At 41.8% G+C, this 72,089-nt stretch overlaps 2 protein-coding genes across 3 annotated transcripts; one reads left to right on the top strand and one right to left on the bottom strand.

The window, feature by feature from the left end:
• Window positions 1-14,041: 14,041 nt before the first annotated feature.
• URB2 (URB2 ribosome biogenesis homolog) lies at window positions 14,042-40,368 on the bottom strand. Its single transcript, XM_075267762.1, has 10 exons — window positions 40,293-40,368; window positions 38,267-38,403; window positions 34,119-34,295; window positions 28,375-31,600; window positions 26,516-26,676; window positions 24,336-24,446; window positions 23,553-23,795; window positions 22,414-22,504; window positions 19,863-19,990; window positions 14,042-14,594 (listed from the first exon to the last, which is right to left on the bottom strand). Exons 2-10 carry the CDS (start codon window positions 38,390-38,392, stop codon window positions 14,394-14,396), a joined length of 4,464 nt encoding a protein of 1,487 aa, XP_075123863.1. The 5' UTR covers window positions 38,393-38,403; window positions 40,293-40,368; the 3' UTR covers window positions 14,042-14,393.
• Window positions 40,369-40,502: 134 nt separating this feature from the next.
• On the top strand, window positions 40,503-66,631 carry TSNAX (translin associated factor X). 2 transcript variants are annotated; one of them, XM_075267804.1, is made up of 6 exons: window positions 40,503-40,747; window positions 43,334-43,450; window positions 46,422-46,536; window positions 59,880-60,010; window positions 64,173-64,285; window positions 65,838-66,631. In XM_075267804.1, exons 1-6 carry the CDS (start codon window positions 40,729-40,731, stop codon window positions 66,222-66,224), a joined length of 882 nt encoding a protein of 293 aa, XP_075123905.1. In that variant the 5' UTR covers window positions 40,503-40,728; the 3' UTR covers window positions 66,225-66,631. The 2 variants fall into 2 exon arrangements, with proteins under 2 accessions (XP_075123905.1, XP_075123906.1); XM_075267805.1 differs by having other exon boundaries at window positions 40,506-40,747; window positions 43,352-43,450; window positions 65,838-66,630.
• The last annotated feature ends 5,458 nt before the right edge of the window (window positions 66,632-72,089 follow it).

Below are 72,089 nucleotides of genomic sequence, written 5' to 3'. Positions count from 1 at the left end.
TAGTTCTAAATATTTTGGTGTTTGCAACAGCCATTTCAGTTTGATATATCTAATAACTGATGGACACAGTAATATTTCAGGATTGAAATGAGGTTTATTGTACTAACAGAAAATGTGCAATATGCATTAAACCAAAATTTGACTGGTGCAAAAGTATGGGCACCCTTATCATTTTATTGATTTGAATACTCCTAACTACTTTTTACTGACTTACTGAAGCACAAAATTGGTTTTGTAACCTCACTGAGCTTTGAATTTCATAGCCAGGTGTATCCAATCATGAGAAAAGGTATTTAAGGTGGCCAATTGCAAGTTGATCTCCTATTTGAATCTCCTCTGAAGAGTGGCATCATGGGCTACTCAAAACAACTCTCAAATGATCTGAAAACAAAGATTGTCCAACATAGTTGTTCAGGGGAAGGATACAAAAAGTTGTCTCAGAGATTTAACTTGTCAGTTTCCACTGTGAGGAACATAGTAAGGAAATGGAAGACCACAGGGACAGTTCTTGTTAAGCCCAGAAGTGGCAGGCCAAGAAAAATATCAGAAAGGCAGAGAAGAAGAATGGTGAGAACAGTCAAGGACAATCCACAGACCACCTCCAAAGAGCTGCAGCATCATCTTGCTGCAGATGGTGTCACTGTGCATCGGTCAAAAATACAGCGCACTTTGCACAAGGAGAAGCTGTATGGGAGAGTGATGAGAAAGAAGCCGTTTCTGCAAGCACGCCACAAACAGAGTCGCCTGAGGTAAGCAAAAGCACTTTTGGACAAGCCAGCTTCATTTTGGAAGAAGTTCCTGTGGACTGATGAAACAAAGATTGAGTTGTTTGGTCATACAAAAAGGCGTTATGCATGGCGTCCAAAAAAAACAGCATTACAAGAAAAACACATGCTACCCACTGTAAAATTTGGTGGAGGTTCCATCATGCTTTGGGGCTGTGTGGCCAATGCTGGCATCGGGAATCTTGTTAAAGTTGAGGGTCGCATGGATTCCACTCAGTATCAGCAGATTCTTCAGAATAATGTTCAAGAATCAGTGACGAAGTTGAAGTTACCCCGGGGATGGATATTTCAGCAAGACAATGATCCAAAACACTGCTCCAAATCGACTCAGGAATTCATGCAGAGGAACAATTACAATGTTCTGGAATGGCCATCCCAGTCCCCAGACCTGAATATCATTGAACATCTGTGGGATGATCTGAAGCGGGCTGTCCATGCTCGGCCACCATCAAACTTAACTGAACTTGAATTGTTCGTCCAAAATACCTTCATCCAGGATCCAGGAACTGATTAAAAGCTACAGGAGGCGACTAGAGGCTGTTATCTTTGCAAAAGGAGGATCTACTAAATATTAATGTCACTTTTCTGTTGAGGTGCCCATACTTTTGCACCAGTCAAATTTGCAATAATGCATATTGCACATTTTCTGTTAGTACAATAAACCTCATTTCAATCCTGAAATATTACTGTGTCCATCAGTTATTAGATATATCAAACTGAAATGGCTGTTGCAAACACCAAAATATTTAGAACAAAAAATGATTAAGATTAATAGGGGTGCCCAAACTTTTTCATAGGACTGTATAATGTACGGGTGACTGTAGGAGGATTATACTGTGTGGGGCCACATGAAAAATGAATGAGAATGGGCGGAGTCAACATAAAAGTGGGCAGAGCTAAATTTGTTGCAGCGCACATAGCTTGTTGAAAACCTATGCGGCCCCCGGGTACATTGAGTTTGAGACCCCTGTTCCATATGTTCTGTTCTGCTTACTTATTCTGCTTTGTTTGACTAGCAACAGTGAGGTAGTAATGGAGGAGGAGCTGAGCCTAGGGGGAGGAGTTAAACAGGGAGCCATGATAGAAGCATGAAATAAAGTGTTCTGATTTACAAAAGTAACCATCTCATAGTGGACTTATTCCAGAAGACCTGTATCCTCACTACAACACTACAATTGGCGACGAGGATTAAGAATAATCAGCTAAAGGTATTTCACTGCTACAGAAAATTGTATACAAGATGGAAACTGGGGGAGAGATGGAGGGGGGACATATAATTTAGAGGTGACTGTAGGAGGGTTATACTATATGGGGGCACATGAAAAATGAATGACTGAGTGAAGTCAACATAAAAGTGGGCGGAGCTGAATTTGTCAAGTCGCACTATTCGCGCAGTGCTTTTTTATCCCTCTTTCTGTTCTTCAAAAGTTGGAAGGTATGTATGCATCCACATCAAAAATGAAAGCATGGCAGAAGTACAACGCATCTTCACAGAAGTAAGCAACAGATAAGTAATATTTTCAAAGTGTCAAATGCATACATGGCAGACGCCCTAAAGCCGATCATCTACAATAGAAGGACGAAAGTCCAAACATGGCAGACACCCTAAGGCCGATCATCTACAATGGAAGCACCAAAGTCCAAACATGGCAGACGCCCTAAGGCCGATCATCTACAATGGAAGGACCAAAATCCAAACATGGCAGACCGAGAGTAGGATATAGTTTTAGTAAACGAAAAAGACAAAAGAGCAGTATACATGTGTGCAGTAGATCAAGGTACTTGTGTGAGAAATCCTGAAGATAGTATCTAAGGATTAAAAGGATTCTATCAATAGAATCCCATTTTTTTTTTCTCTCAAACACATAGAAATAGCCTTAAGAAAGGCTATTCTTCTCCTACCTTTAGAAGTCTACTCCGCACCGCCGTTCAGTAAATATCCCGGTTCTCTTCAGTATGCAAATGGTTTCTTCTTGCGAGAAAACTCTCCAGGGATGCCTAACCTTCTTCTGGCGCGCCTTCCAGCCATGTTCTCTGCGATGATTCTTCTTCTGGCGTAGTCTGGATCTAAATCCCAGGCATGCGCAGTCAGCTCTGCCATTGGGCAGTACCGACTGTGCATGTCTGTGGCCATTTTCTTGTGGCCGCTTATAAAAGCATACTGTGCATGCGGTACATTCATGTAAGCGGCCACAAGAAAATGGCCGCAGACATGCGCACTCGGCTCTGCCTGAGGGCCAATAGCAGAACTGACTGCACACTCCTGGGATTTAGATCCAGAAGACGTCGCAAAAAGAATCATCGCAAAGAACGCCGCTGGGAGGCATGCCATAAGGTGAGGCGTTACTGGAGAGTTTTCTCGCAGCACTGGAGACGCCCCCAGTGCTATTTTAACGCAACAGACCGCCCCCAGTGCTGCAAAAAAAACTTATTTGCATACCGAAGAAAACTGGATGAGTTAGATCCAGAAGATGCCGGAAGAAGAATCATCACTGAGATCGTGGCTGGGAGGCGTGGCAGAAGAAGGTGAGGCAGCACTGGAGAGTTTTCTCAAAGCACTTGGCACTGGGGATGCCTCCAGTGCTGTTTAAACGCAGGTGATTGGGGGCAGTGCTACAAAAAAAAAAAAAAAAACTTATTCCAGATTTGGTATGCAAATGAGTTTTTTGGGTTTTTTTTCAGCACTGGGGGCAGTACCCTTTGCTCAAGGGTACTCTCCAGTGATGCCTCACCTTCTGGCACGCATTCTCTGCGATGATTCTTCCTGTAGCGCAGGGGTAGGGAACCTTTGGCTCTCCAGCTGCTGTGAAACTACAACTCCCAGCATGCTCCATTCACTTCCATGGGAGTTCCCAGAACAGCAGAGCCAGTATGCATGCTGGGAGTTGTAGTTTTGCAACAGCTGGCGAGCCGTACGTTCCCTACCCCTGCTGTAGCGTCTTCTGGATCTAAATCCCAGGCATGTGCAATCAGCTTTGCCATCAGAACTCATGCAGAGCCGATGGCAGAGCTGTTCCTCGGCCTTGCTGTATATCCGTTTTGTTTGGCTAACTTTTTGTTTGTTTATGAATAATTTATTTTAAAAAAATGTCTGGGTGACCATGCCAATAAACTTCCTGGTTACGCTAGGTTCACACCTGCGTTCATCTGTCCGTTCTGAGCTTTCCGTCTTCTGCATGCCAGAAGTCGGAAAGCTCAGACCGGGTCCGGCCGTGAGCGGCAGTGAGTGTTTTATGCTCTCCGCCGTGAAACCGGATTTTTTTATCCGGACACAGAGTACTGCATGTCCGACTCTGTGTCCGGATTATAAAACCCAGTTTCGCGGCGGAGAGCTTAAAACGCTCACCGCCGCTCACGGCCGGACATCTCAAATGAATGGGTGAGAGACTCCTGCAGGTTTCCGTCTCCTGCCTCTGTTTTAGGCAGGAAACGGAAACCCAACTACGGAGTTCACAACGCTGATGTGAACGAGCCCTTATGTTTAGAGGGTATTACATAAGAATACCCCACTAGTAAGGCTCAGGGGGGGGAATTACATTATACCTGTATGTGACAGAGAGCAAAAGTATAGTATACGCTCTGATTGATAGGAGAGGGCGTTACAGGGACTGAAGTCCCTGCTACCCCCCCTGGGGTCACATACAGGTTATGCACAGAGATGAAAATGATTCACAGTCTCTTTTTTCCCCCTCATTTTCCACTAATATAATAGAAAATAGATCAATAACACATACTCAAAGACATATTTAGGACATAAATGGTTACCAGTCAAGGGGAAATTCTGCACACCAAAGGTGAGACTAAAGATGAAACGCCTGATGCGTATTTTGCCTGGATGGCTTCAAGTCTCACCTTTGGTGTGCAGAATTTCCCCTTAACTGGTGACCATTTATGTACTGTTGGTTATGCTAGCTCAAGTTAAATTTTCAGTATCGCACTGAAATTGACATTTACACATTTTTGGTTGGTCAAGGTTCCGAAGCAAAATTATTGTGGCTCCTATTTTTAAAGTGAATATATGCGGTGGCATTCCAGGAGGCTCCAAAGAATTCAGGAACTCCAATGGATACATTACAGCTTATTCACTCTCCATGACTGAATCAATGGACATGTATGTGGTTGCTAGACCAGGCAGCCTTCCCTGAATTAGTAGATTTATGGAGCTGACGCTATCTTTTTTATGCGCAAGGATTGCACGTTCACAAAGCCACTGATGGTTGTTAAAATTGTTACAAATATCAGGGAAAACTTGGTCCGTAATCTCCTTTACCGAAGATGTCAATTCACAAAAATTTTCCGTAGATTTTCAAAACATCTTCTGTCATTTCCAAGACATAGTAGCTGGTGTGTAAATTTGTCCGCAGTTGTATTTCCCATCAAATGAACCCGCATATTAGTAGTAAGAGTTTGCTTCTGAACATGTATCCACAGATAAGAAGATTTTAGACAGGTACTCAGCTCATTTGCTGGTGTTGCTCCCTTAAGAACAGGTAACGTCTGGCAGAAGTCACCTGCAGAATTTACAACGTCTCCCATTAAACAATCGGTTCCCCACAGATCTTTCAAGGTGCAATTAGGGGCCTTGACCGCTTTCTTTTGCGCCATGGTACATTCATCCCAAAAAATTACTTTGCAAGTTTGTAATATCTTATGCTTAAACGGGTTTTATTAAGGATTTTTCAATAAAAATACAACACAAATAAACAAAGATAAGTTGAGCATCAATAAAAAAAAAAGGCACATATATCAGTAGGCGAGAAGGCCAAAGAAGACCTCTCACCACATTGATCAAAAATAGCTCAATGAGGGGACGAAAAGGGAATAAGGAGGAGACAGGGAACGAACAAACAAACACAGGACAAAGACAGTGAGACCACAAACAGAACTAGAACAGGAAGAGGAGGAAAGGGAAGGTAAGAAAGAAAAAGAGGGAGGAAAGCAGACGGCCATGTCACACTCAGGCGAAGGCAGTAGAAAAAGCAGAGGACTCCTGAAACAGAATCCAAGGGCGCCATCGAAGTTCAAACTTGGAATAAGCGGGAGAATCCTCCGCTACCAGGGTCTCCATCCTCTGTATAAGCAGAAACTCCTGGAGGAACTCAAGCAGGGAGGGTGTGGTGGAGCTGCGCCAGTGTCTTGGAATAACAGCCCTGGCGGCCGTAAGAAAATGTCTCAGGAGGTCCTCCTTAATCGCCGACAGCTTGCCAGGGATGACTGACAGAAGCGCCAGCTGAGGAGAAACAGTCACAGAGCGCCCACTGACCGTGGAATACAATGAGAACACCGCATCCCAGAAAGGCCGCAGAACGTCACAATCCCACCAAATGTGTAGCATAGTACCCCTAGCGGAGCCACAGCGCCAACATAAGTCCGAAACAGCAGGAAAAATCCTATGAAGAAGCACCGGACACCTATACCACCGGGACAGAATCTTAAAATTTTTCTCCTGAGCGCTACACGGGAGGGCCAACTTATGAGAGAGCAGGAAGGACCTGTCCCAATCCGCAGAAGACAGACTCACAGGAAGATCGGAATTCCAGGCAGTAACATAAGAGGGGAGTCCTGCAGTGACATCCGAAAGGATAACGTCATACAACAGTGAAAGAGCGTGAGGCGGGGAGGTCCGTCGCCCAACTAAGGATTCTAAGGCTAAGGCCGGAGGGGAGAGGTGAGAGGTAAGCGAGAACCGCTTCAAAAAGGACTGGAGTTGGGCGTATTCCAACCACGAGAGGTGTAAGTCAGGGTGAGAACTACATAACTGGGCAAAAGGAGGGAGCGGGGAGTCGCCCGCCACCTCCTGAAGACGAGTGCAATTCTCTCTCTCCCAACAGAGGAACCGATCCACTGAGCACCCAGGGGGAAACATAGGATTCCCGAAGAGAGGAGTCAAGGGGCCCGGAACACGGGCCAAACGACCAGAAGAGCAGACCAAATCCCACACCTTCAAGAAGTGCGAAGGGAGAACGTAAAGGCCAGGGGGTTTGGGACGAAAATGCGGTGGAATCCACGGCCAAGAAGAGAGCGAGGATGATAACAGGTCAAATTCGATGGACACCCACTGCTTGTCATGGCGACGGAATTGCCAGTCAAATAAACGAAGCAAAACCGAGGCGCGATAATACAGGCGCACATCCGGAAGGCCAACGCCTCCCCTGGACTTACGCCTGACGAGAGTACGGAACCCAAGTCTGCTCCGAGAGGAGCCCCAAACAAACCTCCCAAACAAGGATTGTACCTTGGCCAAAAAAGTGCGTGGAAGAGGGATAGGAAGGGCCTGAAATAAATACAAAAACCGGGGGAGGATATCCATTTTAAGGGCATGAATTCGACTGAACCAAGAGGGAAGACGAGCGCCATAAGAGCGTAAGTCCGCAGTAATGGCATCCAAAAGTGGGAGATAATTAAGTTGGAATAGAGAAGCAGGATCAGGGGAGATACGGATCCCTAAGTACTTGAAGGAGGAAGGCTGCCACCTAAAAGGGAAAGTCCGCGCCAGAAATTCGGCCTCAGAGGGTGGAAGTGAAACATTAAGGGCCTCACTCTTAGATAAATTAACCTTAAAGTTACTAAGGGCACCAAAACGAGAAAATTCGCGCAGAATAGCCGGGAACGACACCCGCGGATCGGAGACATAAAGCAGAAGATCATCCGCGTATACCGCCGCTTTGACCACACGAGACCCCAGAGGTATACCGTGAACATCTGAGCAATGGCGCAACGCCACCGCCAGGTGCTCCATCACCAAAGCAAAAAGCAACGGCGAGAGGGGGCAACCCTGGCGGGTACCGTTACGGACCGAAAAGGGATCCGAAATTACGCCGTTCGCACGGATGCGCGCCGACGCATTCCCGTAGAGAGCCAAGATCTTGCCCAAAAATCCGGAACCAATACCGATCTGCACAAGGGTCTCCCGAAGAAACCCCCAATGGATGCGATCAAACGCCTTTTCGGCGTCAATTGAAAGCAAGCAAAGAGGGACTCTAGTGGAGCGGGCTACAGAGATGGCCAGAACAGTTTTACAGACATGATCACGTGCCTCCCGACCCGGAATAAAGCCGACCTGATCACTATGAACCAAAGCAGGCATGAAAGGAGAAAGACGATTTGCCAACAGTTTCGCATACAATTTCACGTCTATATTGATTAAAGAGATAGGCCGGTAACTCGCAGGGCACACAGGATCCTTACCAGGCTTAGGAATCACAGTGATCAGAGCCGACAAGGATTGCGCAGAAAACGGCGACGACTCCCCCACACTATTAAACACCCGTGCCAGGTCCGGGGAGAGCAGAGAACCGAAGCATTTATAAAAACGAGCAGTGAACCCGTCCGGGCCCAGCGCCTTACCCGCAGGCGTCGCCTGAATCGCCGCGGCGACTTCTTCCGACGAAAATGGTGTCTCAATGGCTTCCGCATCGTCACTAGAAAGGGAGGGGAGAGCAGTCTCCGTAACATAACGACGGATCTTATCCCGGAGCGCCGATGGATCTAGGTCTGCATAACGACCGCGAATATCATACAAGTTGGAATAAAATGAGCGGAATTCCGCAGCGATGTCAGAAGGATTATGTACTAAACCACCCGATCCTGACGCAAGCGCGGAACATACGCGGGGGAGTCACGTGGATGGAGACGCCGAGCCAGCGGACGACCACATTTATCAGCAAACTCATAATAATGTTTTCTAACACGATCCCTGAAGCGCAAATATTTCCCGTCTAGAAGGGCACGGAGTTCCTCCCGAACATTAAGAAGCTCAGTGAAGGTTGTACGGGAGCCGGTCTGCTTATGGGACACCTCCAGGTCGTGGATCCACCCCAAAAGGGCAGCAGCCCCTACGGCTCTCTCCCTCTTAAGACGAGCGCCATGCTGAATAAGGACCCCCCTCACTACACACTTCATAGCCTCCCATTGCATAGGGAGGGAAGTAGAGTCAAGGGAATGATCAAGCCAGAAGTTCCGGATAGTCTCCCCGACAGCCTCCCTACAGGAGATGTCCTTCAATAGGCCTTCGTTTAAGCGCCAGTTAAATGGACGACGTGACAAACCAGGGATGTCCAAGGACAAATGAACAGGGGCATGGTCTGACCAAAGGGCCGAGTCGATACGGACTACCGGAGACCAGGACAGGGCATGATGGCTGGTCAGGAAGAAGTCAATGCGACTGTAAGAGTTATGAGCCGGGGAGTAATAAGTATAATCCCTATCCAGAGGGTGTAGGATACGCCAGACGTCTACCAATTGGGAGTTATGAAGGGCCGACAACAAACGGCGCAATTGCGAGGGAGCGTGGGGGGAACGCGGAGGAGAGGAGTCAACATGGGGGTCCAGCACAAAATTGAAATCACCACCCAAAACTACAACCCCCTCACTAAAGTCTGCCAATCTGCGGATAAGGGACCTACAGTACGCCAACTGACCCTGATTCGGAAGGTAGCAGCCAGCCACGGTAAGAACCGTGCCTCCCGTGCGCAATTTCAAGAAGAGGAACCTACCCTCAGGGTCGATACAGGTGTCCAGAACCTCATGCTGCAAGGAACGGTGGATAGCAATTGAGACTCCCTTGGACTTAGCAACAGGGTTGACGCTGTGGAACCACTTAGGGAAGTAACGACTGCGGATGTCCGGGACGTGGCCCTTCTTAAAATGGGTTTCCTGCAAAACAAGGACATGTGAGCGCTGTTTATGCAACTGATACAGAATCTGATTACGTTTTTGAGGGACATTAAGGCCCCGAGCATTGAGGGTGCAAAAGTTAACAGAGGACATGGCCGAGGGGAGAGGAAAGAGAGGGGAAAGGGACGAAACAACCGGAAGACAACCAGAAAACGATGAAGAAAAACGAGTAAGAGAGAGAAAAGGAAATAGAAGGAAACAACCAGGAATGAGACACAAAGGACAGGAGGACAAAAGAAACAAAACCAACTAAGTGGGGTGGAGAGAAGAACTCCACACAAAGAGGTGGGGAAGCGGCAAAGAAAAAGATTGCCAAAGACCACGCAAACAAAAAGCGTGGAGACCCCGGTGGGAAACGGACTTTTCCAAATATAGCAGCCGGTACCCCATCCCAGGCCCCCAGGCGAAAACACCGAAACAGTAAATCATCTGGTAAAGAATAAAATGCTGACCGAAAAAATAGAACAATAAGAACAGGAACACAATAATCAGAGAAAACAAGCCCCACAAGGGAGCCATCTGGTGGAGAGGACAGGAACACCGCATATAAAAATAAGCATCACACATCCCTATCCCCCCCACGCATATCCCAGGAACATAAAGGGAGACCAGTCCAAACTAAAGAAGCCCGTCACAAACAGCAGAGCAATCAGGTAGAAGCGCTAGGAGCAGCCTGAGACGGACTCGTCTCCACAGAGGAGCGGGCTTTGCGGCGCCTCCCGGAACGCCTCTGAGGACGGGCAGGAGGGGCCGACAGGAGATCACCAGGAAACGGAGGCCATGAGAGGGCAGGAACAGATGGGAGGCCCAGGGCAGAGGCAAAGTTGAAGAGTTCATCCGGATGGGACATGGAAACAACACGGCCGCCATGACGGACCTGAAGGCGGAAAGGAAAGCCCCAAGTATACGGCACTTGATGCTGGGTGAGCACATCCAGAAGAGGCTTCAACGCTCTCCGTTTAGCAAGGGTGAGGCGTGACAGATCCAGAAGTAGTTGGAGCTCAGAGTCCTGAAACAATATCTTCGGCACTTCCCGAACTTTGCGCATAATCGCTTCCTTCAACTGGTATCTATGCACCCTGCAAATAACATCTCGGGGCCTATTGTCATCAGGAGGGCGCGCACCCAAAGAGCGGTGCGCACGGTCAAGCTCAATGGGCAAGTCCAAGGGAACCCCCAAGATCGAATTGAAGATGGTGCGCAAGGTATCATCCAGATGCTGAGACTCAACAGATTCAGGCAGTCCTCTCACCCTTATGTTATTACGTCGATTGCGATTCTCCAAGTCATCCAGCATGCCAGACAAGAACCGCAACTGTCGAGTGTGAGAGGCGATGGTCGCTTCCTGGGTAGAGAGCTGGGAATCATGGGAGGCAGAGGACGCTTCGAGGGAGGGAGCGGCAGAAGGGGGGTCAGTCCCCGGGGGGGGAGCAGCTGGTGAGGAAGGAAGTCCATGGGCCTCATGGTCGGCGTAGTCAGAAGCCAGGGGGCTTGGAGGCACGCACAAAACATGCAGGGGCTCCCGGACAGGGCATGAGGGAGATGTTGGGGCCATCCTAGGGAGGGAGGACTCAGAGGGGAGCCAGTCAGACCTGCCCTCTCCCCAAGCAAGAGACCCTGAGGAGGCTGTCATAGGCTCCAGGGAGGGGGACATCAGTGGGGCAGCAGGAGAAGGCGGCAGGGACGGCCAGTCACTGTCCAACCCGGGAGCAGGCAGTAGGGAAGGTGAGGCAGAGCCACGGCCTACCTGTCCATCATCCTTCAGGCCGGAGGAGAGAGGAGAGAGGCCGCAGGAGGTGTGCGTTGGCGGACAGACATCCCCGGCATGTAGATCATCCGGACCGCCGGAGGCAGAGGAGCACGGCCGCATGTCCCCAGAGTCCACTTCATCGCTGAGGGCAGAAGACGGAACAGCGCCGGAGAATGCACAGAGCCTGCAGGAAGCCGGCCGCGTGGAGCGGCTACAGGAGCGGGCGCCATCTTGGATCCAGCCGGAGCAGAGGAGTCCCCACAGCGCGGCACCCGGAGGAAGCGGGAGATAGAAGAGGAGCCAGACGTCCCCGGAGGGGTTGAAGAGGACCGTTGAGAGGGCCTGCGGTTCTTCCCCATCACAGAGCAGGTAAGTTCAACTTTGGTCAGCAGCAAAAGGTGTCTTTACCCGGAGCCAGGGACGGAGCAGAGGCAGCACACAACCTCACTTCGCCATGGCCAAACCACGCCCCCCGTTTGTAATATCTTAGCTTTCCCAGAGCCCTTAGGCTGGGTTCAGACAGGTTTTTTTGGACCGGCTTTTGATGCAGAGGCCGCCTCAGAGTCAGGTCCAAAAAAAAAAAAAAAGGCTAGCCGTGACTGGATGCCAGTGCAGTACATACAGTGCACTCGGGAGTGTCGTGCCGCGGATGTCCGCGGCTAATTCAGCCGCAGAATCCGCATCAAAAAAGGGCATGTCGCTTCTTTTTTTGTTCCCGCTCACGGAAAAATTAACCCATTCAATTCAATGGGAGGTGGATTTTTTTCAATTCAATGGGAGGCAGATTAAACGGCAATCCTAGTGCCGAATGAGCCGTGTGCCCTCCATCTAAAAGAGTGGTCCCAATCCCAGATGATGCAACAGCCAAGGCAATGTTATTGTTTAAGCAAATTTCTACAAGCAGCAAATTAATTAAAAATGTTTTACCAGAACCTCCTGGTGCATCTAGGAAAATAGTTCCCCATTTCCACTGGAAATCTGAGCCATAATTGATCTAAATTCACAGCTTTGAGCACAAAGAAACCTATGGAACCACCAAATCCATGGGCCGGAGGCCCGTGAAAAATACTGTAGTGTGCCAACAGCCACTAAGGATACCAGACGTGTTTTGTCGGTGCGTGCGTATGCATGTGAAGCATGTGTATGTATAAGTGTGTGCATGCACACGTGTGGTCCGTGTATTTGTGCGCATGTGATCTTGTGCGTGCACAGTGAAAGTGTCCATGCGTGCGGTAGTTGTTTGTGAGTACACATGTGCTCTGTTCGTCCGTGTGCGTAGTGTGCATTAATCTGAGTGTGTTTGCGTGCGGTGTGCATGTGGTATTTATAGGGTGGTGTTTGTGTTGTGTGTGTCTAGAGTGGTCTGGTGTTTGTGTGGTGTGTGGCATTTGCGTGGTGTTGTGCTTGTGGGTTGGTGTATGTTTGCTGCCTGTGTGATGTTTATATGCGGTTTGCGAAATGTTTGTGTGTTGTGTGTGGTGGTGCAACCGTTTAGCAGTGACTCTGGCGCTGTCGCTATAATATTCCTGTCAGTCACAACTATTGTTTTCCCCTCAGCACATTTTTCTCCATTATATGTATAGGGACTAACTTCGGGGGCCCCAATTTCACGACAGGGGACGCTAGTGAGATGTAACGTGCGCAGTATGAGTGGAGAGGGGCGTGCCAAATTTCATCCAAATCGGTCGAGAACTGTGGATTTGTATAGAGCTGACTACTACAGATTTTGCGTTGTATATAGATTTTGATATGAACAGAAACAAGAAATAAAAAGTGGGGTGACAAGCCCACACAGAATGCATAAGGCCTCAAGGAGACTGATAAATTCAATACCCGCTGGGGGAGGGACCCCCAGCCAGTGTAAGCAATTAGCAAATAAAAATAGAAAAGAAAAGCAACTGATGAATTAAAAAGAAGAGGGGGGAGGGGGGGAGAAAGAGGCGAGAATACAAAAGACACAAGTGAAACACACAGCAGGGAAAGATGAGACAGATAAAACAAACGACAAGGCATGAAGGGAGTATAAAGGAAGGGCAAAACCCAGGGGACCAAGGACATAGGCTCTAGAATCCCTTTTTAAACTAACTACACGTAAAAATAGCCTTATGCAGTGGCGTAACTACAGTATTATGCCCCATAGTGGCCCCTGCACACAGTATCATCCCCCATAGTGGCCCCTGCACACAGTATCATTCCCCATAGTGGCCCCTGCACACAGTATCTTCCCCCGTAGTGGCCCCTGCACACAGTATCATCCCCCATAGTGGCCCCTGCACACAGTATCATCCCCCATAGTGGCCCCTGCACACAGTATTATGCCCCATAGTGGCCCCTACACACAGTATTATGCCCCATAGTGGCCCCTACACACAGTATTATTCCCCATAGTGGCCCCTGTACCCAGTATTATGCCCCATTGTGGACACCCATGAACAATTATTATACTCTGAGGTCTTTTCAGATCCCAGAGTATAATAATCGGAGACCGAGAGGGGATACAAACATAAAAAACACTGTTACTTACCTATCTCCGGCTCCCCTGCAGTCCTCGGTGGTGTTCGACTTCTTTAATGACATCCGAGAAGTCACATGACCCGGGACGTCATTAAGTTCTATTAATGTGTAGATGAATGCAGGAAGGATAACATTAATCTTTCCAAATTAAATGTGAGAAATTAGGTTGAGTCTCAGGGTGTTGGAATGGCTTTCTTTCTGTACACTAGGCAATAAAGAAATCCGCAGGCAGGTTTAGTTTTAAAAATATATTATTTAATGAGATCTTCCACATGTTAGTCAATGGGTAAAACCTGTATAAGAAGGGACGGGGATAAATGAAGGTACAATCACTTTGGGAATTAAGGTAGAGTATCCAAATATTTACTTTGTACAAGAGCTGTAATACTTGTCTCAATCTGAGAATATAAATAAAGGCTTCATCTGTGGGAAAAGAGCAACATTGTCTGAATGTTTACTTGGCATTAGTAATGGTGGACAGTTCTATAGTCCACGCAGGTATATTTACACATCTCCACAAACAGTGACTGAAGCGGCAGTTCACATGCTTGCCTTGGGTCCAAATGGAGAACAGGATCCCTGTTCTTGAGAGCAGTCAGAACCTCACCAATCAGTATGCTATCCCTTATCCTGTGGACAGGGGGCAACACGTGCTAGGCACTTAGTCACTAATATACTGTATATTTCTCTTCCTCTTGATTCCTTGTTTTGTAGTGCAAAGAATAATCCTGATACAATTCTTTAAACACTTCTCGTGCTCCAGTTTGAAGGGATGTATTTAAGAATTTTATATCACGATCAATACACAGATCAAAGATATGAAAGATTCCTTCCGTCAAAGACTTTTTTACTTCAGGCTGAAGCGTCACCTAAATGAAAAAAATATAAGAAACTTAAAATGATACATTTGTGGAAATCAATGATTATACATTCCATTTTTTTTTGTTTAAAAGGTACATATACTGTATATGTTTCTAACACAATTTACATTGACATGTACACCAAATGGCAACATTACAAACAAATGCCCTTTTGCGAATTGAGCTTCCCTATATTGAAATTAGACACATGACTGAAGTGCAGCATAAAAATCAACTGGAAGTTCTCGATGTTATCAGTTTCAATATGAATCCACATTAGAATGAGTAAATTGACCTAACTAAGCAAATTTGAACAAAGCCAATATTTAGAAACCACTAACTTTACTCACACTACAGTATCAAGAGCAGGGGTGGGCAATTAATTTTCCCATGGGGCCACATGAGAAATTGTAATGGTTCTAGAGGGCCAAGCGCGCCGCTGCAAATTTAGCTCTACCCACTTCTGCGCTGACTCCGCCCATTCTCAATCATCTTTCCAAGTGCCCCCATAAAGTATAATCCTCCTAAAGTCACCCGTACATTATGTCCCCACATTGTAACGTTCCCCTCCAAATGTCCCACAGTATTAAGTCCCTTTCCTGGTGCCCCAGTATAAACTAACAGAAACTAGAGGGGACATTAAACTGGGGCAGCTGGAGGGGGACATTAAACAGTGGGGATAGTTGGAGGGGGATATTAAACTGGGGGCAACTAGAGGCAGACATGTCCCCCTCCAGTTAGCCCCATGGTTTAAAATCTTCCCCAGCTGCCCCAGTTTAATATCACCCTCCATTTGTCCCCTAGTTTAATGTCCCCCCTCCATGTGCATTCAGTTTATCTGCCCCCCTACATCTGCCCCTAGTTCCCCCCTCTTGCTCACACATGCTGTCTCTTCTCTCTATCGTCCAGCAGCCTCCATTGCCAGCAGCAAGCGTGTGGCTCCGCCCACTAACAAGTCATAGCCTATCCTGGTGATAGGCTGTGATGACATCTTCACAGGTCCTTTAACATTTGCCCCCTAGTAGTTTAATGTCCACCCTCCAAGTGCATTCATTTTAACTCCCCCCCTACATCTGCCCCTAGTTCCCCCCTCTTGCTCACACATGCTGTCTCTTCTCTCTTTATCATCCAGCAGCCCCCATTGCCAGCAGCTTGCATCAAGCACACAGTCCTGTGTGGCTCCGCCCACTAACGAGTCATAGCCTATCCTGGTGATAGGCTCTGATATCATCTCAGGTCCTTGAACGAACTGCCACAAGCTATGCGGGCCAGATAGAAGTAGTCAGAGGGCCGTATGTGGCCCGCGGGCTGCACATTGCCCAGGTCTGATCAAGAGTATACCAAGAGTAGTATGATTGAGTAAAAACTTCCAGTGAAAGGGGATCCACCTTGAACATAACATACACATTATATATATATATATATATATATATATATATATATACATACATACATATATACACTCACCGGCCACTTTATTAGGTACACCTGTCCAACTGCTCGTTAACACTTAATTTCTAATCAGCCAATCACATGGTGGCAACTCAGTGCATTTAGGCATGTAGACATGGTCAAGACAATCTCCTGCAGTTCAAACCGAGCATCAGTATGGGGAAGAAAGGTGATTTGAGTGCCTTTGAACGTGGCATGGTTGTTGGTGCCAGAAGGGCTGGTCTGAGTATTTCAGAAACTGCTGATCTACTGGGATTTTCACGCACAACCATCTCTAGGGTTTACAGAGAATGGTCCGAAAAAGAAAAAACATCCAGTGAGCGGCAGTTCTGTGGGCGGAAATGCGTTGTTGATGCCAGAGGTGAATGGCCAGACTGGTTCGAGCTGATAGAAAGGCAACAGTGACTCAAATAGCCACCCGTTACAAGCAAGGTAGCCAGAAGAGCATCTCTGAACGCCGCACAGTACGTCGAACTTTGAGGCAGATGGGCTACAGCAGCAGAAGACCACACCGGGTGCCACTCCTTTCAGCTAAGAACAGGAAACTGAGGCTACAATTTGCACAAGCTCATCGAAATTGGACAATTGAAGATTGGAAAAACGTTGCCTGGTCTGATGAGTCTCGATTTCTGCTGCGACATTCGGATGGTAGGGTCAGAATTTGGCGTCAACAACATGAAAGCATGGATCCATCCTGCCTTGTATCAACGGTTCAGGCTGGTGGTGGTGGTGTCATGGTGTGGGGAATATTTTCTTGGCACTCTTTGGGCCCCTTGGTACCAATTGAGCATCGTTGCAACGCCAAAGCCTACCTGAGTATTGTTGCTGACCATGTCCATCCCTTTATGACCACAATGTACCCAACATCTGATGGCTACTTTCAGCAGGATAATGCGCCATGTCATAAAGCTGGAATCATCTCAGACTGGTTTCTTGAACATGACAATGAGTTCACTGTACTCCAATGGCCTCCACAGTCACCAGATCTCAATCCAAAAGAGCATTTTTGGGATGTGGTGGAACGGGAGATTCGCATCATGGATGTGCAGCCGACAAATCTGCGGCAACTGTGTGATGCCATCATGTCAATATGGACCAAAATCTCTGAGGAATGCTTCCAGCACCTTGTTGAATCTATGCCACGAAGAATTGAGGCAGTTCTGAAGGCAAAAGGGGGTCCAACCCGTTACTAGCATGGTGTACCTAATAAAGTGGCCGGTGAGTGTGTGTGTATATATATATATATATATATATATATATATATATATATATATATATATATATATATATATATATAATATATGTCGAACATCACTGTGTGAGTGCCACTGTTTCAGGATAACAGAATGGCGGAGAAAAGAAAAAAAAACCCTCCAAAAAAGTCTCAAAATTGTATTACTGTAGTATTTTTGTGGAAAATAATTGCTCGGTCAAATGAAAGCAGATTTCTGTTGCATCATGCTAAGGAGCAGGCATTTAGTACAGGCTGGTCAAAGTGGTGTAATGGGGTTTAGTGGAATGTTTTACTGACGCACCTTGGTTTCACTGACATCTATGGAAATAACCATACACTGATCAGCATAAATGAGTACAACTCATTTAGTTTCCATTCAGAATCAATCTTCTATGGAACACCATAATACAAAACACTCACAAATGGGGGCAACTGATCGCAAACAAGATTTGTTAAATTTGCACTTATTCACATTCATTGAATTTAATTACTGCCATGACATGTCCAAGGAAGAAAGGAAGGAAGGAAGAAAGCTGACATCACACAGCTGTTATTCAATGTCACGTAAATAAAGCTTTTGCCCGCATTTATGCATAATTGTATGGCTAGGAGTCTCTCTCCCGGCATAATGTTCAGGTTGGTAAATCTGGACTGAGTTTTAGGGGTAAAGCTCTGTTGTATGAATGTGGAGTTAGGAGCAAAGCTAAATTTTAGACTATAAACTAATTAACAAGAATTGAACCAGTAGAGTCTAATTATTCATTACATAGGTGTCCGGCGGACCACTGACTAGAAGAGCGCTACTTCCAGAAAACCCATTCCCATTTTATATTGTGGACACCAAATGGAAATACCGCAAGGAATTTATTTTTTTTAACCACAATAAAGGTGAAGGCTACAAGAAGATCAGCTAGGCTACTATAGCAGGTGTGATACAAAAATTTAAGAAAGATGGAACTGCAACCATCTCGCACAGATATCTAGGCCATCCATGGAAGTAAACCGCTAAACAGGAGTGTCTTCTGATAGGAAAGGTTGAAGTAAATCGCATGCAAGTTCAATGCAGTTAGCTAATGAAGTAAAAGCCAAAGTTGGAGGAGTTTCAAGTGACAATATGGTGTACACTGTATAGGAAGGGCATGCATGGGTATCGTCCATGAAGGAAACTTCTCTTAAAACCCATGCATAAAAACGCCTGCCTACAAGAACCCAAGCTGAAAGAAATGACTGTGGAGAAGGGAGATACAGAGAAGATCAAACAGATCAGTCAATTGAAATGTAGTTTATCCAGATTCACTGCATGTAAATAACAGTGAAACAACAAACAACTAAAATAAAGCTAAGCAGAGGGTGAACAAAGGAACAGAGAGTACTTAGCACTGCTGCGAATGTATTTGTAGTACAGTTGTGGAAGCTAGATAACCCCTTAAAAAAAACACCCAATAAAAACAGCCCAGTGCACTGGATAATCATCTTAATACTGTAGTATAAACCTTTTTTGCTATTTGGGGATATAATAAAACATTTACATAATAAGGGGCCATTATACAGTTTGACAGTATAATAAGTGGGCATTATACTATATGAAGGGCATAAGGGGCAAAATACTGTGTGGTGCATAAAAAAGGAATCATTTTACTTTTTGGGGGGCATAACATTGTGCAGGGTGTAATAAGGAGGTCATTCTATTGTTTGGGCATAAAATTCTGTATGGGAGCCTAAGGGCTAGCTCACATGGCAGAAAAGTTTTCCGCTATGTGGATTTTTGGCGCGGCTAGCCGCAACGGGATGCAGTGCATCAGCATTCCGTCGCGACATCCCGCTCCTTGTTAGGCCCGAACAGGAACGTGTCTCGATCCGTGGCAAGATAGGGCATGTCGCTTCTTTTTTCCACTAGCTAGCGGAAAAAAAACATTGAAGTGAATGGGAGCCTTTTTTGCAGGCGGATTCCACGTCAAAATCCGCTTTCAAAAAAACTCCATGTGAACATACCCTAAGACAACCTAAAGCGAATGCAATCATTCTGTAGCAAAAAACCCTCTATTTTCGTTGTTGGTTTTTTTGTTGTTGCTGCAGCTGCTGACAGAAGAGTTGTGTTGCGAAGGGGTCCAAACAAACCTGGAGCTGGTTATGGCTGTTCCTGTAATTCCCATAGAGAAGCAGATCTAGCTAAACTGTTTCACTGTGGAGCTACAGAAACAGCATAGGTAAATGTGCTCTTTCCATAGCTCCTATTCTCCTCTATGGGGACAGCATAGAGCTACGTTACGGCTGCTCTTGTAAGCTCCAGCCATACGTGTCAGGACGGGCATCAGTTCTTCCCATCTCTGAAGTGATTTGCCAAGATGGAAATATCCCTTTAATGAATATGCCGATTTGTTTTTTTGGCAAGGTATTAAATCCTGGTACAGTATTAAGTCATTTTATACTGCTTTAGATCACTTCAGAACAGGTAGGCTAAGTTTATACTACACAACAGTATTTCTGTACCCACACAAAGCAGCGCATTTAAAACCACAAAATGTGTCATCTAAATTATAAAAGTATTACCATCTTAAATCACAGTGTATTAGGATAAAAAGATATGATACCTTTTGTAGTTCATGTATATACTGGGAAACAATGAAAGTAGAAAACACTGTAAATTCTTCGGTCTTTGCTGCAATGTAAGTATACATTCTTTCTACCAGCCTGGCACATTTCAGAATACAAGCGGTACCTATAAAGAAAAGTATTAAAAGGTGAACTGAGATTACAGATGTTTAAGAAGTGTAAGAAGTTGAACTCAAAAGGTATATTTGACCCTTTTATTATCATGGACATGACATTGTAAACTCATCGTAATTATACATCATAAACTTCTTATACCAGATTCAATGCTGCAGGTACAAATATTATGGGGGGCATAAAATTTACAAGAGGAATAAAACATTAATCACCCCACTTTCCAATGAGGGAGGGCATCATGAGCCTTCCCCTGAGAATCTCTTCACATAGATGTATGAAAACAGACCATTTTTCATACATGCATTCAGTCTTTTCTCCAAAGAGGTGAACTTGGAGGCCATCAGAAAATCACCTCCTGCAGTATAAAGTATGTACCAAGGCACTTCTAGAAATTATATGGACATGGGGAATAATATAAAAATTTCATTTTGTTTTGTTGAATGCATAAAAACTATCAGGGCAACAGGGTTAAAAAGAAATGCCAGAGGGGTATGCATTACCCCCCTCCCCCATACTCTACCTTGATCACCATAGCTTAGCTGCTCATTTATTAAACACCCAGGGAAATCTTATATACTAGGTGGCTTGTCTCTCAAGCGGACCTTTAAATCAGGTCTGCAGGTAAGTATCCACTGGATACCACCTACCTTTTGCATCAATTAATTGACAAGTTGACACTTACAGTCCTATGAAAAAGTTTGGGCACCCCTATTAATCTTAATCATTTTTAGTTCTAAATATTTTGGTGTTTGCAACAGCCATTTCAGTTTGATATATCTAATAACTGATGGACACAGTAATATTTCAGGATTGAAATGAGGTTTATTGTACTAACAGAAAATGCGCAATATGCATTAAACCAAAATTTGACCGGTGCAAAAATATGGGCACCTCAACAGAAAAGTGACATTAATATTTAGTACATCCTCCTTTTGCAAAGATAACAGCCTCTAGTCGTTTCCTGTAGCTTTTCATCAGTTCCTGGATCCTGGATGAAGGTATTTTGGACCATTTCTTTCTACAAAACAATTCAAGTTCAGTTAAGTTTGATGGTCGCCGAACATGGACAGCCTGCTCTCAAATGATCTGAAAACAAAGATTGTTCAACATAGTTGTTCAGGGGAAGGATACAAAAAGTTGTCTCAGAGATTTAACCTGTCAGTTTCCACTGTGAGGAACATAGTAAGGAAATGGAAGATCAGAGGGACAGTTCTTGTTAAGCCCAGAAGTGGCAGGCCAAGAAAAATATCAGAAAGGCAGAGAAGAAGAATGGTGAGAACAGTCAAGGACAATCCACAGACACCTCCAAAGAGCTGCAGCATCATCTTGCTGCAGATGGTGTCACTGTGCATCAGTCAGCAATACAGCGCACTTTGCACAAGGAGAAGCTGTATGGGAGAGTGATGAGAAAGAAGCCGTTTCTGCACATACGCCACAAATAGAGTTGCCTGAGGTATGCAAAAGCACATTTGGAGAAGCCAACTTCATTTTGGAAACAAAGATTGAGTTGTTTGGTTATAAAAAAAGGCGTTATGCATGGCGTCCAAAAAGAAACAGCATTCCAAGAAAAACACTTGCTACCCACTGTAAAATTTGGTGGAGGTTCCATCATGCTTTGGGGCTGTGTGCCAATGCCGGCACCGGGAATCTTGTTAAAGTAGAGGGTCGCATGGATTCCACTCAGTATCAGCAGATTCTTGAGAATAATGTTCAAGAATCAGTGACGAAGTTGAAGTTACACCGGGGATGGAGATTTCAGCAAGACAATGATCCAAAACACTGCTCCAAATCAACTCAGGCATTCATGCAGAGGAACAATTACAATGTTCTGGAATGGCCATCCCAGTCCCCAGACCTGAATATCATTGAACATCTGTGGGATGATTTGAAGCGGGCTGTCCATGCTCGGCCACCATCAAACTTAACTGAACTTGAATTGTTTGTCCAAAATACCTTTATCCAGGATCCAGGAACTGATTAAAAGCTACAGGAAGCGACTAGAGGCTGTTATCTTTGCAAAAGGAGGATCTACTAAATATTAATGTCACTTTTCTGTTGAGGTGCCCATACTTTTGCACTGGTCAAATTTTGGTTTAATGCATATTGCACATTTTCTGTTAGTACAATAAACCTCATTTCAATCCTGAAATATTACTGTGTCCATCAGTTATTAGATATATCAAACTGAAATGGCTGTTGCAAATACCAAAATATTTAGAACTAAAAATGATTAAGATTAATAGGGGTGCCCAAACTTTTTCATAGGACTGTATCTCCCATATTTGATAAGTGGTGGCAACAATGGTGTCCCTGGGTGTGTGAACTGCCTGAGCTAGGAATCGTGCTCAATTTGTAATATGTGTAAGACTGCGCCGTGAAAAAGTGTTTACCACAAAACAGTATGAAGTAGGTTACCTCCATCTCCTTTCTGCCGTCCCTCATGCATGACAGATGCAACCAATCTCTGAAAGCAGCTCAGGAATGTAGGAACAGAATTTAACATTACCTTGATATATGCAAAAGAAAAAAAATTGAAAGACAATAAGACATTATTAAACCAGTTATATTCAACATTATAGACTTTTTTTTAAACCATGAAATATGTTCAAAAAGAAGTCTGAAATTAGCTACAGCCTTAGCCTACGTGAGCAAACGTCAGAACATGGATGATGGCCATACGTGCAGTCTGAACTCCACTGGCCGCAAAACAGACAGCAATAAGAACTGTGCTGAGTTTTAGCCTCAGGCTCACAGCACCCTATATGGATCCATGATGATACACAGTTGGTAGGATGGAGCCATATGAAAGGGTCAGTGCAGGGTCATGCTAGAGCTTAAAAATACAGCTAGCACACAGTCATGTGCATGAGGGCTTACAAGTTGGCTTATAGTTTACAGATACCTGATCCCTCTCATCAATCTGGGAAACATGAACAACTCACCCTTTTTGAGATATAGACACCAATTTGAGAATATGGGAAGGAGAGGGACTATGTGGGTAAGAAACACACCGATGCTTCATGTATGAAAACTGTTCTATGTGTCTTTATCACCCAATCATATCATATTCTGCACCATTCTACCACAGACCTTCCACACTAAACAACTGGGGAGATTTATGAGGATTGGCGATTTTCACTGTGGCAGTGAATAAAGGAACTTCTATGATGAGGCTATTATATGCTGCCCCTTAAAAAGATAAACGTGGTGACAGATTTCCTTCAAGACAGATCTCACACGGGACTACCATCTCACACAAATCCCCTTTACAAATTCATGCTCAGCTCAAATGAGGGGAGGAAGACCGTGCCAGACAACTCCGATGGCTTATCTATAGACCCGTGTATGGGGAAAAAGTCTGCAAGTCCCTAAACATATTAACAGATTTAGCCAACCATCACCTAATGTGTAGGCAAAGCTTTGGTGAAAAGTCTTCCCTATGCAAATGTTAAAAAACACGACAGAGCTAAAAACAGATATAAAGGAGTTTAAAGAGTAATTGTCATTTCACAGCAACTCTAAGCACTAGATATACGATCTCATAATTAAATTACCTTTGGATGACATTGTAATACAGAAAATAGCACTTCATGAATTGCCAAAAATATGCTATAGTAATCTTCAGTTTTGACGTTTTCAAGTGACACCATTTGGAGTGTGCTTAATGTGAGTGTAACATGTTGAGGATTACTTAGAAACAGCTCTCCTCGTCGTAAAAACAAAGCCATAGTATCGAGCACAGGCGCAACAACAGCGGAAATTAGCAAACGTTCCTTATTAGCTTCTATGCTGAGCGTCTAAAGGGTGAATTAGAAAGTTAGAAAATTAGTCTCCTCTATAATTCCATTTTCAAGAACACTTTTAAAACAGTTTTCCCATGAAAGTAAGTAATTCTCCATCCAGCGCTCAGAACTCCACTAGTCGGGAGAATGAAGCAATGATTAGGCAGTGAACACATCGCTACATTCATTTCAATGGAGAAAGCCAAACACCCTACTTCAGCTATCTCTGGCATACCCATTGAAATGAATGCTGTGTGTGAGTGCATGGCATCCAACCACCACTCCATTCAGAATTTGGGATAAAAGCCCCCCTTTCTCCTGATCAGTGGAAGACTGAGCAGTTGGATCCCGAAATGATCTGCAAATCATCCCATCCTTTATCCTGTCATAGGAAATCCCCTCTAAATGACACAGGAGACAAACAACTACTGAGAGAAACAGAAACCTTACTAATAATAAATTACGAAGCTCCTTTCCCCTGTACGCTTTTCTAAACACAGATGGTTTATACAGTCTATGACAATGCAAGTGATCTGTTTAGCACGCCATACTTACTACCAATGCAGTTATAATCTGAGAGGCAGAGGACCAGAATAACACACTTTTGTCCTTCTGTAAAGTACAGTTAAGGAGAAGTCTAATCATTGTGATTCCAGAAAAGAGGACCTGAAAAATATAAAGTCTTATTGAGGACTGATCACATTATTTCAGTAATATGTCAATTCATACAGCTTTGTAAACTTTATACATTAACCTGTTTTGCTGTTTTTGCAGAAGACATTACCCCCACAGACTTCAATAGTCTCTATATCCACAAAGAAACATCTCTGAGGCCTCTTTTTTTTTTTTTTGCTTAAATAAGACTAACCATTAGGATTTTTCTTTTCAATCATAGAAATTATCTATAGTTAAAAAAATGGATGCAAAGTTGTCTAATGATGTAAAAAAAAGCAAAAGATAGCATATTTTGAGTATGAATACGGTACATGGTTATGCATCTCTCTTTCCAGGGAAAATACCAAGATCAGGGCAGAACCAAAGATGGTGGCGTAAAGCACATGATGTATAAGGATGTCACAAATGGTATATGAAGGCATCCTCTGGTATCTAACACCACAACATTAGCAGAAGATCCTTAAGGGCTCGTTCACAGGGGGCAAGAGGGGGCGGATTTTGAGGCCGAATCCACCTCAAAATCCTCTCCCTCACAATAGAGGTCTATGTAGACCGCTAGCATCCTTTTTTCCGTGAGCAGTTTGTTCCCGCTCACAGAAAAAAAAAGAAGCGAGCTGCCCTTTACTCAGGCGGATTCCGCGGCTGATTCAACTGCGGCATCCACCTTGTGACAGCACCCTCTGGACTAGGCCCATTCATTTGGGCCTACTCTGGAGCAGGAAGTCGAGACTGTCGGAAGCCGCGGCATGCGCATTTTGGTCCTTATTCTGACGCAGCTTCCCGCGTCAAAATCAGGACCAAAATACACGGTCCCTTGCCCCGTGTGAACAGAGCCTTAAAAGGGGTTGTACAGGCAAAAATGTATCAGTTTAACAGATGCAAAAAAAATAAAAAAATAAAAAAAATAGACGCTAACAGATGGCTAGCCGTTTCCATAGACAATGTTTAAAAAAAAAAAATATGGAGCATACCATACTTTTGTGTCCATCCAAAAAAAAGAAAAACCCACACAGGATCAAATATGTATTTTTATTTATCTTTTTAAACACTGAGGCTTATGGAAACGGAGAGCCATCCGTTTGCGTCCGTTATTTTAATCTGTGTTTTGCATCCATTAAACAGATTAAAATGTGATCTGAATGGACTCAAAAATATTAAAAAAAAATTGGATTAGTTACTGAAAGACAGAAAAGTCAGACAAACCACACACTTGTGTCCCACAAAAGAACGAACAGAAACTGAACCATTTGTATTTAACAATGATGATGATCAGTTTCCTTGTTATTATCCATTTTTCACATCAGTTTTTTGTATCCACTAAACTGATCAATTAAACTAATGTTTAAAAAATGATGTGAATGGGCCCTAAATGGTTGTGCCAAACAAGGTACCTGATGCGACTGTAGCTGCATTCAGGTCCCAGGCCACCAATTATTTTCAGCTGTATATTATCACTGGCTGTGCGCTTTTGCTGTTATTGAAAAGCCTGTAATAATATGCAGCTTAAACGAATAGGAGTTTACTGATAGGTGAAAGCTCCAGCGGCTCAGGGATTGAATGCAGCAGCAGATACATTATCTGGATTCACGTTAAAAATAATTCCAATTATCAGAATTGATTACTTTAGCACTTTACACTGAATAAGAGATCAGTAGGTAATTAACAGATTTTCCAGCCTCAAATGGAGTTTTCATCTGATTACTTATCCACAGGATAGGACATCATTATGTGATCCATAGGAATCAGACAGCCGGACCCTGCACAAACCAGCTGTGCCATCAGCATTCATATGCCAGAAGCTGGTAAAGTGGACGGGTGTGCAGGCTGCTCCTATTCAAGTGGTGCTGCAATTTGCCCAAACCACCCATTACTTGCATAGCAGCACCCCCATGTGCTCTCCGTCCACTATAGCAGCTTCAGGTATCTGGAACAACTGATCTCTGCAGAATCCAGGTGTCAGAACCCACGGATCATATACTGCGGTTTCTGTGTATAGGTCATCAATTGGAAAAATCCATTTGGGGCCAGAAAATCCATTTAAAGAAAAAAAAAATACCAACCTTATAACTCTTTTTCCACAAATTGCATAGTTCAAGCTTGTTAAAAATTAATTTCAGTAACGCATGAAATTCTTCACAGGTACAATTTTCTGTCACTCCATTTAATAAGTTTTGCAGCTCCATTTCAGCATATTTGAGTATCTCATTATTGAACCAGGGACCTCAGGGTAGAAAAACAGGAGGAGATAATAAATTATATTTTCAATCAACATAATGTATTATAATTTAATCAGTTCATTCGGGACTATGTATTGAGATGATAGAGTGCCCAGCTACTGGGAACCATACCGATAGGGGGAACTGCACAACATGTATACTTTAGATTATTGGGTGCTCTTCAGCTGGGTGAGAGAGGACAGCACACATACAGACTTAGCCAAGACTTATAAAATCTTGGCCGTGAACTGGACCCTCTATATATTAACAGATACCAGTTAATTGGATTTATTTTATAAAAGGATTTAGAAAACCCATTTTCAGATACTGCAAATACACAGCCAGATCATGTGGAAAACGTCATTATTTACTCCATTCTTCTCGACCAACACAAGGATAAAAGAAGAAGAGATTAAACAAAGACTGATCCAGCTAAGACTACAACCAATCTCGCAGGACTCCTTTCACTATGATAGCATCTGTCAGGTATCTGGTTTTTCTGACACTGCAGGAACAAAGTCAGGCTTGCAGAATGTTTTCATTCATGATTTTAGATGTGTCTAGAATCAGTGCTGGAGACTCAAACACAAGTGTGAACATAGCCTAAAATACATTTTTCAAATCAAATATAAAAGTTTTCTGATGCTGGTGAATAACTTGTGGTAAAAGCAGTTGTCATCCCAGCCATTGACTGATATAAAAAGGTACATATACACTGTCTTAAAATATTTTCCTTAAACACAGTATACAGAATAATAATCTTGTATTATGGATACTGTTTGTCTCACATTGGCCTTTGCTATGCATAGGCAAAACAATTTTGATCTATGAATTGTTTTAAGTCCTGCCTGGCCCTGCCCATCTTAGTTTCTTTTTTTATTTTTTTTTAAGTTAAAGGGGTTGTCCCATCACAAGGATCCTATCTATACTGCTTGTTAATGTGAATATAAGACTTTTCCTAAATACATTGCTTCAGCAAAACTGCTTTGTTTGTCCACTATCTTACTTTATTCAATTCATTGTTGACAAAGCCCTGACTTATCTGCTCAAAAGTCAAGTGATGTATCTGCCTGCTCTCAGGGGGGAGGGAGGAGGGGCTAAGTGCAGGGAGCCAGCCTGTGTATCTAGCTATTCCTGTGTCTACACCACGTGACCTAGTTCCCTGCTATCAGATAGAGGAGCTGCTTTCATTTCTGAACTGTCTTCTGTTCTCCCAGTTATCAGGCTAGCTAACTCATTTGTGTTCATTATGGCAGAGACAGGCAGTCTCTGTATGTAACACAGAATGGAGTTGCTGCTGCCTGTACTTCATAGTCCAATATGGGTGGGGTGGAGCTACACGCGAATTTGGTGGCGGAGCTAAACGGCAGGTTGCATGTGAAACCCCGCCCACCAAATGATGCAAGAATCCAGGAAGAAAGAAGATTTTACAGCAGTGAAGACTGCAGAGTATGCGATGTGGGAATACCCCTTTAAGTAGTTGTTGTATGTGATGAAGGGGCTCAATGATTTGAAATGCTTTGGATCTGAGACCAATACATGTTTCCCATTTACAAATACCTCTGGACTTTGCTGCAATTTTTTCCTGCCCATCTCCTAACAATTCAAATATAACTTGTTCGTCTTAGAGCAAAGGGCCTAGCAATCCATTGATTAAAAAATAATCAGTGTAAGGTTACAAACTACACATGTTTAATACTTACTGGCCAGGAGATTTCCCAGAGTGGTAAATACAGAGGTTACAAATCCTTGCTGTTTAGAATAGATTTCTTTCACTGCAATACATACAGTCAAATAATGCAATGCAGATTTCAAAAATGTGGTTTGGTCCTTTGCATAACAGAGCTCCTTCACAATCTGCAACCTAAAAACTCTGTACATTTCAGTATTATGAAGGTTCCCTCCAGCACTGAGTTCTGCTTCTAGAAGAGTAGTTGTAGATGTTACTAGGAGGGAAGGTAAAAATGGACTAGAGACAGTGATCTGCAAGCAATGTTGAATAACAGTCTTTAGTTCTACAGTAACCCGTTTCAATAGGTTGGTTAAACCTTCACCATATTCTCCTTTTGCATCTTGTTCCTTGGCAGCAAGTGTTAAATGATGACATATATTTTTCAGTATCACAATGTGCAACTGCCCCTTACAAGTACTCCAATATGTTCTTTTCATGTTAGTAAGTGAATTAAGCACAAAGGAGGTGCATTTTTCTAGGTTAACAAGAACACTCTGTTTTCGTTTCATCACCACAGAAAGAAAAGTATCAAAAAATAGATTTACAATGTCCAGAAACGTTGCCCAGTCCTGAGCGTGGGCCTCAGAAACATTCCAATCGGTGGTCTGGATGCAAGTCATCATGGCTTCTAGGATGTCACTAGCATATGCAATTTTGAATAAATGGTTAGCATGTGTACCGCTAAGCAGACATGTTAAGCTTCTGTAGCAAGCACTTGCAACATTAACGCTCTTCACAGAACCTGCATTAGCTAAAGCTACTAATAAGAAAAAACATCGGCACAGGTCTGATGGCAGCAGACTGTCAGGGTTTAACACAGATATCAATTCTATCAAATTCATTAGCAAATTAATATCATCATCGGTAAAACTGACAAATTCATTCATCTTTGCTCCTGAGGAAACAAGTTGTAGAGAATGCTTCATATTGGTCACAAAAACCGAATCGTCACAGCTGTAATTTACTTTTGGATTTACAATTTTGGCTCCTTTGTTATATATAGAAATAATATACTCGTGCCAATCTGAGTCTTGCAAAGAAAGAAGATCGATGATTTCATGTAATACAGTTTGCCTTCTTACCAGTGTAGCACACTTTTTAAAGATACAAGTTATAAAAACGCACTGCAAAACGCACATTTCTGAAAAAGAATCACTCAGGAGTAAACTTTTAGTGATCCCTTTAAGAGAAATTGGATCATTGTTTTTGTCACTAGCAGACAGTTGAGTTTCCAACAGATAGTCAGCAATCATGTTCATATCTTCAGGCGAAATAAATGGAACCAGAATTGTTATGTTTGAAACAATAAAGTGCCACGGGCAATCGATAACACTGCCATGGTTAGGATTTTGATCTTTGTGGTTCATAAGGTTGATGCTAGAGTTAACAATAAAAGATGCAGACGCTTGAAGTGTCGCCCTCTCATTCTCATTTGGCATATGAATGTGCATAAGGATGACCTTTATCTTCTGAATGGAAAGTAGTCGAAGGTAATACATGCTGAATACATTTGATTGACTGCAAAGAGTGTGAACTTTATGCCAACATTCTTTATCTTCGAAGAATATGGAAAAGTTCCAATATTCCAAAGGAGATTCCAATGGAAAAGCAAGTTTACCCATTTGGGAGACATATTTCTCACAGTTTAATGCAGTGACAGTATTTACTTCTACCCAGGAAGAAAGAAGCATTAAGACAAAGTCACAGATCTTTGAAGTTTCCTCTGCCTCCACACTTTCTTTCTTTAGAATGGTTAGGGAAGGCAATATCAGCTCTTCAGCAATTTGTTTCATGAGATGCTGAAATCGGTGAATAACAGTCATTGGAGTATTACTGTCTATGGTCTTCATGTTCATCATTAAACACTGCAAAAGTGAACCTAGGTGTTGCAGATTTATGCTGTGACTTGGATCATCTTCAGTACGGGGAAGGCGACAGCTTTTTACAACCAGTTCCCACATATCCAACATTTGATTTGGTGGAAGCTGAACAAGAAATCCTGTGAGCTTCTCAGTCAATCTGGACAAAAGAATTTGATCTTTGAATCCCTCTGTTGCTGGCTGACATAGGACCAGGAGGATTTTCTCAAACAGCTTTGGAAACTGTCGAAGTTGCAAGTATGTGTTCAAAAGGCTAACAACCAATGCTTCTTGTGCTTTCCTAGTAGACATATCAGAAGTATCACTGTTAAAGCATGCACGTAATATGTCGGTAAGGTTTGGCTCTACAATAAGAGGATTTAATAAGTTCAAAGCTTTCAAGCACCTGAACCATGGTAGTGAAGGTGTGCAAGGAGTGCACACTAGTATTTCTATTAAACTGCGGTAAAACTTGTACTGAACACCCTTACCTCTTATGTTATCCTCTGCAATATTATATATATTGTGACTGAGAACAAGATTCAGCATGCATTCTAATGCACTGAGACCAGCGGACCATGTTGGAAACAATACTTTCATGTCATCCTGCACTTGTGTAAAAGGTGCACTCAGACATCCGAAAAGTTTGACAAGCATTTGAAAGCAAAGTAGTTCATTTCCATCTTTGCAGTAGGAGTCTAAAAACAGTTTATACAGGAGGGGAACACAGTTGGCCAAAAAGGAAAGCTTTTTTTCTTTGTCCTGAAAGTCAATTTCTTCCAGTTTTATTAGGATAGAACAAACTGGAGTCAAACAATCTCTGAAAGGCCCTTTTTTCTTCTCAGATTTCTCTAACTGAAGAAGTTCGTCTTTGTAAAAAGTAAGAAGTTCAGCCTGAAAAAGGCCGGTATGAAGAACAACATCTATGTTATTCCTAATGTCTTTAATGAGCTGATGGGTTCCAATGTTACTATCCTTATCAAAAACCTGGCTGTTTAAGGTATTCCGTAAACGCAAACAAGATTCAAAAAGTTGTGTGAGCACATGCACAAAAAGTCTGTTGGCGTTGATCTGCTGTCTTTGTAGAAGGGTATACTGTTTAAGTGATATATTAAGTACATTTAAAACTTGTTCTGCTAGGGCATGTTCTGAAGTCAAGCAAAGACAGGCCAAGAAACCCAGCTTACTTAAAAGGTCCACAATCAATTCATATTTGGCTTTGTAAATCTTTCCAAAACATGGAGTAGAGAGAACAACTTGACAACAGCTTAACACTGTTCCAATACCAGCTGGTAGGCTCGTCTGTGTAGGTGTAATTGCAAAAATATCATTCATTACCTTTAAAAACCAACAAAAAAGAGACGGTTAGTGGTAAGTAAGTAGTGGTAAGTACTAAAAGCATATTAGGGCAAAAATCTATGCCAGAATGACAACATATCATTAGTTTTACTTGTATACAGTGTTGAGAGTCTGAGACCTGTCTCCAAGCGCCACCTCCTTCTTTGTCCGCTGCGTCATGTTCAATGTCTTCTTCCGGCGCAGGATCGTAACCTAGCAGAGCAGACTGTGCAAGCGACCATTTTTCTGTGACCTGTGCGCCTGCACAGTGTGCTCTGCTAGAAGTTATGAGCCTGCGCCGGAAGACATTGAAGATGACGCAGCGGACGAAGAAGGAGGCGGCGCTTGGAGACACTTCTCTGGCAGCGGTGGGGATGCCCTCGTTGCTGTTTGAGCGCTGGGGCCCACTCCCATTGCTGCGGAGAGCTCATTTGCACACCAGTAAAAAACGGTATTTCTAAGGAACAGCTCGGCAGAGACCACGTCTAAAGGTAAGAGACGAATAGCCTTTCTAAAGGCTATTCCGACGTCTTATCCACAAAAAAAAACAAAAAACGTTTTAATGGTAGAATCCCTTTAATGTTGCACTATTTCATTTATTTGTCAAAAATTATTTGTAGTAATGTCACCATATTCTAAGAGACTAAGTAACTTTTTTTTTACTTTTTCATCCTTAGAGCTGCATGGAGGCTTTTTTTTTTTTTTTTTTAAAAATCAGTTATCATTTCTGCTAGTACCATTTTGGGTTATAAGTGACTTTAAGGCAATTTGATAAAAAATAAAAACAGAATTGCTGTGTTTTGGGGTTTGTTTGTTTTTTTAAAACATCATTCACCATGAGGGAGAAATGTTCTATTTTTATAGTATGGGTTGTTACAAACTCGGCAATAGTGGAAATGTGGCTATTTTTTGTTACAGAAAAAAAATATTGAGAAAAGGGCCAATTATCTTTTCTTTTTATTCTTTACAGTATTTTTTCCCCTTTTACAGCTCCACGTGCTAGGTTACGAAGCTTTCCCAGAAGTCTGAAAGACAAATCTCTAGGGCAAGGTAGGACATTTATATAACTATTATTCAGGAGTGCCTATTACAGCACTTCTTGGTATATACTACCCAGCTTTCCCAAGAGCTTGAAAAGCCATAGGTAATTATTCTTAAGAGGAACTTTCTGGACACCATGTTTTCGCAAAGCCCTGGAGCTGACTGTATATTGGAATTACACCCCAAATGACCACATTTTGTAGGGGCAATTTTAGGGTCTCTGTAAATGTGACATGGCGTCAAAAAAAACCAACAATCTAAATTTGCGCTCCCACAGAACATAGCGCTCCTTTACATCTGTGCCCAAATGGCAGTTTATGCCCACACGTATGACACTGTTGAACTCAAAATAATCCAGATTTAGATATTTGGTATCTGGACGCCATGTCATGTTTACAAAGCCCCAGAGATACCAATACAGTGGAATCCCCTGAATAGCCCAATTTTCAAAACTGCACCTTGATTTTGTGCTTTTTGTCTTCATATTGTGAAAGCCATATTTTTTATTCTTCTGGTGATGCAGCCAAAATAAACCCCAGACACTGCTATCTGGCTAATTACCTCGCTCTGATCCCCGATGCTGCATCACATTAACGTCAAACAGCTGTGATTTACAACTGCTGCCTTTTTTTGTAGAAAAACTGTGTGTGTAGCCCCTGTAGCCAGAAGAACTAGAACATCTAATTTTAATGTTTACGTGCAATAGTAAAAAGATAGATTTACAATTTTTTTCACATTTTATACCATTCTTCTACTTAACAAATAAAGCTACTTATTTCAAGCCTTATGTGTCCTGAAAAAAACTAGAAAAGACCCACCCGTTTTAACAACATACTGGTAAAACCGATATGCTAATTAGCCCCTCCATGCACCCTGGGTGTTCCGTGCACTCCCCAGCGTCATACCTTTCTCACACCCACGTCTGTTGCTTGTGCTCAAATTTAGTCCTCCTCCTCCCTGCAAATAACCACCTACAGTGTCTGTATTCTAAGCGGTTGGGAATTGAAATTTCAGGCATGCGCAGTAAGCATGCCTGAGCGCCATTTTCTTGTGGCTATTGGGCATGCTCGAGATTGCAATTCACTACCGCCAAGAATACAGACGCTGGAGGCGGTTACTTGCAGGGAGGAGGAGGACTAAATTAGAGCACAAGCACCAGACGTGGGCAAAGTATGACGCTGTGGGGTGCAAGGAACACCCAGGGTGCACGGAGAGGCTAATTAGCATATCGGTTTTACCGGTATGTTATTAAACCATGGGGGGGGGGGTCTTTTCTAAAACAATTAGCAGCACCTGAATAACCTTTTTAAAGGCTATTCAGGCATATGATTATCTCAAATGGCAAAAATCTAATGATAAAGACCCTTTAAATTCCTTTTTCTCTAATAAAGATATAGTACAAATTACCTTATAAATAACTACTTATTTATGCAAAGTTAGGTGAAGAATTAACCACCAATGAAACGGAATACCTTACCTGAGCAATAGCAAATCGAAGTTTAAGAGACTTGCCCTCTTCCATAAGGCTTTTTAACCTTTTGCTATGTAGAATGTTGTCCAAAAACAACCAAAACTTTTGCTCGGCATCCTCTGCCTGAGTTTGTTTCTTTGTATGAAAGCCAACCAATGTCTGGCTCACCCAGTCAAGTAAAAACTAAATTGAAAAGAAAAAACACAAAATGAAATTAATAATTCATTTCATTAAGTCTACCATGTATTGCACCTATCAGAATAGTAGCTCTTTTAAAAGTCAAACAATACTCACTAATTGTCTGAATACTGCATAAGCAATGCCGCCCCTGCTACCTCTTGTGTCACCCCCTCTACTTAGTCAATCCCTTAAAATCCCATTGAACTAGCTGGAAATTATCACTCATGGCAGCAGAGTTTTGAAAAATATAATGGTGGTCTACTCTCTGTGGTGAGAAACGCCCCTGCCCCTCCTGACAGTACTTATCATTGCTGGGTGATAAGGAACGCCCCCCCTCTGACGGTATAGCGCTATGGACTCTACTGTCAGGCGGGGCGTTCCTCACAGACTGTCAGAAACTCCCTTCTGACAGTGAAGAGCTATCAGTAATGGCACCGATATCTCTTCCCCCGGGGCACATAATGGGAAAGCCAAGGACATGAGAGGTCCTCTTTAATCCATCCATCACTATAAATAAAAGGGGAATAAAATGTGAATTGTACTTCAAATATAACTAAACTTTTGAAAAACTTTTTATTTTCTTGCAGCATTTATTTCCTTAACCCTTTCCCGCCGATGGCATTTTTTGATTTTCGTTTTTGACTCCCCTCCTTTTAAACCCCATAACTTTTTTATTTCTCCGCTCCAAGAGCCATATGAGGTCTTAATTTTTGCGGGACACATTTTTCTTCATGATGCCACCATTAATTATACTATATAATGTACTGGGAAGCAGGAAAAAAATTCAGAATGGGGTGGATTTGAAGAAAAAATGCATTTCTGCGACTTTCTTACGGGCTTTGGTTTTACGGCGTTCACTGTGCAGCCAAAATGACATGTCCCCTGTATTCTGTGTTTTGATACGGTTCCAGGGATACCAAATTTATATGGTTTTATTTACATTTTGACCCCTTAAAAAAATCTAAAACTGTGTTAAAAAAATTTTTTTCTAAAAGTCGCCATATTCCGACGGCCGTAACTTTTTTATATGTAAGTGTACGGGGATGCATAGGGCGTCTTTTTTTGCGGGGCCGGGTGTACTTTTTAGTTCTACCATTTTCAGGAAATGTTATTGCTTTGATCACTTTTTATTCAAATTTTCATCAGAATCAAAACAGTGAAAAAACGGCGGTTTGAATTTGTAGTTACAACTACAAAATGGCACTGCCCATGCACCGCCGGGAAAATGGCGCCTCCGGTGCCTTTAACCGTGGCGCCGGAGGGGTTAATGCCTCCGATTGGTCCGGGTGTGTTCTTGATGTTTTTTTTGTTGTTTTTTTTCAAATTGTCTTAGTTAATTTTTTTTTTGTTTTTTTTACTTTTCTATTCATTTTAATATTTTTATTTTTTACATTGTTTCCCCAAAAAATCATAATAGACTTTATGGGGACATCTGATCACAGTTTTTTTTTTAGGGGAGGCCGATTTCCCTTGTAAAAGGGGCTGGTACATTTAGCCCCAGTTACAGGAGGAATATAGCCTCCTGCACGTTACTGTAGAGCTGATCTGGGTCCAGTAACATACTCTGATCCTGGCGGTTCACGTGACTGCCGAGTCAGAGGAGAGCCGCTTCATGGTGGCGTTCATTGAGCACTTTGTACACAGTGATCGGGAAGACAGGGACCATAATACACCTTCCCTGCCTTCTCTCTGGGAGCTCCCTCTGAAGTTAAAGACAGTTCCTTGTTTCAGCACGATTTTGTGCAGCTGTTGAAAAATGCTTGGACGTACCAGTACATCCTTGCAGAACAAGGAAACCACTATCTGGAAATATATACTCTATGGGTGGTCTGGAATTGGTTAACAAATTTTGGCTCTTTTCTGAGAAAACCTGTGTTTTCTTAATTTTTTCTCTTATTCTTCTATTTTCAGCGATATCACCAGTTGGATTGGCAGTAGCAGGGGAATAAAGGAGCCAAAATGTTAATAAAAGCATTTTACTAGAACAAATTATTCTTTTCCATCCAGGACTCATTTGCATATTCCTTATGTTAGTCTTCTATCTCAGTGTACTTTCTTCTACATTCAACTACCTAGACTATATAGATAGTAGTGGTGACCTGAACAATTACCTTATATGGATTTTCCATACTGATGACCTATCCACAGGATAGGTCAGTTATATATGACCTGTGTAGGTCCGACATCGAAACCCCATCCAAACACTTATTAATGCGCATAGGTTTCCGTTCACTGGATCCCCAAGCAGACTCCCCGAACGGAAACCCCAACACACATGTGAACCGGGCCTAACAGATTTTGGATTGTGTGTCTCTGCTGAAATTAGCTGGGTGCAAGATACTGGGCACTGAAATGACGGATCTCTGGAAAATTAGCAATGTTAACTTTTCTGGAAACTAAATTAATGCAACATTCAAAGGTTAAAAACACTTGCCATGTACCTTGATAAATTCTTTGAGTGGTGTAACTTACAAAAAGAGGTCACTTCTTTGGGAATTCCACTTTACTTGCAGCTCTGAAGCTCAGCAAATGCGACATGGAGTCCAAAAACTAGTCTCTCTAAATCTACACTCCCAAACCAAAAAGCAATTGTACTGACCACTTTGCACATGAAGTTTTGAAAAGCACTTTTTGGTCTCAATATACCTTTTGATAAAATTCCATGAAGTTTGCATAATAGGGTAATTTTTTTTAAATTTTACTGTAATTCCTCTTCATATGCCTGGCAATATAGTGTAAATGACAAAGTTGTAACTACATCCGCTGGAGGACCAGATCAACAGACAGGCGAACTGCTGTAATAGTGGTTACACACTGAGCCTGATGGACTGACTGCCTTAAAACTGAAACCGGCAGAGGAAAAAGTCATCCATGCAGGACTTTTTCACCCAGCAATTTCAGGCAGACATTAAGACAGAGACTCAGATGCAGATGTGAATTAAGCCTTAGGGTGCATTCACACTACGTAACGCCAGCGTGTATCACAGCCGTACACGCCGGCGCTACAGCACGGCTGCCGAACACTTCCCATTCATTTCTATGGGAGCCAGCATGTGAGCACTCCCCATAGAAATGAATGAAAAAAAGCAGTCCATTCATTTCTATGGGGAGCGCTCGCATGCCGGCTCCCATAGAAATGAATGGGAAGTGTTCGCAGCCCTGCTGTAGCGCCGGCGTGTACGGCTGTGATACACGCTGGCGTTACGTAGTGTGAATGCACCCTTAGACCTCAAATACACTTAGTGTTCTTTCGCTTTTGAGCCCTGTTGTATTCCAGGCAAAAGATTAGGGCCAAATGTAGGGCATATTAAAAAATTAGTTAATAGAGCATAATAACCGGAGAGCTGACTTTTCTCTGTGCAAATGACATACAGGGCACTAAAATAGCATAAATATGACACGTGAGGCCAATCGGCAACCTCAGGAAGAGACCCTCAAAGGTCACAGCAGACACATGTGGTGTTGACTTCATCAGAAGATAACAATGAACTGGGAGGACTGGACCGTGCTAGGAGGCAATGGAGCACCAAGGAAAAGGGAGTAGTGTGTTGGGGTTTTTTCACCACCCTGGCTCATTTAAAAAATTATTTCTTGGTCCATTTTTCCCTGGAAAGTCACGGCTGAACTTGAATGGTGAAGCCCTAAGCGTTATGCCCACACCAATAATATAGTTAGATAGCAGATTTTGACTAAAAGTCAGACAGAGAATAGCGGGAAGGGGAAGTAAGGCACATACAACATCCAATTTTATACATTTGGATCATCAGACACCCATTTCCTAGTCTTCTTAGGGACTGGTTATTTGAGATCTAACAGTGGTTCTCATTCCGCCACTGCTGTAAGAGCATTTCTAACCCTTTACAGACATTCCCACTGAACGCTTTTGCTAAAACATCACAGTCATAAGAAAAGTGTCATTTAACATATTTCAGAAGACACAAAACTATAAAGCAAAAGTATCCACAAGGTATTACCTGCTCCTTGTTTGGAATACAACACTGATGAGAAATCCAAGCAAAGTGAGCTAGCTTTAGCTTATGATCCCAAGCAATTTTGGGGGTTTTCAGCTGCAGGTGAATACCAGAGTAAATTCCAGCCATTTTTCGGCCTCCTGTAATAGAAAGAAAAGTTAAGAACCAAAAAGAATTTAACAAAAATATCAATCTATTATAAGTCACAATTTCAAATAGACTGGCATATGCCACAGCCGGGTCCATTTGTACTAGTGCATCTCAATAAATTAGAATATCAGCAAAAGGTTAAGGACTGTTGCTCGGTGGTCAAAGGTGTTTTCAGATTAAAGTAAATTTTGCATTTCATGTGGAAATAAAGGTCCCAGAATCTGGAGGAAGAGAGGAGAGGTCACACAATCCAAGCTGCTTGAGGTCTAGTGTGAAGTTTCCACAATCAGTGATGGTTTGGGGAGTCATGTCATCTGCTAGTGAATAACAGTAAAATCCTGCCTGTCTTCTGTATCAGTGTTTTTGGGAGTCCGATCTCTTGTTGTAGTTGATGTTTGCGGTACATATAGTATATATACACATTGTAAACACCATAAGCTATTATTTTGTATATGAATCTGAGATTGAACATGAGTTTTAGGTGCAAATATGTGTTTTAGTGCATTTTTTTAAAAAAAAAATGTTTTTGTCACAAAGTTGCATAAAGGTCAATGTGGCTATTGATGACCCATTGATACATAGGGTTTAGGGGTTCACTTGCTTTCCAGCTTCAAAGCAGATTTTTGTTCCTTCCAGTTCTAGTAATTTTCTGAAGACACGTGCAGATAGGTGTAGGCCTTAGTGATATGTATGAACTCTGCACATATTGAACTCCTATTTTTAGGAGGTTTGGTGCATATAATTTATTGTTTGGTTTACACTTTTATCAACTAATATACATTTATTTGCATTTTTTCATAAAACATTCACTTTAAATCAAAATTGCATGAAGATGCCTGTTTGTATACAGTACCAAGTGGCATTGAGACAATGCTGCAGGTGTCTACTTTAAGAAAATATATATGTATGGGGGGGTTGGATGCTTTTTATTAATGCTGCAACTTAGCTTTGATTTATCCATCTCCAAACTGTGAAAATTGCTCTGGCTACCGGAGGTGCAAAATTTCCAGAGACCATTGGCAGTGAAAGGGTTAATCGTATATTTTTTTTAAAAAAATTAAAATTTCACAAATTCTGACACCAGTAACTTTTTTATACTTCCGTGTGTACAAAGATGCATAAGACGTCTTTTTTTTTTTGCAAACCAGGTTTAATTATACAATTTTGAGGAATGTCTATTGTCTTAATCACTTTCTATTAATTTTTTTTTTTATCACAGACAAAACAGTGAAACAGTCATCATATTTTCAGAAGTTTCTAAACTAGGCATTTTGAGACACAGGGATGTATAAATTGTTTTTATCTTTATTTTGCATTTAGGGAAAGGGGAATGATTTAAACTTTTTTTTTTCTTTTTTTTTGGGGGGGAGGGAGATTGAAATTTTTTTTCCCATGACCAGCCCGGTAGCCTTCAACAGAGGCTGCCATAGTAGTTAAGGTAGCTTTAGTTTGATTTTTTTTTTTCTTGTTTTGGTATAAAAAGGAAAAAAACAATGAAAATTAAAAATCGCACATAAACTAAAAAAAAAAAGATTTCCAATTTTAGGAATAAAAAAACCTGCGCAACCCCCATAGAGATATACTGGTAGTGAGATAAATGATCACAGAATAAGCCCACTAGGACTTTCCCATTGACTCTAAAATGAATTCCACATCAAATACAATCACATTTGTATCGTCCATTTCAGAAAACTGTGTGAACTGAGCAAACTGAGATAATGTGTCAATCCCAATGACAACTTCCCGTGCTGTGCCGGCTCCTCCGTTACGTAGAGATATGTATGTATGTATATATATATATGTGTGTGTGTACACACGTAGAGACATGTATATGAGTACACATATATGCGATGCATTCTACAATACGCGATCTCCTTACCTCGTAACTATCAGACGCTGCCTGTCAATAGCATGACCATGCCTGCTAGACACACGTGCGAACACTACACACGCTCGCCACCGGAAGCGTGTACAGACAGGAAGGAAGGAGCCGTAGTGGTTACCGGAAGTGTCGCAATTCGCTGCGTAAAGCTGGGCTGTGAGACACGTTACCGTCTGGACTATGGATGGAGGCGGAACAAAAACCAAACTACACTACCCATGATGCCATGCACAGACAGCCGGAAGCCAGCTGTGGAGAAAGCTTGCATGCCAAACAATTGCATAGCGGAGACCATAACATTACGTTTAAACTGTAAATAAAAAGTTATTTTTGGCCATTTAGCCATTGTACAAGGTTTAGGTATTCTACATGCACATTGTAGCCGTTCTTCGGCTTGCGGATTGAACAGAGTAGTTTGGAAGCCGTGGTCAAGATGAAAATGAACAAGAAAGGTAAGTGAAAGCATTTGTTACATGTACCACAGCCTGTCTGTCAGAGGAACAATAGGCCATAGTAACCAGGCTAGTACACCTATAGGAATGGAAGCGTGTGCTAGGTGACACAAACCCACCACATCCTGTCCAGCCTGCATGTCATTGCTTCCCTGCCTTACACTAATCACCTTCCCGCCAGAGGCATTTTTAAATTTTTGTTTTTGACTCCTAGCCTTCAAAACGCCATAACTTTATTTTTTATTTTCCTGTTCACAAAGCCATATCATAGTTAATCATTGAAACTCAATTTTTTTCTCACTAACACGTCTCTAACTTTAGACGTCTTCTCCGTTCCGTATAAATCCCGGATTTCGTCGGTATGCAAATGAGTTCTCTCGCACCACTGGGGGCATCCCCTATGCTGCGAGAGAACTCTCCCGCGCCGCCTCCATCTTTTTCGGGGAACGTCCTCTTCAAGCGTCTTCTTCCGGCGCTAGCTTCAAACTTCTAGGGCAAAGCTGACTGCGCATGCCCGTCGTCCACAAGAAAATGGCCATTTACAATACTATGTAAGCGGCCATTTTCTTGTGGCTGGCTGGCATGCGCAGTCGACTTTGCCCTAGGCCTAGAAGTTTGAAGCCAGCGCGTGAAGAGGACGTTCCTGAAGAAGATGGAGGCGGCGCTGGAGAGTTCTCTCGCAGCATTGGGGACGCCCCCAGTGCTGTTTGAGCGCTGGGGCCCGCCCACAGTACTGTTTGAGCGCTGAGGCCCGCCCACAGTGCAGCGAGTGAACTCTTTTGCATACCGACGAAAACTTGTATTTATACCGAACTGTGGCGCGGAGAAGAATAGCCTTTCTTAAAGAGAACCTTTCATGGGTTTGAGCACAGGCAATTTTATATACTGCTGAAAAGCCGACAGTGCTCTGAATTCAGCGCACTGTCGTCTTTCACAATCTGTGCCCCGGGTGAAGAGCTATCGGTACCGTAGCTCTTCACAGTCAGAAGGGCGTTCCTGACAGTCTGTCAGGAACAACCTTCTTCCTAGCAGCACCTATAGCGCTGTACTGTGTGAACGGAGAGGAACGCCCACTCCCTCTTCTCACAGTGTTAGTCCATAGACGAGTACTATCAGGGTATGAGGCGTTCCTCCCCGCTCACACAGAACAGCGCAATAGGCGCTGCTGTGAAGAAGGACGTTCCTGACTAACTGTTAGGAATGCCCTTCTGACTGTGAAGAGCTACGGTACCGATAGCTCTTCACCCGGGGCACAGATTGGGAAAGCTGAATTCAGCGCACTGTTGGCTTTCCTGCAGTATATAAAACCGCCTGTGCACAAACCCATGAAAGGTCCTCTTTAAGGCTATTCCAACGTGTTAGTGAGAAAATATTGAGTTTTAATGATAGGATCCCTTTAAACCCCTGTAATGACCAATGACCTACATGTATGTCATTGATCACGAGGGGCTCTATGGAGCGGGCTCAGTAATTATCGTACCTTCATTAGTCGCTTTATCCTTCTGCATTAGCAGCGCTCAAGCAATACCATTTTTTTTGCCATTTTCTATTGTTCCTTACTACTGTCTATCCAGACAGGTGGTCACGGTGCTGAGCTGCAGCTTATATCTCCAGCCCCCAAGGGATCCTAGCCCCACTGAGGATCCACCCATTATGGATTTCGCTATGCAGCAGAGGTGCAAATTTTTAACCTCTCCTCTTTAACCGTGATCAGCAGAGACCTAGCAGCTATTGAGTTGGAGGTGAGGGGCTGCCATATTTAAATAACCATCATCCACCATACTAATATGGCAGAAGTCAGGAAGGGGTTAAAGGAGAACTTTCATGTCCGCTAAGGGTCAATGCGCCCTGTCAGTTGTGCTGGTATCTACTGTGATTCCAGAGATAATGGTGTCTTTAGTTTTGGCAATATCACTTTACGGTCACAGGATCTACCCTGACAGCTCAGAGTCATTAGCGGATGGTGAGAAACACCCCCCCACACACACACACACACACACACACACACTCACCCACCCAAAATGGTAAAACATTTTTGTAGGGAAATTTTTGGTATGTTCTGTATAATTATCATTAGATGATGAATTAGTCCCACTAGGACTATGAATCATCTGACCTGATAGCCATAACTAATCAAAAACAAGTTAAGGGTGTCAGAATATGGTAAATAAAACTCTGCAATTTTTATATCCCTGGAATCATATCAAAACATAGAATACAGGTGACGGGTCACCTTGGCTGCACGGTGAATGTCGTAAAAACAAAGCGCATAAGAAAGTCGCACAAATGCACTTTTTCTTCAAATCCACCCTTTTCTGATTTTTTTCCTAGGTTCAGAATAATAAATAGTAGCATCATGAAGAACGATTTGTGCCACAAACACATTATGGCTTTGAGAATGGAAAAATAAAAAAGTTATGGGGGTTTAGAAGGGCGGAGGAGTCGAAAACGAAAATAGAAAAGGCCTGACACCTCTCTCATGACGTGTGCTATAGTAAATAATTTTGCTGTCTACTAAAACAGACACGTGAGGAGTGGTGACAGGTCCTCTTTAAAAATAATGTATGTAAATTATAATCTGAATAGTCTTGTTTTCACAATTAGGACCTGTGGAATTAAAGTGTTCTGCCCCTGATTTTCAACAGTCTCCAAGGAATAACAGTAATAATGCCGACTCTTCACCTGTGATCAAAACTTTTAAATGTAAGTATCTTTACTGTAAATTACTTTTATTATCAAGGTCATATAAGGTATATAAGCAGCAATGTGGAAAATATTAAAACATAACCTTTAATTGAAATAAGTAAAAAATGGTACCCAAATAAACTAATCAAAAAATCTCAAAGATGGGCTCTTTATTATATATACACGGTGGCCGTTAGATATAGAAAATGTTGTGCCATACAATATTAGAAACCACTGTACAGTATTCTATTAATAATCCCACTGATTTTGACGTAGAATGCTTTTTAGATCACCAATTTTAGTATCACACCCAGCCACTATGTATATAGGCTAGACGAATTATATTACAGCACATAGATGTCATATGTCAACAATACATCAATGTGGGACAAAAATGATCGAAAAAAATGGTTTGGTCTCACCATCGTACTCTAGTGGAACACATAGTCTCTGTTACGTTGTAAGTAGGACCTTCTGTATAGCCGTCGACTATCTCTTACTCCAATCCAGTCCCTCAATCCCAGAGACTCTTGCCTTTACAAGGGCAGTTCACATCTGACCCTTTCAAAAACGCTTCCTCACCCTATGTGTTTCGTCATTTGTGTAAAATGACTCATCAGGGGACACGTATCATACTAATATGTGTCTAGGTAGCTAAGGTAGTCCCTCCCATACAACAATCTATTATAGACTACTCTCTCCATCGTCTGAGTGACAGTACATGGGCATCCCGCGTGGAGCTTATAAGGGTAACTCTGACATTGTTTCTGGTGTCAGGGTTTTAAATACCCAACAACCAGTATAAACAAACACATTAGCAAGTACACATTGTGCTGTACTGTGAGAGGGGGCGTTCCTCACCGCCCAGCCATGACGCTAAGCTGTGACGAGTACTATCAGGAGTAGTGCAATAGGCGCTACTGTGAGGAGGGATGTTCCTGACAGACTGTCAGAAACGCCCTTCTGACACTGAAGAGCTACAGTAGTAGCACCAATAGTTCTTCAACAGGGGCACATTACGGGAAAGTTGAATTAAGCACACTGTTGGCTTTCTATCAGTGTATTACACCACATGTGCCCGAGGTAGTGAAAAGCCCTCTTTAAGATGGACTGACACTACATCATCAATTGTGAATGTAAGGCAGGGTTAGGGTTACAAACCATAACCCTCACCATTTTACAAGATTTGTCTGGAGCGAACTGGAAAAGATTCTCATTCGCTCTAGTGCCTGAAACTAAGACCAACCCCAAAAATAAGCCCTAATCCTTTTTTTCAGAGAAATAATTAATATAAGACCTATCTTATTTCTGGAGAAACACCTTAATACATCCCAGCGTTAATGGGTCTCCATATCATGTGACAATTTTCTCACGCACATAGACCTCAATGTTTAAAATAAATAAATAAATATTGGTTGCTGTTCATCTGGTATACTTACTTTTTTAGAGAGAAAGTCCTGTAAGTCCGACTTTTTTCTCTGCCCAAAAGAGCAGATACCAGATGGAAAAACTCCAAACATACACCTGCGGATGGTTTTTACTTTCCATTGAATTCAGCATTTGAGGATTTTGAGACAGATTCAAAAACTATCTTCATACAGAGACCCAAACACAGATGCAAGTGTGAATCCAGCCTTAAAGGCTACCTGAGTTTTTATGAAAAGTTTAAATATCTGCTAGGTCTTGCTGGGCAGTCTGTTCTATGGCTGTATAAGCCTTCATACATGATGTTTTATCAGTTTTTTCTGCTGCCAGTAATCAGATTATGATTTCTGTCTCAATCTGTGGGTGAGTACAATAAGGAGCAGCCTGCCACCCTTCCCTATCCATTGCTGATAATATTCTGCCATTCTGCAAGGAATAGCTATACAATTGCAAACACATACCCAAGTGACCATAATATCCAAGAAGACAAAGTATCCAAAAGTCCAGGAACACTGGACTGTAGCCAAGGTAGATAAAATCCAAGAAGATAAATCCATGAGCACACTCATTAAAGCTGTTTGCTGTCCAAGAATAATATCCCATCTGTAATCACACAAGCAGCCAAAAGTCGATACAGAGATGAATTTTCTTATATCGTAATCTGTGATATTTGCAGAATCCGCAGTCTTTTCAACACGACAGTTTGCAGACTGTGGAGCTCACTGTGGAATATATAATACTGTGTGGGGAGCCACTATAGAGTGCATTATACTCTCTGGGGGCTCCTTCACCCCTTTTTTTTTTATAGAAGACATGCAGTATTAGTACAGGGTGTTATAACATTGCATAGTCACTGTAAAACAGACCCCGTGCGATGTAAATACTGAACAATAATTGTTCAAAAGTACCAAATGCAAACTTCTACCTTTCATTACAAAGTTGTTTGTATTATTGAAAACTCTATAAAGCCCCATTTATACAACTGTATTTTGCAGATCCGAAACTGTCCACAATTGTGGATCCACACAGTATTAAGGTTAGATTGCCGTGTTTGCACTTTGTGATAATTTAATGGGTTTTGGTTTGCAGTTTGGGCACTTGTCTTTAAAAGGTTCACCATCACTGCCCTATGGTAACCTTTTTGATACATTATCGCATATAGCTATTTTTCACATTTAATGTGTTATCTTGGTGTTGGTATTACATTCATTTTGAACAAAATCATTTATAGTTGTATCACATGCAACCCTTTGTGGCCAAATTGTACTTTGTTGCTTCTTTGGTTCACATGATATATTTGTTTCCTAATTTACAGTAAGTATCACATGGCCTGACAAAAGCCTTCTGACAGAGCTGAAACTGAGTGAATAAAAAGGTTTTTTGTTGTGTTTCTTTGTTTAAAGTCATGTTTGCTAGAACACGTTTCATAATATTTAGAGGTGCTGTTTTTCTTTGTATATATACAAACATGTTTTAAAACCAGAAAATCTGTAATAAAAGGACCTGAAATGGCACTTATGTGCTTATGCTATTTTATTTCTAAAATAATGATTTTTCTTTTCAGCTTTTCAGGGTGAACTAGATGCAAGGCATGACAAGCATGAGCGACTTGTAAAAATTGGCAGAGATATAACAATTGAAAGCAAGAGAACAATCTTTCTCTTACACAGAGTGATCAGGTATACCACTTGCTACGAACTTGTTTATGATTCTGAATCTTTTTTTTCTTTTTTTTTGTTAAACCATAATTTTTATTAAACGATTTTATATAAGAAATGGCAAAAGAAACTAATAAAATAACTAGAGTGAGGCTAGCCGCCACATCTCCAAGCAATAACGTAGACAGAAAAGCATAAGTTTTAAATAATAGCAATATGTAATAAGTCAGAAGATAAGGGAAAGAACAAGAAGGTAAAAAGGAGGGGGAATCCATGGTCAGAAGTCGTTTAAAGGGATTCTACCATTAAAACCTCTTTTTTGTGGATAAGACGTCGGAATAGCCTTTAGAAAGGCTATTCGTCTCTTACCTTTAGATGTGATCTCCGCCGCGCCATTCCTTAGAAATACTGTTTTTTACCGGTATGTAAATTAGTTCTCTCTCTGCGTCACCTCCGATGCTTGCGCAGTTGGCTCTGCCAGTGAAACACTAGTAGAGCCAACTGCGCATGGCGGCCATTTTTGGGAGGCCGCTCTTGCTCTTGTAGTTCAATGCAGGTGCGGCCGACCAAAAATGGCCGCCGACCGGCATTCGCACTCGGCTCTGCTGGTGTCTCACTGGCAGAGCCAACTGCGCAGGTGTCGGAGGTGACACAGGAGGAAGACGACAGAGAAGGGGAGGATCCAGCCAAAGATAGAGGCGTCGCAAGATCGTGTTCTCGAGCTGCAGTGGGGACGCCTCCATCGCATTTTCAGCGCTGGGGCCCGCCCCCATTGCTGTGAGAGAACTAATTTGCATACTGGTAAAAACCGGTATTTCTAAGGAACGGCGCGGCGGAGATCATATCTAAAGGTAAGAGACGAATAGCCTTTCTAAAGGCTATTCCAACGTCTTATCCACAAAAAAGAGGTTTTAATGGTAGAATCCCTATAAGATGCAATATGTATACCAGGGGTCCAGGTGAACTGGCATGCGTCCACCATGTTATGGTGGCTTGCTAACAGCTTTCATTCTGTCAAGATGTTGAGGGCTCAAGGTGGGGGCGGACTATAGACCTCCAATAAATAAGAGTCTTTGCAGCCATACATAGGTAGAGGAACAACCTGGATAAAGAAATCATCTGTCAGTGTCTTGACCTCCCTCCAGTAGCCCAGGATTGACCTTTAGCATTCAACACTGCCTGAATCCTTCTGGGCATGCTTTCAATCAGATTCAAGCATATCTCGGCCAACATCTCATTCCAGGTCTCTTCTACAAATTCCGAATGTTGGTGGATACTGGTCAACTCACTCAGGCAGAAATCCAGCTTTTCTTCAACTCTACCCACAATTGTTCCGTTGGGGGACTGTGGGGAGCAATTTAGCAACTCTACTTCATTGCCATTAAACCATTTCTTCGCTAATGTCGACATATGCTTTAGGTAATTGTCCTGCTGCAACACTATGTTATCCTTTTTGTACCCATAGTACTCGAGTGTACAAAGTAACTCTTCTTGTAGAATTCTCATGTATAGCTCAGCATTGAGACTGCCATCGATACTGGTCAAGTATGCAACACCTTTGGCTGTGAAACAACCCCATATAATCAGATTTCCTGTACCAACTTTGACAGTTCGTTCAATTTCTCTATCCATTACCTCCCTTTTTCCCTCCAGACCTATTTGCACCCATCTGAACCCTGTCTATTGACTTCTGTCTCATTGCTCCAAATCACCCATTTTCAATTTTCTACTGTCCGCTTTCATATTTTTTTGCAAATTCAAGCAGACATTTTCTATGACTATTGAGGTTGAGGCTTCTTCACCTTTTTGTGTGCCACCATTCCAGACATGTGTAATGCCTTTTTCACGGTGCTTGCGTGGACGACAGTGATCTCACTATTAGGAAGTATATGAGCCACTTCCACTGTTGAGTTTGTTGCACCAGAACTGATAGACCTTGCAATGAGCTGACTTGTTGACTCTGATATTTTGCCTGGATATCTACCTCTTGGCATTTAAATGGATGGATAGACTTGATTTTGTATTCTTCCAACTGTCATGGCACTCTCATGATGCGGTTTGGCAATTTTATTGGCCAAAAGACCACTATCGATGAGCTGGATGATGCTCTTTTTTTCTTTTCGGGAGATCTTCATGACTGATCGTTGATTTGAACCTTTCGCTTGGGAATCAATCAAATAACACACTGAGCAATTAGGGAATGTGAGAGCAGGTTGTAATTTGTTGTGTACAAGAAGAAAAAGATTTTTCCACCACCAGGAGTAAAACAGTATCAATGACAAGAATCTGCATAACTATTCATATGCTATAAAGTTGCAAGTCAAATTTATGTATGAGATAGCCAAGATGATTGTCTATAAAATGATGGTAGTCTCACATTCAAAGCTGTAGTGGATGGTGAGATATGGAGCCTGAAAGTGAAAAGTTCAAAACATTGTTAACCTTTGACTCTCATCATTGTAAATTTGAAGTAATCTGTTAAAAAAAAAAAAAAAAGTTGAAAAGTGAAAGAATAATGTAAAATAATAAACATTATGCACAAATAAATAATTTAATGGTCTTGTGCTCTATTAGTTCAGAACACCCCCCCCCCCCAAAAAAAAAAAAAAAAAAAAAAAAAATCACTCCTTAAGGAATAAGAAGTGATCTTTTATTGGCTTTTCTCAACAGATGGAATAAAAGACTTATTTTTTGGCTTGCTTCTTTTGTGCTGTGCAGGATAGCACTGGAACTCTCCTATTAACTTTGTAAATGTATAGAACAAACGCTAGGGAAGCAGTACAGTCAATTGTAGTCATAAAGGCCAAAAAAATCAGCTCTCTAGATATGCAGTGAAGAAAAAAAAATCAATGTGATGTTATTGCAATTGGCTATTGCTAGTGGAATAAAAACCATGTTAGGGGTTTTTCAGTGCAGATCTGGAGTGCTGCCTTTTTTTTGCCTTTTTGTATATTATATTAACGATATTATATCTATAATTCCAGCACTAAACGCAGATGTGATCTGTGTTTTAAAGTATTGTGCACAGTATAAACAGATTGGAAATAAATATGACACAAAGGGTTAAAGGAAAATAGAATGCAGCGCACATAAAAAAAACGGAGCCTACCATCTGGACTGCGTGTAAGGCAGTTTATACTGCCATGTTATTATTTTATCTGGACATGCTCTCCATTAGGGTTATCGGCTTTATTTCTCCTAAGGAGCTTAGTATGTATGAGCGAAACGCGTAGAGATAATGATGAGTATTTATTGAGATACTGATGATTATTTATTAATAGCGGCCATATCATTTTGGTGCAGACACTATTAACAGCCATTCCTATAGGGATTATATTGGTGACTACTCACAAGGGGTGGCTATATCAGTATAGTGCAGTCACTATCAATGGCTACTATCATTGCACACAGATATACAATACATGAATATTAACCTTTAATCACCAATAGGATATTGATATTGGCCATTGACTGGGTTATTTGTTTTGAGCATATGCATGAGTGGTGGTAATGATCCACACACTGAGTTCTAGCCAGTAGTGATTTGGTTAATCGCATAGCTGTACTCTGTATCTGCAGATTGGATTGCATGGCTCTACATTTATGTCCCAGACTTCATCTCTCCCTTTATCGCAGTTAGTTTTCCAACATATTGATATTCTGAGATACTGATGTTTATTCATTAGGAGCGACTATATCATTTGGTGCAGACACCAACTGTAGCCATTCCTATAGCAATTGTATTGGTGACTATTCACTAGGAGTGACTATATCAGTATGGTGTCATTGTATAGTGTCATACAGTATATTATCATTGAATTTCGATATGATATACTCCCTCCGCTATACAGTACACTGTATATACAGTATAGTGTCATACAGTTGTCAGGGTCTGGGGTTGCTAGGTGGGGTGGCATAGACACACAAGTCCAGTTTCTTTTAGTCCAAAACAAAGGTAGAGTTTATTTTCACTCAAAAAAAAGTAGTGCAGCAACAAAAGGAAACAATACAAAAATAAATACCTGCCCGGCTAGGCTCTAACTAAACATAGAATAGGTTACCTCACCTTGATGATTACTGTTATTCTTAACAGAAATCCAAAAAGCCAGTAGAATCATTCAGGACACAGCTCCCAAAAAAATGACCTCTCTGTCAACTCTCCAGCCAAGCTCTGCCAAAGTGTTGCTGCTGGAGCTGGCTTCTTAAGCCTCCTTGACGAGGAGACTCTCTGCAGCTGAGTTGCTGCCGGAACATCCCCAAAGTGTGGACTGGAGGGGGGTGGAATGACAGGTCCCACTACCAATCCTACCTGCCATTCCCAAAAATCCAGCCCAGTACTGCGCATTTACCAAAATGCTCAGCAGACAAAAGTTGTCTGCTGAGAACAAACATTCCTGGAGTTTTCTCATCTCACCCACCTGAGTAGTCTGGGTGAGATGTACACCCCCTCCATTACCTGACCAGCCATCGGCTTACACAGTACATTATCATTGAACTCAGATATGATATACTCCCTCCGCCAGGACATTAACTGCCAATTTTTTTTCAATAATATGGGAAATGCACTGTGAAAATAATCTCGTGTGCGCAAGGCAATGCATGCATGTGATCAGTTTAGATTTTTGATATCACTGGCGACATCCTGCTGGAGCACATGAATGTCCTGTTTCTACTCCACAAGGACAGATGGCATTCGTAGGCGGGTTAAAGTACCCGATTCCCATTTGGGGATCATGGCAGTTAATGGGTTAAAAATGGGTTGTGGCTGGGTCTTCCAGCAGGACAATGACCCACAACTTAGAGCCAAGGCAACAAAGGAGTGGCTCAAAAAGAAGCACATTAAGGCCATGGAGTGGCCTAGCCAGTCTCCAGACCTTAATCCCTTAGAAAACTTATGGAGGGAGCTCAAGCTCTGAGTTGCTAAGTGACAGCCTCAAAATCTTAATGATTTAGAGATGATCAGCAAAGAGGAGTGGACCAAAATTCCTTCTGACGTGTGGAAACCTCATCATCAACTACAAAAAAAACATCTGACTGCTGTCAGTTTTGCCATGAACTATTAAGTTTTGTTTGATCAAATACTTATTTCTCTATGATAAATGCAAATAAATTTATAAAATTTATAGAATGTGATTTTCTGGATTTTCTTTTTTTATATTCCATCTCTCACTGTGAAAATTAATCTACCTTTAAAATTATAGACAAAACCCTTTTAGCTTTGGAAATCTCAGCATAATACCTTTTGAAATGCCGTATGTTTCCCTATAGGTATAATGGAAGCAGAAAGTCAGGAAACCTGCAGACTTTCTGTGGAAAGCAGTATGGGAAAAACCACGATACCTTGCTGTTGCGGTTTTGTCCTCATGCCTTTTTTTTTGCTGCTGCCCATTATGTGTGGCCTTAGCCTAAAGATGCTATACGTTGTATGTTACATCCTGTTCAGCTTGGACCATGAATACTCTGCAACCTATGAACAAATTACCTCTTAGGGGATATATTATTTGACAAAAATATACATAGAGGAGGTTCAGAAAAGCCAACAAGGGAGTAGGTGAATCTCTTAGTAGGCTCCTAAACCCCCAGCCACTGATAGAGTGGCACAGTACAGTCACTGCACTACATACAGGTAGGCAGCATATAGCATCTCGTGAAGTCTATTTGACAATATAATGATTTGGGAAGAATAAATAACAAATTACCCAGTTGCATTGGGTGGCTAAAATGACATCTACGCATGGAGACAGGCCAACCACTATCCTCTCTCTCTTTGGGCTTCGTCTCCTTAATGTCAGTATGGGGGTCCCTTGTCACTAGTCATCTTGCTCACAGTTATTTATAGTCATCTTGCTCACAGAACTAAGTAGGCCCTAATCAAAAGTAAGAGTGAGTCAACAGGCTACAGATAGGTTTACAAGTCAGAAATGGTCCAAGGGCTAGAATATAATTCACTGAGGGGTACCTACTCAAATAGAGGTATGATCACTGAGTGGAGTAAACCAAAATATAGCTTTTAATAAAGATGTATAAAACCACACACTCAATGTTAATATCCAAAGCGTATAAATTGGTGAAACCAGTGTTAACAACTGAGGTGATCTGATTGGCTATTCATGCAGGGAGGAATGATAACCACACCCACTGCCTATTAATCACTTACTTAGTATATAATCATCAAGAAAATTAGTATAGTGAAAATAGGACCTTATAACCGCTACACCAGGGGTAGGCAACCTTTTTTGTTCGGCGTGCCGATTTAAATTAAAAAATCAAATATGAGGTCCTCGGAGTGCCGGGCAATAATTGTAAAGCTGACGACACCTACACTAAAGTCATATAGCACAAACCACAACATAGAGGTGCCGTCATTCTGTGCTCCCAGCCACATGCACTTACCACTATTTGCCTGGATACACATGTTCTTTTCCTTTAGAAGCAATGTAAGTACATGCGTAACCCACAATTAGTGGTAATGTATGTGACTGGGAGCAGAGTAAGGTCATACCTGTGGCAGTGGACACTAGCTGTCGGACACCGACGGTAGTGTGAACGCTCCCTAAGTGAAACGCAGATTCATTTCAGTCACTTTTAGTTCCTGGTGGTGCAGTAACAGAAAAACCCCAGCCAGGAATTAATGGGTGTCACACTTTCAACAAAGTGAATGCACTGGTGCCCAGGAACTGGATTTGGCTTTAATTGCATCTAGTTACAGTGTCACCACCCAATAGAATCACACTAAGGCTGAGGCCCCACATTACAGAAATGCAGCTTTTTTTATTGCAGATTTAGCTGCGTTTTTTTCCGTCAAAGCCAAGAATGGCTAGAAAAGGAATGGGAAATATATAGGAAGCTTCTTATATGTCTCCCTCCTGCTCAATCTACTCCTGGCTTTGGCTCAAAAAAAACAGCAAAATCTGCAACAAAAAAAAGCTGTTATTGCAACGTGGGGCTTTAGCCTAAGGCCCTCACGTTGTTGGAACACAGCTTTTTTTGTTACATATTTTGCTGTGTTTTTCTGAGCCTAAGCCAGGAGTAGATTGAGCAGGAGGGAGACATATAAGAAGCTTCCTATATATTTCCCATTCCTTCTGTAGCCATTTTTAGCTTTGGTTGAAATAAACCGCATCAAAATCTGCAACAAAAACGCTGCGTTTCTGCAATGTGGGGCCTCAGCCTTGCGCCTCCTGCATACAAATGGCACGGATGTGGTTTTCACTGACCTATATGTTAAAATGAATTGACAGGGCTGCAAATGCAGACAGATATAGGGGATGTATAGGACAGATATAGGGGATGTATAGGGCAGATATAGGGGATGTATAGGACACATATAGGACCTGCTCAATAGTTTTCAGCTCTTCAATTTGGCCCAGATACACAGCCACAAAAAGAATGGCTGTATATATGGGTCAATTGAAATATATAGGTCTGTACTTTATCCACAGTTGTAGATAAAGAGTCTGGTCATGTGCATTGCAGGTTACAACTTAATGTGCCTCATATTAACCCTATAGAGACACAGCTCAAAAGTGACTTGAGGACCAGGCCTCTTTTTTCAAAACTGACATGTGTCACTTTAAATGGCAATAACTTTGAGACGCTTTAACTTACACAAGTGATTCTGAGATTGTTTTTTCGTAACACATTGTACTTCATGTCAGTAGTAAATTTTTGTCAATATGTTTTGTCTTTCATTATGAAAAAATAGGAAATTTGGTGAAAATTTTGAAAAAAATGCAGTTTTCAAACTTTGAAATTGCAAGCCTTTCAAATAGAAATCCATACTACCCAAATTTTTTCATAAATATAATTAACCATGTCTCTGATTTATGTAGCAATCAAATTTTAATCACCCTTTCATTTTTTTCAGATATTATAAGGCTTACAAGTCAAGCAGTAATTTTCCAAATTTTCAAGAAAATTTCCAAAACACATTTTTCAAGGGACCAGTTCAGTTCTGAAGGGTACTTGAAAGGCCTCTCTAATAAAACCCCCCGAAAATCACTCCATTCTAAAAACTGCACTCTTGAAAGAATCCAAAACAGCAGTTAGAAAGTTTCTTAACCCTTTCAGCATTTCACAACAATTACAACAAAATGGAGGTCAAATTTACATTTTTCAATTTCTGTCACTAATATATTCATTTAGCCCTAGAATTTACACATTTACTAAGGGTTAAAGGAGAAACTGCACCCCACATTTTGTTACACAATTTCTCCCGAACACGATAATACCCCATATGTGCTGGTACCCTAATGTACGGGCACACGATCGCTCTCAGAACGGATGGAGCGCTAATTGGATTTTGTAGGCCAGATTTTGCTACAATACTTTTCAGGCGCCATGTCCCGTTTGCAAAGCCCCCAAGGTGCCAAAACAGTGGAAACCCCCAAAATGTCACCCCATTTTGGAAACTAGACCCCTCAAGGAATTTATCAAGGGGTATAGTGAGCCCTTGGACCCTACAGGTGTTTCACAGATTTTTTTACCATTGAGATGTGAAAATGAAAAATTACTTTTTTTTTATAATAAAATGTCACTGTAGCCCCAAATTTTTCATCTTCACAAGGGGTTAAAGGAAAAATTGCACCCCACATTTTGTTACAAAATTTCTCCCGAACACGACAATACCCAATATGTGCTGGTACCCTAATGTACGGGCACACGGTCGCTCTCAGAGCGGATGGAGCGCTAATTGGATTTCGTAGGCCAGATTTTGCTACAATACTTTTCAGGCACCATGTCCCGTTTGCAGAGCTCCCAAGGTGCCAAAACAGTGGAAACCCCCGAATGTGACCCCATTTTGGAAACTATACCCCTCAAAGAATTTACTAAGGGGTATAGTGAGCACTTTGACCCTACAGGAGTGTAACAGAATTGGCCCAACAAAAGGAAAAGTGACATTTTTTGCTATAAAATGTTGCTTTAACCCCAAATTTTGCATTTCCACAAGGGGTTAAAAGAGAAAATACACCCCAAAAATTGTCAAGCATTTTCTCCCAACTACAGAAATGCCCCTTATGTGGATGTAAAGTGATGTATGGGCACACTGTAAGGTCCAGAGCTGAAGGATCGCTATTGGGATTTTAGAGGGCAAATTTAGCTGAAATCTGTTTCAGGCACCATGTTGCATTTGGAGAGCCCCTGAAGTGCTAGAACAGTGGAAACCCCCCTCCCCAAATGACCCCATTTTGAAAACTAGACCCCTCAAGGAATTTATCAAGGGGTTTAGTGAGCACTTGGACCCTACAGGTGTTTCACAGATTTTTTTTTACCATTGAGATGTGAAAATGAAAAATTACTTTTTTCCAATAAATCATCCATTTAGCGCCATATTTTTAATTTTTGCAAGTAGTTAGAGAATTAAAAGCCCCCCAGTGTGTCACACAATGTCTCCTGAACACGGCAATACCCCATATGTGGCCATAATCTGCTGTATGGGAACATGGCGGGGCTCAGAATGGAAAGAGGGCTATTTGGCTTTTGAGGGCAGTTTTCTGGTGCCATGTCGCATTTGCAGAGCCCCTAAAGTACCAATACAATGGAAACCCCTCAAAAGTGACCCCATTTTAGAAACTACACCTGTCAAGGAATGAATAAAGGGGTATTATCATTTTGAGCCTAAAAATGCTTCCCAAAAATTAATGTACAAAATGAAAATTTTAATTTTTAAAGAAATCTGCCATTTCGGTGCCCAATACGTTGCACCCACTTCGTGTTGTCAGAGACCTGCACTCCTAAAACTATTAAGTGGGCCATCCTGAGGGGCAAAAAATTATATATGTAGGTATAAACTGCTGCTTGGGCACATAGCAGGGCTCAGAAGGGAAGGAGCACTGCGCTTTTTAGCTTTTGGGGTACAGATTTAGAGGGACTTTCTGGGTGCCATGATGTTTTTGCAGAGCCCTGGAGGTGCCAGTGAACTGGAATTCCCCAAGAAGTGACCCCATTCTGTAAGGGCAATTTTAGGGTCTCTGCAAAAGTGTCATGGCATCCAAAAAAAAACAAACAAACCGTCTAAGTCTGTGCTACAAAAACCCAATAACCCTTCTTCCCTTCTGTGTCTGGCTGTGCCCTAATATCAATTCATACCCACATATGACATTACGTGCATTATCCGGGGTACACCAGTATCATACATGTGTCATATATGTGGCATAAACTGCAGTTTGGGCGCACAGCAGGGCCCAGAAGGGAAGGAGCGCGATGCGGCTTTTGGAGCGCAGATTCAGATGTTTGGTATCTGGACGCCATGTCATGTTTGTAGAGCCTGTAGGGTACCAGAAAAGTGGATTCCCCAAAGGTGTGACCCCAGTTTGAAAACTGCACCCCTCAAAGAATTTATCAGGGGGTGTAGTGAGTATTAGTATCCCAGACGTGACTGCACAGCGGATGGCAAAGAGTGAATATATATAAGCTGTGCGGAGGACATTGCAAACACCGAATTTCCTACTATGTCCCAGTAGCTCCTATAATTGGGGGAGTCACTCTGGGGGTCACTTTGGGGTCACTTCTGGTATATTTTCCCTCGTAAGCTCTAAATCTGGGGTGTCCCCTGATATTCGCTCGCACAGCTTATATATTCCCTTCCTGACGCCGCCAGTTGTATTCTAATGATTTGGCGATGTTTGCGGGTTTTTATTCTTGCATTACTAGATGCTATATTTTCTTTACTTTTCTGGTGACGCAGCCATATAAGGGCTTGTTGTTTGCGGGATGAGATGTATTTTGTAATGACACCATTTTTGGGTGCCTACAACTTACTGAATACATTTTATTAACTCTTTTTTTTGCTGGATTTAAATAAAAAAAATCAATTCCGGTATTGCGTTTTACCTTGTAAATTTTTCGCCATGCAGCGTACAGTATAAGTAACATATTATCTTTATTCTGTGGGTCGGTACGGTTACGGCGATATCTCATTTATATTATTTTTTTATGCGTAACTAATTCTGCAGAACAAAAACACATTTGGAGACATAAATCAATGTTTTTTGCATCGCCATCTTCTGAGAGGCGTAACATTTTTATTTTTTGGTTGACAGTGTTGGTTTGGGGCTTATTTTTTGCGGGACAATGTGTGCTTTTTATTGGTACTGTTGTGAGGTGCATTTGACTTTTTGATCACTTTTTATAGCACATTCTGTAAGGTGAGATGGCGAAAAATCACTACTTCCGGCGGGTTTTTTCCGTTTTTTTTTTCCGTCATTCACCGTGTACATTAAATATTGTTTCAGTTTTATTGTACAGATTGTTACGGACACGGCAATACCAAATATGTATTGTTTTTATTAATTTTTAGGTTTTTTTTATATAATTCATTTTCTATAGAAAAAAAGGGTTTTTGGGGCTTGATAACTTTATTAATTGTTTCAAAACACTTTTTTTTTTTTTCCACTTTTTTTTTTTTAACTTTTTCATGTGTCCCTATGGGACACTTGCATGAGTGAAGCTTGCATCACTGATCCTGTTTACAGAGTGAGTCACAGGCTTCAGTAAGAGCCTGCACGTTATCACTCTGTAAACAGGAAGTGAGGCTCGGCTCGTGCAGACGGACGGGACAGCTTATCTTCAGGAGATCCCGCACAGGATAAGAAAGGTAAGTGGGACTCAGGACTGCCAGGGGTGACTAATCAGACCCCTGGCTACATGGTAGGGATACCAGCACCCCCCGATCTCGCAGCGGGGGGTGCCGGGGATCCCTACAAGATCGGGCAACCCGTTGTTTGCCGTGATCATGTTTGATCACGGCAATCAACGGGTTAAAACCCAAAATCAGCACTCATGTCTGATGGAGGGGGATGGAGCAGGCTGTTAGGTGTCAGATACAACTAACACCTGCTCCAAGAACGCCCGCACTGCGCTGCGGGGATTGTTTACATCCATGTGGTACTATTACCACATCGGTCGTGAAGCACTAGACATCCATGTGGTAATAGTACCACATGGGTCGGGAAGGGGTTAATAGCAGTTAACCCCATCATGTCCCTCACATTAACCCCCTGTGTGCTTTACATAAGGGACACTGATATGTGAGACATATGGAGGTAATAAGTGATTATCTTCATTATATAGATCCTTCATTAGTACCCCCATATGTCTCACATATCAGTAACCCTTATGTGAGCCACACAGGGTTAATGTGAGGGACATGATGGGGTTAACTGCTATTAATGTGTATTAATGTGAGGCACATGGAGTTACTAAAACTAAAGTAATAACCCCAAATGCCTGACATTAATGAGAATAGTTAGTAACACACACGTACCTGGCGTTTTTACTTTCACTTTGCTTCTCCTCCTCAGGGCTGCAGACGGCAGGAGCTCCTCCTCACATGTAGCAGCAGGTCCAGGGAGCCCTTATCCTGTGCAGTGAGAGGCTCACCTCTGATTGGTGGGCAGTGAGAGAAGGGGGCGTGTCCTACGCTCTACCAGAGCACTGAAAGGACGCTCTCTCTCAATTAGTGTATGAAAGCTGCAGGCTGGCTGCCGAGCCAGCAAAATAAGCCTCGCGTGCCAGTCTTGGCACGCGTGCCAGGGGTTGCCGACCCCTGCGCTACACAATAAGTATAGAGATAATGACTGCGAATAGCGCTGTATCACCAACTGGAACGGACTGACAATCCCAATAGTATGGAGTTCCAATGATAAAGATATTATAGTGAACTACCTGATATGGACAAGCATTAGAGTCATTAATTATGCTGGATTTTGTCCTAAATGGACCCTTTTTATTGATTAGTGATTTCACTTGTAGTTCTTCCCTGTTACCTTTAATTGTGATATCTCCGGAGGTCATATATGTGCTTTATTTTTATGAAATTGATCATCTTGGCCATTATCCCTATGTTTCTACGGCATCATGTATTCATAATATCGGGGCTGTACATTAGCTCCTGTTATTTGTGACTTATAGATTTCCAGTGTTATGATACGTACCTGTATTCAGCATTTGGATATTAAAATTGTGTGTGTGTGTGGTTTTATACATCTTTAATAAAAGCTATGTTTCAGTTTACTCCAATCGGTGATCCTACCCAAAGATAAGGGCTAGGTAGCAATCTAATGTGTGTACGTTCAGTTTTATGAATTTGTGAATGGGATTAATTGCCAATGTAAATATAATACAAAAGTAATAACATTCAAAGTAAGTGATGAATTTTCTTGTGCATATATATTAGACAGGCAATCTTGCATATATTAGGTATCCACATGACTTTAATAAGCTAGTGATTATCCATTCCTGGTTTTATTTCTAAAACCTGCATCATAAACTTGAACAAAACCTGGTTAAAATCTGAAAGTGAGTGAGCACCTTTAAAAATGAAATCTCTTAAGTTTGTGTAAACCTTTTACTCTTAATTGCAGTGCACCTAATAAAGACGAAGTACTGAAAGAAGCAAAGAAGAAATTAGATGATATTCGAGGGAAAATAAAACACCTAGCAAAAGAGTTAATAAATGAAGATATGTATCAGTATCACCGAGCTTTTACATTTGGTAAGTGCATTACTATGCATTTCTATTAAGTTTAACCCCTTAAGGACCCGGCCATTTTTCAGTTTCACATTTTGATTTTGTCTTTTTATGCGGGACAAGATGACGTTTTTATTGATATCATTTGGGGAAAGATTTGATGGTTTGATCACTCTTTCTCAATTTTTTATAGGATACTATTCACTGCAATACTACTGTATTGAAGTGAATAACAAAATGACAGCTGTTCTATTAGACGCTGCCTCTGGCAGGGTTCGATAGAACCAATGCTATGACAAGCCTGGAAGCCTTCAATAGCAACCGTTTGCCGCCCTCCGGTGACGTTCAGGAGGGTGGCGATCAGCGAAAAATAGTGGCGCCTGTGCAATTTTGACGCTGTGGTCCTGTTTGACCGCAGCATCTGAAGGGTTGACAGCCGCGATCGGTGCGGGCACCGTCCGCTGCTATTATTGGCGAGTGTTAGTTGTATTATACGGCTGGCATCCATCCTGTATGGAGAGAGCTCAACACCTGAGCTCTCTCCATACATCCTCATGGGACTCGAGACGTAGTAGTAGTAGTAGTAGTAGTATGTTCTGGGTCGCTAAGGGGTTAATTGAAAAGACCACAGACCACCGATAACAGATCTATTGGAAGCAATTATCGGGTTCCTGGCAGATTATTTCCCCTCATTCCCATCCATTGCCCCCACCTGCACTGCAATTGTGGGCTGCAAATACATTGTCATAGCAGCTAGGCCACTGGATCTTCAACCACCGTAATTTTTTCGTCGAAAAACACATATTTGAAGCAACTACAATGACCAGGTCCTGATAGTTTTTTCCTCCTCATTGTCTCCCTGTACTGTTACTCTGGGCTGCTGATGCATTGTGGTGACAGCTAGGCCCCTGGGACTACAATCACTGTACTTCTAGAGGCAGGACGTAATAGGTTGACTATCAGTGTTATGCCAACAGCCATAAATCACTGCATTACATTAGTATTGCAGAGTATTGTAAATGTGATCAGAAGATGACATAATATAGTTCACTACTGGGACTGAATAAAAGATTAATAATATGTTTAACCAATTTTAAAATGTTAAATACAAAATCCCACTTCTACGTAAAAAAAAATTAAAAGCTTGTATGTATTTAACCATGCTGCATTTATAATGTCCTGTACTTATAAAATGTATGTGTTATTTATACATTATGAACACTGTAAAAAAAAAAATATATATTAAAAAAAAAAAAAAAAAAATGCAAACAAAAGTATGTGTGTACCCCAAAATGATACAAAAACAAAGCCCAGCTTGTGCTGCAAAAAAACAAACTAGATATTGATTGGCCTACTCTTAGGATAAGTCATCAATATCAGATCGGTGAGGGTTTGGCACCCATTTGCGCCATTTTCATATGGGTTTAATTTTACAGCGCTCACTGTTTAGTAAAAATGGCATGTTACTTGTATTGTGCGTGTCCGTACGAACACGGCGATACCAAATTTATATAGTATTTGTAATGTTTTGATACCCTTTGAAAAATGAAAAACTTTGCAAAATAGAAAAAAAAATTGTTTCACCACATTGTGACACCTGTAACTTTTTCATATTCACATGGATCTGGGTGCGGTGTCTTTTTATGCGGGACAAGATGACGTTTTTATTGATATCATTTGGGGAAAGATTTGATGGTTTGATCACTCTTTCTCAATTTTTTATAGGAGGCAAAGTGTTGTAAAAAAAAAAAATGCTATTTGGCTATTTTTATTTTTTATTTTCTTTATTTACTTTTATATTTACAGCTAGGCCCATTCTGTATGCCGTGTAGTGGCCATGCCGTACTAGTGCTGCTCAGCCCGCATTTATTTGATTGAGAGCTGAGGGGCAATACCCTACTATATCAGTTAAAAAAAAAATAAAAATAAAGTAATAGCATTTTGAAGATGATTCAAAAATGAAGAATTTTTTTTTCCAAAAAAAACAACTGTTCCTTTACTGATCAACAGAATAAATAAAGGTAACATTATTTAGGCTGTACAGTACTCTTAAATTGAAAATAGAAATCTAGAATTTGGTTATTTTTTTCCTTCCTCTCTAAACAACAAAAGAAGTTCCAGCTTATTTAATAAACATATTTTATTTTAAAAAAAAAAGGGGGACGTCTTTTGTTGTTTTCTTCTCATTATAAGTTCCCACTAAGGCTTTTTTTGTAGTAGCCTTTTCTTTTTTTTATTGTTTTCCTCTAATAAAATTTAGTCAATTTAAAAGCAAAGCAGAATGAAGACAATGAAAAATACAATTCATCTTGCAAAAAAAACAAGCCATCAGTCATATTGGGCTAGAGAAAAAAATCTAAAAAAGGCAAAAATTGGAAACTTAACACTTTCATAAAAATAAAATATAAAGAAGTTTATTGAAAATATTTAACCCCTTAACGGCATGTTTCGATTTTCGTTTTTCATTTTTGACTCCCCTCCTTCCAAACTTCATAACTTTTTTTTATTGATGGAAATTATTGGCAATTATCTAGACATACTCAATAAAGGAGTGGTTCTGCAGATGGGGACCACAGACTATATCTCAGTACCAATGCTTTCTGGCTGATGTTTTGGTCACTTTTGAATGTGGGTTGTGCTTTCACACTCGTGGTAGCATGAGATTGACTTTACAACCCACAGAAGCGGCTCAGGTAGTGCAGCTCATCCAGGATGGCACAGAAGGTTTGCTGTGTCTGTCAGCATAGTGTCCAGAGGCCGGAGGCGCTACCAGGAGACAGGCCAGTACACCAGGAGACGTGGAGGGAGCCGTAGGAGGGTAACAACCCAGCAGCAGGACCGCTACCTCCGCCTTTGTGCAAGGAGGAACAGGAGGAGCACTGCCAGAGCCCTGCAAAATGACCTCCAGCAGGCCACAAATGTGCATGTGTCTGCGCAAACGTTTAGAAACTGACTCCATGAGGATGGTCCACAGGTGGTGCTTGCGCTCACAGCCCAACACCGTGCAGGATGCTTGGCATTTGCCACATGGCAGTGGGTCAGTAATGGTGCCCTCCATGTGCTCGCCAGAGGTAGCCTGACTGCCATTAGGTACCGAGATGAGATCCTCAGCCCCCATATGCTGGTGCGGTTGGCCCTGGGTTCCTCCTAATGCACCTCATGTTGCTGAAGTGTGTCAGCAGTTCCTGCAAGATGAAGGCATTGAATCTATGGACTGGCCCGCCCGGTCCTCAGACCTGAATCTGATTGAGCACATCTGGGACATCATTCCTTGCTCCATCCACCAACTTCATGTTGCTTCACAGACTGTCCAAGAGTTGGCAGATGCTTTAGTCCAGGTCTGGGAGGAGATCCCTCAGGAGACCATCCGCAACCTCATTAGGAGCATGCCCAGGCTTTGTAGGGAGGTCATACAGTCACGTGGAGGCCACACACACTATGAAGCTTCATTTTGACATGTTTTAAGGACATTACATCAAAGTTGGATCAGCCTGTAGTGTTTTTTCCACTTTAATTTTTTTTTTTTTTTTTTTTTTTTTGGGGGGGGGGGGACTCCAAATCAGGCCTCCATTGGTTAATAAATTTGATTTCCATTGATGATTTTTGTGTGATTTTGTTGTCATCACTTTTAACTATGTACAGAACAAAGTATTGAATGAGAATATTTCATTCATTCAGATCTAGGATGTGTTTATTGGGCATTCCCTTTATTTTTTTGAGCAGTGTATTTCATTGCACTCTGGATCCCTTTAGGCAGAAACAATTATCTGTTTGAATGTGGGAAATAAAAAATGAACATTGAGGGAGAAATTAGGCATGGAGGTGTGAGGTGTCTGATCTCCTAGGAGGGATTTCAGAGATTTTTATTGAGGTTCACAGGATGTTGGTCACACAACAGACAGGAACGCAAGCACTGAACTTGTTATCACAATGGGCATCATGTGACACAAGTGTCTATTTTGAAAAGGTTCAAAATATATGAATGTAAGTAACTGGGGGAAAAAAAATTGAGAGAATGCTGCTGATATGTAATGGTAAAAAGACTGTGTCCTCAATCTTCTTCTGTAAGTTTAAATAAGCTCAGCTGCTAATTTTCTTTAATATTTACAGATTTGTATATGATTTGTGTATGATCAATTATATACTCGGTATGAAGTATAATTAATTTTTACCCTGTTTTATTTAGGAATTCAGGAATATGTTGAAGCTGTCACATTTCAACATTTTATTGTCAAAAGAACACTCATAAAGCTCTCAGATATTAACAGTGAATTAATCTTTAAAGCTGGTGACCATAGTGTAAGTATTTTTAGTTCCTGTAATGTATATATGGTTTGAAAATGATTAATTGCATAATTTACCATGATCACTTAGAAATTACTATACATCTTAATAATTAGAACAAGTATCACCAAGTTGTCTCTAAGTTTCACATACTATTTAATTAAGAGTATTTCACACTACCATTATTAATGTCCATTGTTCTCATCTATCATAGGATCAATGACAGACTGTATGATGTTATTTCTCCTTATAACCCTTTGTGAAAATCAAAGATGTGGGGTGAAAATTACATTTAGGGTGCATTCACACTACTGATACGCTGACTGATTCTGAACGTTAAAACACGTTCAAAATCAGGGCGTATAAAGCACATCCCATTCATTTCAATGGAAGCCGGCATACAAGCGCTCCCCATTGAAATGAATGGGCTGCTTTTTACTCTACGAGCGCTCCCATTGAAGTGAATGGGAAGCGCTCGCGTGTACGACTCGCCGTGTTCAATGGGAGCGCTCGTAGAGTAAAAAGCAGCACTAAAAAACCTGGGGGAAATATAGCGAGATTCCAGCACCCTGCCTGTCACCTTCTCACAGGGGGTATACACTCTTCTGAAACCTCATATGTACTGCAAATGCAACATGGTACCTGAAATTGATGTTTGGTTTTGTTGCTCAAAATCACTTAGGTAAGTTAAAGCATTGTAAAGTTATTACTACATAAGATGACACAACTTTGAAAAACGCCTCTCCGTCAGGACATTTAAAACTTGCTGTGGCAGCAAGGAGTCAATCTTAGGTCCCAGACCAGACTCCTGAATAAACACATACCTGCCCCTAAATAACTTCAAACTGCACACAAGATTGCAAATTTAATACAGCCGCGAAACAGAACCTTTTCTCACCTCAGTTTACAACCATAAACTTAAACAGAGTTTTTCATTGGCAAAACACATTTTTAACTAAAGCCACATAGGAATAGCCTTTATAAAATCTATTCTACGCATAGATTGGACCGATTGGAGGCATTAGCGCTGGCTGTCTACTGTGTAACACAGTAGACACCCGGCGGCTATGGCGGCCGCCCGACTCCCGGGCGGCCGCCATAGTTAAACGCCCGACATGCGTTGTACTAGTACGGCGGATGTCGGGAAAGGGTTAAAGATTATCTGAGCCAAGTTTCCCCATTCATTATGTTATTACAAAGTAAAAAGGTTCTATCTACACAGTTAAAGTGATGACATTTGACGTTTTCTGAAACAATAAGATTCTATCTCCAAAAGTCATTGCTTATATTAATTAAAATATAAACAATTTAGATGAAAAAACTCTTCCAATAATTACTTTTATTACTTATTATCAGTAAAAAAAAAATCAGCCTGATTTAGCAATTATAACTTTCAAAACTTCAAGATCAATTTTCCGAAAAATAGGTTGTGTGGAGATAGAACCCTTTTGATCTAACACAGCAAATTGTATGGCTGATCAGTGTAAAGTACAAAGTAATTGATCTCAAAGCTTTGTTTATATATGCTAATTTATAACCTTTATTGTAATCTTTTGTTTTTCCTTAGCACAACATTGATTTAACTGACGAAGATCAACTTTACCCTGAAGACTTCAGCTTTCAGATAACTCCTGTGGATTACTTGCTTGGAGTTGCAGACCTTACTGGAGAACTTATGCGTTTGTGTATAAGCAGTGTTGGGAATGGAGACATTGATACTCCCTTTCAGCTGACTCAGTTTTTGCGTGAAATTTTTGATGGATTTGCATATATTGGAAATTCTGGACCATATGAAATTTCTCGAAAACTCTTTACACTAAAGCAGAGTTTGTCCAAAGTAGAGAATGCATGCTACATGCTAAAAGTGAGAGGATCAGAAACGCCAAAACACATGCTTGCAGATTTATTTGTGTCCAACTGTGAAATGTTTGACCATGGTGAAGGTTTAGCTTAATTTTGCTGCATAAGAAGAAAAATGTCCATTGTAGTGCCTAGTATGAAAATTTGTCTCTCTACTGTCAAGTGAGTGGTCTCAGCAGGGAAGGGAGCTTGACTTAAAGATATCTCTTATCCTTTATATGCCTCCGATTGGACAGTGTCATAGAGCTCAGTATTACATTTTCTTGTCTGTGCTCGTCCAAGACCACCCATTTAATAGAGATACTAATTAGCATATCAGGCGACTGCATTGATTGCTTGAGAGAGGTGGGGGCTGGAGAATAAAAAATTCCAACTGCATCGGTATCAGTTGAACATCCCCTATTAAAGAATGCAAAGAAATAGAAGTGGTGAAAGGTTCTCTTCAATGCTTTATGGTTGTATTCATGTACAATTCAAAATTGTTGCTTCTTTAATATCTAATAATAAAGTATTTAAAACCAAAGAGATTTTATTTTGTATATCACATATGATAATCTTTCTGCACTCAGTTTAATGCTGCCTGTGATTACCCTTCCTTTACTTGAGGAATAGGTTAATTTGGTTCTTATAATTTTTGCTTTGGTTTTCACATCTCCCATATCAATTAGAAATTAAAGAGGACCTTTCACCATTTTGCCCATAGACAGTTCTATATACTGCCGGAAAGCTGACAGTGCGCTAAGTTCAGCGCACTGTCGGCTTTCCCGTTCTGTGCCCAGTGTGAAGAGCTTACGGTCCGGTACCGTAGCTCTTCTATGGTCAGAAGGGCGTTTCTGACACTCAGTCAGAGACGTCCTTCTTCACAGCACAGCCAATCGCGCTGTGCTGTGAGAGCCGAGAGGAACGCCCCCTCCCTCTGCTCGCAGTACTTGTCCATAGATGAGCATTATCAGGGAGGGAGGGTGGAGTTCCTCACGGCTCTCACAGCACAGCGCGATTGGCTGTGCTGTGAAGAAGGAGGTCTCTGACTGACTGTCAGAAACGCCCTTCTGACCATAGAAGAGCTACGGTACCGGGCCGTAAGCTCTTCACACTGGGCCCAGATCGGGAAAGCCGACAGTGCGCTGAACTCAGTGCACTGTCAGCTTTCCGGCAGTATATAGAACTGCCTATGGGCAAAATGGTGAAAGGTCCTCTTTAAATGAATTGTACAATAAACTTTTACCTCCTCCAACATAATAGGAAGCATCCAAACCCCTTATCTGACTCTTCAGTTATAATCCTTGTTCATTATTCAGCCTTAAAGAGAGTGTACAACCACCATAATTTCTTCTAATGGTATCGTTATGGGACTAGGCCTGGGCGATTATGACTTCAGATACGATTAATAGTGATTATTTAGGTCACTCCCCCTTTTAAAAACCATGCCTAAAAAAAACACAAAACCTGCAGCCCACTGACTTATTAGAAGGGAAAAATGGCAATTAATTCTTTATTTGCCTCCATTATATTCCAACCTTGTACATGAGGTGAGTGTACCAGGTCGAACCACGAAGACGTCCGAACCGGAACTGCTATTATTCTCTGGGGTCTCTTTAGTTTGCCAATCTTCATAGTTGGGTATTTCCCCTGTCCTGGGGCTTCCTTATTAAGTTTTCTGCTTCAGTGGTATACAAAGAGTCCTCTTATATTTACAGATGTTCAGAGATGATAAAAAACGAAGCATAGGTCTTGTGTAGAGTATCAGCATTTGTTACTTGATTATACTTTGACATGTGCCTAACGTATGTATAGTTTGTACTCAGAATCAAGCCTTTCCTACCAGTCCTCCTACATCTTCTTCTAAACCTAAGAAGACTAAAACAGAGCAATTCATTAGTTGTCTCCAGCATCTTCCAGACGATTACTCTTCTAATATGTGTAGAATCTGCATACATGTGAGAATCAAGAGATGATTGATAAGGAGGCTAAACATTTTTTATCTTGGTTAAAATCATGCATGTCAAGTAAGAAGTCCAAAGAATTGAAACAGGAGTTTTCACATTTGTTTGAATCCTCTGGCACTTCTGATGGGGAGCTTCAGACAGCTGAGTTAGACTCAAAAATTACGATTTCTGAAGATAATTATTTGTAAAAAAAAAAAAAATATATATACTGATTTAATTTTTATTTCCAAAATAAAAAGCAACAGTCCTTCCTAGACATCCAGACCTGAAATCTATTATTGAGATGGAAGTTTTCAGACAGAAAGATTTGAAGTTGGATTCAGATTTTAAACCATATATAAATTAGAGCCTGGGGAATGTGAAGCCTGGGAGGAGCCAGCCAGAGTTGACCAAGCAGTGGTAAATCTATCCAGAAAATGTTTTGGGTTTTTTTCTGGCAGATAATTCATTTCTTCTTAAAGATGCCATGGATCATATAGCTCAGGGGTAGGGAACGTATGGCTCTCCAGATGTTGCAAAACTACAATTCCCAGCATGCATACTTGCTCTGCTGTTCTTGGAACTCCCATGGAAGTGAATGGAGCATGATGGGAGTTGTAGTTTCACAGCAGCTGGAGAGCCAAAGGTTCCCTACCCCTGATATAGCTGCTACTTCAGAAAAATCTAAGAAGCAGGGAGACGCAGAAACCAGCAAACAGGATTTTTGATATCTGGAGTCAAGTTGGAGTATGCTTGCAGAAATTCTGGTCCTAATAGAGAATGAATATGTGATAGTTACAGTACATCACAGACCAAAAGATAATTTTCTTCTAAATAATTGGTAGATTCTTCATGTTTTCCCTTTATACAGGAGTTCATGGTAAAAGGAACCATAGCAGGTCCCAGAAAAAGAAAGTTGTGGAACCTGTTCAAGAATTCTAGGTACTATTGCAGTACCAAAAGCAGGAGGATCTTGAAGGTTGATCATAGATCTCCGCTCACTCAATCAGTATGTGTGAGAGATTCATTTCAGGATGGAAACAATAAGGACAGTCACAGCAACCTTACAGAAGGGCCAGGTTCTAGCATCCTTGGATATAAAAGATGCTTATTTGCACATACCATTCCATCCAGTTTCAAGGCAATTCTTGAGAATAGCAGTGGATCATCTAGGATCAGACAGACACTACCAGTTCATCTATGCATAATCCAGTACTAGACAACGCACATGACCGCAAGTCGTTACTGACGTTGCAGTCACATGATCTAGCAACGGCCACATCTGATGACTTCATAAACGAGTGTGTTCCTGAAAAATCAGAAGGGTCTGGAATAGAAGAAAACACCTGTTCATGTGTTGCTTTCAGTCTTTGACACAGATTCTGGACATAGCTGGCAGTGCTGTCATAATTGAGTTGTAAAGTCTGGGTAAAATACAACCCTAATCTACATGGGAAGAATATGCAAATCTGTCTCGCAAGATGTAAACAGGGAGACAGTGCCTCTGTTATGCTGCCCTCTATGTGAAACACCCTGAACAACATGCCCGACTTTCCCAGAAGTCTTTACTGCATAATGCGGGGTTATAACCAAATCAATTTCTCAGCTACGGACGGCACCATTTCTGTCTGGTTGGACTTCATCAGCGCAGCCTAGAGAGAACTGATTTGGTAGAAGTGAGAGACCAGATCATGGGGATAACGTCCATCCTTAGGGAGAGACCACCTTTTCAGGTGTGTGGAGACTTATACAGCCATAGTGGCTCCACTGCAAGGGAACATGGGAAGAATATGCAAATCTGTCTCCCAAGATGTAAACAGGGAGACAGTGCCTCTGTTATGCTGCCCTCTATGGGAAGCACCCTGAACATCATGCCCGACTTTCCCAGAAAGTCATCCGTGGCTGAGAAATTGATTTGGTTATAACCCCGCATTATGCAGTAAAAACTTCTGAGAAAGTCGGACATGATGTTCAGGGTGCTTCTCATAGAGGGCAGCATAACAGAGGCACTGTCTCCCTGTTTACATCTTGGGAGACAGATTTGCATATTCTTCCCATGTTCCCTTGCAGTGGAGCAACTATGGCTTTAAAGTCTCCACACGCCTGAAAAGGTGGTCTCTCCCTAAGGATGGACGTTATCCCCATGATCTGGTCTCTCAACCCTAGTCTAGGCACACTTCCAACAAGCACCTCAAATGGTGACAGACCTGTCTTTCTATTAGGAGTGGTCCTTACCGAGTATAAGGCTAGAGGCAGGCACTCTGGCCAGGGCTTTCTGGATTTTTAACTTGAGTGTGCCATTCAGCCTTTCCACTTTGCCTGAACTCTGGGGATGGTAGGGTGTGTGGAAAGCTTGCTTAATCCCCAATGCAGACATTATTTCCTTCATTATTTCACCTGTGAAATGTGTATCTCTATCAGATTCTATCACCTCAGGTATCCCGAATCTACACACAAGCTCAGACATCAATTTCTTGGCAGTTACCTGTGCGGTTGTCCAGCCCACAGGATAGGCCTCGACCCAACCTGAAAATAAGTCCACACAAACCAATACGTACTCGTACATTCCAGACTTAGGCAACTGTATGTAATCTACTTGTATTCTCTGAAATGGATACAGGAGTTTTGGTGTGCATTTGGTAGGTGTTTTAACTACCTGTCCTGGATTGTGTAGAGCACATATGTGACATGCTTTTATTTGATTACCTGCAGCCCTTCCAAAACCTGGGGCAAACCATAATTTACCCACTAATGACTCCATGGCATTTCAAGAGGCATGCACCTTACCGTGGGCCAAACCAGCCATTTGGGGGTATGCTGCTGCGGGCAGACATAGTCTATCCCCCATTTTCCACATCCCTACACATTCTCTGGCACCAGCCTTTGTCCATTTCTCAATCTCCTAACCAGTCACCTTAGAGTACAGCCCCTTGGGGTCTGCTAGGTCAATGTCTATTTTTCTCACCTGGTTGAGACCCTTCCATGGCAGCAGTGCTGCTGCTTTGGCTGCTCGATCAGCCTTTTCATTTCCAATACTCTCAGGGTCTTGTTGTGTGAGCTCTGACTTTAACAATTGCCAACTGCTTAGGGAGCAATATGGCCTCCATCAACTGACTTACTGAATTTCCATTTTTAATTAGCTTGCCCTGTGCCGTCAGGAAGTTCCTAGACCTCAGTATAGGGCCATAATCATGCACAATGCCAAAAGCATACCTGGAGTCAGTGTAAATGTTTGCTGTGCTATCCTTAGCTAATTTACAGGGTTCTGTAAGGGCTTTCAATTCAGCCTCTTGTGCTGACATGTGTGGTGGAAGGGCTTCTTGTACTATGATGTCATGTATAGTGACTACAGCATACCCTGTAACAAATTGGCCTTCGTCTGTTAGGTACCTGGAACCATCCACAAACATCTCATAATCAGGATTTTTCAATGGAGCATCAGTAACGTGACTGAAGCCGACTGTCTCTTGAGACATCAGGTCAACACATTCATGCTGATGTTGGCTGTCAAATAAGTCATCTTCTGAGGGGGAGTTTTAAAATATCTCATCATCTACTCCCCCCTTTTGAATCATGAACTCCTACTGGTGTTAGGGACATCAAGGGGTCCTCATAATAGAGTATGTTGTAGAGTTCCAAATCAAATAACAGGCCTGGATAAGCTATACCCATCCTTTAGGCCTGGAGAAGTCACACACACACAGCTGATAGTGTATCAAGTGAGTTCTGATTTTAATGGTAGGAAAAGGTAGTTTAAATACAATACAGACAAAAGAAGGTTGGACTATTCTAATGACATGATTGGTTGTAGAGTTATAACATAAGGTGTGGCACATAACTATTGGATAAGGCCTAATGTAATCTGCATCTCATTATTACTTTCCAAACTGGGATGACCTTTCTCATGAAATAAAGAAGAATTTAAAATATTTATGTGTAAACCAACATCTTACACTAATTCTAGATGTATATATCACAACAAGAGAGATAATGATCACATGCTGGTCAGACCACACCGGCCTTGGGCTAACGAT

This window comes from Leptodactylus fuscus, chromosome 3 (genome assembly GCF_031893055.1).
Source record: "Leptodactylus fuscus isolate aLepFus1 chromosome 3, aLepFus1.hap2, whole genome shotgun sequence".
Lineage (NCBI taxonomy): Eukaryota > Metazoa > Chordata > Amphibia > Anura > Leptodactylidae > Leptodactylus > Leptodactylus fuscus.
Note: the sequence above shows the minus strand (reverse complement) of the source record. Positions and strands in the feature narration are given on the sequence as shown.

Bases quoted from the DNA above. Each gene is read 5' to 3' on its own strand.
- TSNAX (XM_075267804.1), top strand. The intron at 46,537-59,879 runs GTATACCACTTG...TCTTAATTGCAG, and splicing joins CTCTTACACAGAGTGATCAG to TGCACCTAATAAAGACGAAG. The intron at 60,011-64,172 runs GTAAGTGCATTA...TGTTTTATTTAG, and splicing joins TCACCGAGCTTTTACATTTG to GAATTCAGGAATATGTTGAA.
- URB2 (XM_075267762.1), bottom strand. From the start codon at position 38,392: ATGGCTGGAATTTACTCTGGTATTCACCTGCAGCTGAAAACCCCCAAA. The intron at 19,991-22,413 runs GTAACCTACTTC...TTTTCTTTATAG, and splicing joins ACGGCAGAAAGGAGATGGAG to GTACCGCTTGTATTCTGAAA. The intron at 14,595-19,862 runs GTATCATATCTT...TTTTTCATTTAG, and splicing joins ATATACATGAACTACAAAAG to GTGACGCTTCAGCCTGAAGT.